The sequence below is a fragment of the Arachis hypogaea genome, chromosome 10 (assembly GCF_003086295.3).
Source record: "Arachis hypogaea cultivar Tifrunner chromosome 10, arahy.Tifrunner.gnm2.J5K5, whole genome shotgun sequence".
In the NCBI taxonomy this organism is placed as follows: Eukaryota; Viridiplantae; Streptophyta; class Magnoliopsida; order Fabales; family Fabaceae; genus Arachis; species Arachis hypogaea.
The window spans coordinates 90,299,723-90,371,811 of NC_092045.1; the positions used below are offsets into that span (position 1 = coordinate 90,299,723).

General features: G+C 34.5%; 2 protein-coding genes across 3 annotated transcripts; one reads left to right on the top strand and one right to left on the bottom strand.

The window, feature by feature from the left end:
• Positions 1-7,104: 7,104 nt before the first annotated feature.
• On the top strand, positions 7,105-17,358 carry LOC112715889 (2-deoxy-glucose resistant protein 2). Of its 2 annotated transcripts, XM_025767707.3 has the most exons (9): positions 11,162-11,346; positions 11,489-11,547; positions 13,575-14,842; positions 14,920-15,010; positions 15,136-15,293; positions 15,421-15,472; positions 15,584-15,669; positions 15,757-15,850; positions 16,376-17,358. In XM_025767707.3, the coding sequence occupies exons 3-9, from the start codon at positions 13,985-13,987 to the stop codon at positions 16,933-16,935; spliced, it is 1,899 nt and encodes a 632-aa protein (XP_025623492.1). In that variant the 5' UTR covers positions 11,162-11,346; positions 11,489-11,547; positions 13,575-13,984; the 3' UTR covers positions 16,936-17,358. The 2 variants fall into 2 exon arrangements, with proteins under 2 accessions (XP_072061183.1, XP_025623492.1); XM_072205082.1 differs by lacking the exons at positions 11,162-11,346; positions 11,489-11,547 and adding an exon at positions 7,105-7,237.
• Positions 17,359-32,722: 15,364 nt separating this feature from the next.
• On the bottom strand, positions 32,723-38,357 carry LOC112715890 (uncharacterized). The gene is made up of 8 exons (XM_072205083.1): positions 37,985-38,357; positions 35,467-35,709; positions 34,970-35,226; positions 34,634-34,846; positions 34,458-34,550; positions 34,269-34,370; positions 33,606-33,995; positions 32,723-32,973 (listed from the first exon to the last, which is right to left on the bottom strand). The coding sequence occupies exons 2-5, from the start codon at positions 35,705-35,707 to the stop codon at positions 34,512-34,514; spliced, it is 750 nt and encodes a 249-aa protein (XP_072061184.1). The 5' UTR covers positions 35,708-35,709; positions 37,985-38,357; the 3' UTR covers positions 32,723-32,973; positions 33,606-33,995; positions 34,269-34,370; positions 34,458-34,511.
• Between the last annotated feature and the right edge of the window lie 33,732 nt (positions 38,358-72,089).

Here is a 72,089-nt window from a genome sequence, read left to right on the forward strand (position 1 = left end):
TGGATGAGTACGGTCAGTGCCTTTAGACGTGAAGCTTGTGCATGAAGTCGAGGATGTTGGAATAGGTCGGCATATGAAGGTAAGCAGTTTTAATTTAATCAATTTACTAAATGTTCCTTGGATTGATAGGTTATTTTGATATAGGTGATGGGTGCTCGGTAGATGTGTATGGGTCATACCCAAAAGTTAAATCATTTAAGGGATTCATTTGACAAAACGAGTATGGAGCAACTCATGAAGGAGAATTTAGAGACAGAGAAGAAGTTACAGAGATGCTATAGAAGAAGGTAAGCTTTTGCATGCGAAGATAACATAACTTGAGAAGAAAGAGGTTGAGTTGAGTAAAGAGAAATCAATGTTAAAGACAAAGTCGTGGAGCTGTCTTTTGAAAAGAAGGGTTTAGATACTGAAAAAGAAAAGTATGATTTTGAAATATTTGCTATGAGATTTAACAGAGCATCGGAGCAAGCTAAATTTGTTGCTCTAACTGTGGATTTTTCTATGATGGATCCTTGCAAGATTGTGATGGGCGGACAACTGGTAGATAATGATGCTAACCAAGAAGGTGAAGATGAGAATGTGGATGAACCGTGAGACTTATTTATTTTTAGTTTAATGTACTTGTTGTTTATTTTGAAAAGTTTGTAGTTAATATGGTAATAGTTTTATAGACTAATGACCTGAGTATAACTCTGTTGAATTTGGTGTTTGAAACAATGTTGATCTTTTGGTGATATTTGTATAAACATAATTAGGTATTTTGATGATAAGAGTTTATTATGTAGTTTAATGTTGATATTTTGTTTGGTAAATGGTTGAAATGTGTTGTAGAAAGTATTTCTGGCTAGTTTGAATTTGGTTTGTGTTTAATAATTTATTGTTGTAAATTTGCTTAAATAATTTGGAAAAATAGGTAATGCATATTGGTAATCGAGTAATCTATAGATCAATTTGAAAAATGGGTTGGTAGAAAGTACTAATAAACAATTGTGAAGAATAGAATTGTATTAAAAAGGGGTATGGGATGTGCCTCGTTAAAACCCCTCTAGTAAAATCCAACTTAGGAATAAAATCTGATAGCAGAAAAAAGAGTACAACATCTTGCCCCGACGTATAGACTTAACTGCAATAAAATTTTAGAGATGAAATATTTCATGTATTTGAGAGACCGTTGCCTTCTAAAGTTAGTAATTTGTATGCGCCTCGTCCGATGACGTTTGATATTCGAAAAGGACCTTTCCAATTGGCGCTTAGTTTTTCATGACCTTGTGGTTTTCATGCTTCTTCTGTTTTTCTGAGAACGAGGTCTCCTTTATTGAATGACATCGGCTTAATCCTTTTGTTGTACTTCCGGGTTATAGCAAGTTGAGTTGCGCATTGTTGAATCAATGCTTGATCTCAAGTTTCTTCCACTGAGTCTAGCTCAGTGGCTCTTAGTTCGGCGTTTGTGTCATCGTTAAAATTTTGTGTTCAGCTGGATCGGTGTGATACTTCAATTGGTATCATGTCATCACAGCCATATACTATTCTGAATGGTGTCTCTCTATTTGATGGTTGTTCTGTTATGTTATAGCTCCATAAGATTTCTAGAATTAGCTCGACCCATTGTCTTTTTGAATCGTCTAGTTTTTCCTGAAGTGCCTGCAATATAACCTTATTGGCAGCCTCAGCTAAACCATTAGTTTCAGGGTATTCTATAGATGAAAATTGATACTAATTCTAAAATTTTGTAAAAAATTTGTAAAATTTTTGTCTATAAATTATCTACCGTTGTCTGTGATAATAGAGTGAGGTATACCAAATCGAAATATTATGTTTTTCCAAATAAAAGATATCATTTTTTCTGAATTTATTTTTGCCAAAGGTATAGCCTCTATCCATTTTGTAAAAGAATCAATGCTAACAATTAAAAATTTAATCTGATCTGGTGCTTGTGGGAAAGCGCCGAGAATATCTAGCCCCCACTTACTGAAAGGTCAGCTTATCTCCGTGTGTGTAATTGCTCGGATGGTTTATGGTTGATTAGGATATGACGTTGGCAATGATCACAATGTTTGACTTTATTTATTCAATCTCTTTGTATGGTAGGCCAGTAGTATCCTGCTCGGAGTATTTTGGATGCCAAGCAACTGCCCTCGATATGTGTGCCACATAAGCCTTCGTGAACTTCATCATAGCCAGTTTAGCGCCTGTGTTGTTTAAGTATTTTAAAAAAAAGGTATTGTAAAGCCTCGTTTATATAGTATGACTCCAGTTAATGTAAAAAATTTTGATTGCCTTTTGAATTTTCTATTGTCTTGGATATTGTCAAGTATTGTATAAAAGATCCTCGCCAATCTTCTTCCTGTGAAATACTCAAAACATTTGTTAATATGACTCTGGCCTCATACAATGTTAGTTGTGATAAGCTTGGATGATGTGTTGGACTTCTAGTAGTTGTAAATTTCGAGAGAATATCGGCTCAGCAGTTTTGCTCCCGAGGTATATGAGAAATTTCAAATTTTTAACAAATAAGAGATAAGATTGTTGACACTAGAATTAAGTTTTTCTAATAGTGTATCTCTTACCTGAAAATTACCTGTTACTGTTTATACTATCAGTAGCGAGTCATATTTGACATTGATATGTGTTATTCCGAGAGTGTGAGCTAGTCTTAGACCAGCTATAAGTGCTTCATATTCTACTTGATTATTGCTGGCATGGAAGGTGAATTATAAAGATTGTTCTATAGCTGGTCTCTTGTTATTTATGAGCAACATGCCAGCTTCAGATCCTTGCATATTTGAGGTGCTGTTGACATAGAGTGTGTCCAAGTTTTACTAATTTGTGTAGTATCATTGAGAGTGAGTTCTGCCATGAAATCGGATAAATGTTGAGACTTCAAAGAGCCTCGAGCTTGTGTATATCATACTCTGAGAGTTTGATCAATCACTTTATTAGTCTTTCGGCGTGTTCTGGTTTTGTTAGGATTTGTAGTAGTAGGTGCTCTGTCCGGACAATAATGGTATGACTTTGAAAGTAGTACCTTAGTCGTCTTGCAGTTGTTATGAGAGCCAAAGCTAGCTTCTTCAACTTCAGATATCTAAGCTCGGCAGTCTGGAGTGATTTGCTCACAAAGTAGACTAGCTGTTGAGCTTTATCTATCTCTGTAATCAAAATTGAACTTACAACATAGTCAATTACAGATAAGTAAAGTAATAATGATTACTGCTCTCTGGTTTTTGGAGTATTGGTGATGATGATAAAATGGCCTTAAGCTCAGTAAAGGCTTGTTCGTAAGCTTCTGTCCAGAGAAATTCTTTCTGTTTTTGTAATGTTTTGAAAAAGTGATGTGATATGTGAGCTATCCGAGGTAGGAATCGTGATAGTGCTGCTAATCGACCAGTGAGTTGTTGCACTTCTTTGATGGACTGAGGACATCTTATTCCTAGGTTCACTTGACACTTTTCTAGGTTAGCTTCTATACCTCGGCATGTTAGCATGAAACTGAGAAATTTTTCTCCATGTACTCTGAAAGCAAACTTTTCTGGATTTAGCTTCATATTGTATAGTGGGAGTTATTGTTAACATGATCGCTATTGGATTTGGTCTTTGCTACCATATCATCCACATATACTTCTATATTTCTTCTGATTTGGTTGGAGAAGATTTTATCCATTAGCCTTTGATAAGTAGCATTTGCATTTTTAAGTCCAAAACGCATATTCTTATAACAAAAATTGTTATAGTTAGTAATAAAGGCAGTCTTATCCTGGTCTGCTAAATACATAAGTATTTGGTTATAACTAGAATAAGCACCCATAAAGTTTAAACATTGAAAATTAGATGACCTATCAACTAATTTATCAATATAGGACAAATGATACGCATTCTTTGGACATGCTTTGTTGAGGTCTGTAAAATCCACAAACATCTTCTATTTGCCATTATTCTTCTTAACCATGAACACATTTGCTAACTAGTTGGTGAATTGGATTTTCTTTATGAATCCTACATCCAGTAGTTTTTGGGGTTTCTTTTAGAGATGCCTTCTGTTTGTCTGTGTCTAGGTGTCGTTTCTTCTAAGCTATTGGTCGGATCAAGGGATTTACTTCTAGTTTGTGGCAGGTGATGTTCAGATCAATTCCTGGTATATCAGTTGGGGTCTAGGCAAATAAGTCAACATTTTGCTGTAGTAATGTGATAAGTTGCTCCTTGTTTTGTTCTTATAAAGAGTTCCCGATATATGTGTATTTGCTTTCATCTTCTGTTAGTATAGGTCGGTCTTGGATTTCTATTCTTAGATAAAGCTCTGTTAGGTGGGGTAGATTTGCCGAGTTATAGACTGCGTGAATGTGTTGTTGTATAGGTTGCCTGGTGGGGTTTGTTTGAGGATTGCATTATAGTATTGCCTGGCTTCTTTTTGATCGGCATGGATCGTGACCATTTTATTGTCCTGCATACAAAACTTAACACACAAGTGTATAGTGGAAACAATAGTACCAAATGTATTCAAAAAATGTCTTTCTAAAATGATATTATATCGACTTTGACAATCCACCATTAAGTATTGGACATCTAAGGTTTTGCAATTAGGGTATTCGCCTAGTGTAGTTTGTAACTATATATAGTATTGAATTGAAACGTGCTCACCTGAAAAATCTACCAGTTCTTTAGTGGATGATTGTATGGCTTTGTCGTTTAGCTTCATTTTTTTATATGTAGAATAGAACAATACATCGACGCTACTGCCGAGGTACACAAGAACTTTTTCATCAAAGGTTCGCCAATTTGTAGTGATATAACTACAGGATCGTCTAGGTTTTTGTCCATCGCTTTGAGATATGAAAAGAGTTAAATGTGAAATCTTTGAGATATTCACATCGGTCGTTGAGATCTACTCAGAACCAGTACTGACATCATAGTCCTATATGACCTTTTTCTGGCCGAGTTGCTACATTCTTCGTCTGCGAAACCACCAAAGATACAATTAATAATGCTACGAGGTTGATTAGGATTTTCGTTTACCTTTTTCCATTATCCCTGTGATTGTCACTTGATTTAGAGTGATTGTCACTTAATTTAGAGTGATGTCCTGTTTGTCTTCCTATCTATTAGGATTGGGCCTTTCTACTTTTTGGATTTGTCGGAACTCTTCTATTTTGATTTGACTTGTTGCTTTTTCTCTGAACTTGGCCAACGTCTTTGGTTTTGTAACTACTATGGTTTCTTGAAACTTTTCAAGGCGGAGTCCACTTTTTAGTGCGTGTAAGTGGACCTCTTAGTTGAGGTTGGGTATCTCCATAGTTGTCTTTGCCAATCTTGTCATGTAGTCTTTAAGGCTCTCGTGCTATCCTTGTTTTATAGTGCTGAGGTAGTCTGAGTTGTGTACGTATATCTTCGAAACGGCAAAGTTATTGAAAAAGAGATTGGCCAACTCATCAATAATTGATATAAAACCTGCAAGTAAGTCAGAAAACCAGATCAAGACAGCACCATCAAAAAAGGTAGGAAATGTACGACACAGTATTGGATCGAATGCACTATTCATGAACATCATTGTATGAAACTTAGTGACATGTATGTTAGGATCACTGGTTTCAACGTTGTTGGCAAGGTGAAGTTTTTGGGCATTTGAAAGATCATGATGTCTTTTGAAAATGGCTTAGTCTTCTTCACCGTTGGCTTTGGAGTGGTCGTCACCAAGGGTTTGGCCTCCAACGTGTGCTCTTTTTCATCGTCTTTATTTTTAGGATTTTGTGTTCTTCTCCCTTACTTTGGCTGTTTTGTCTCTGATTCAACAAGTCGGTCATTCGTTGGTTCTCTACTCGTAGAGACTCGTTGATGGCTAGTAGCTCAGCTTGACTGGAGGGAGGAGGAGGGTTACTCCATTCTTCTCTATAGGTTGTGTCCTGCAAAAAAGAGGTGAAGATAAGGTAGGAGAGATGATAGTAGGGTTAGTTTATCACTTTGGCCCTATGGTGGGCATCAAATGTTTCTACGTAGTAAGTCTCGGGAGAGGTATAGCTCGTCCGATCTAAGGTTGAATTCACTTCCACTTGGGTAGGATGAGGTATATGTCGGCTTCCCAAAATTGGTGGCGGTGGACACCTACAAAGGCGCTGCAACGCTCAAATAAAAAAAAAAGGTGATATAAGTATATTGCAATTCAGAATAAATAGCGTACCTCTTACGTTAGGTTTTTGTATTTATAGAGTTGTTGTGCTATAGGCAGTTACTAATATTACGAAACTATTGAGGATATTAGCCTGATTTTGTGGCAACTGCTCCTTCACGTTGTTTGATCTTATAAAAAGGTCCGTTAAAGGAGAAAACACATTTCCTTTGATTTAGCACGTATTGTTTATTCAGATTCTAATTTATAGGTATAACTAAACTTGGTTATAGTTAACAAATCACTTCTTAATTTTAAAATCTTAATTTATAAATTCACTAAGACAAAATAAGTCAAATCATAATTGGACCTAAAACAAATAAAAAAATATAAAATAAATCTTAAAATAAATACTAATAAAGTAATGCATATTTGATTCAACTTGATTGACTAATGAGATTTTTCAATGTAATTTATAAATAGTAAGATATTTGATTTTCTATAATCATTAACTATTATCTTGATTATGCATATGTTAAACACATAATTTAACAATATTTATAACAAAATTTATTCTCTCAAATATTATTTTTATAATTAAATTAATTGGTATATGACAATTCTTAGTCTGTTCTACAAAATTCATATGACAAAGTCTCATATTTGCAAACTAAGGCGTATTATAATTTTCTATTTTTCCTTTATTGCAGGAGGTTGAACATCGGGACGATTATAATATTATACTAGCAACAAAAAAAAAATTAAATATGAGATTATTAATTTATTATAGGTATCACGAGCTTTTGGTTATAAATGAGAAGAGATCGAGAGAAAAGATTGAACAGAGATTTGTCCCTAACCACTAGAGATACTCAGCCCTAAAACCCTCCAATAACTTCCACATTTTCCTCCTATATATTTAATATAATGAAATTTCATGATATTTCCATTTTTATTCATTAATTTTGTGGCATGATGATATAAATAAATGTAGACACTACAGTACATGCATGTATATAATTAAGAAAAAAGACGTCAATTATTACAAGATTTTGAACACTGCAGCAACAAAGAAGTGAACAAGAGCCAAGACTCCTTAATCCATATTGTTTAGTCTCCAACAAAGGGTTCTTAAATCTTAAGGTTAGTGCTCTACACTGCTGAATAAAACTTGTAATTGTTAATGAATTTATTATTTTATTTACTTTTAATTCAATCCACAAACTTTATTATTATTTTATCCAATTCAAACACACTGTTGCACATTCCTGTACATCCTTTCACTCTGTTCCCTCTCCTCTATTTTCCAATAATGTTGATTGCTTGTTTGTTTGTTTTCCCGAGAAAAGAAAAGTTGGAAAGGAAATCTCTAGAAGTGCTACACACTATTGAATTATTATTTTCCTTTTATCATCTTTTTGGAATTTTGATTGCTTGGTTTGTGATATGCATGAAATCTAGCATTATTATTGATTGTGTTACTGTAAAAAGCAAGAAATAAAGTTTAACAAGACCAAGTGATGAATGCGACCTAAGATAATAGGGAAATCAAATGTTATGATTGAAATATTGCCAAATGCAAAATAATAATTGAAATATGAGAATTCATATGATACTATTCCATGTCATGGAAAATGCTTGGTCTGCGATTCAATGGGAGACCAAATGGCGTGGCACCTAGAATCATCTTGTTTGTTTTTATGCTTTGTCCATGTGAACTTCACATGAAAAAATAAGAATTCAACCATATGCTATAACCTCTTTTTTACTAATTATGCACTTATTATTTGATGAACATAAAATATAATGTAACTTCTATTTAGAGTAAGCTACAAGTGTAATTTATCTTATAGTCATAGAATTAGTTAGTTACTTAGAAAAATATAATAATAGCTTTTAAAAAAATGAGTGGGTGTTATATATGAAAAAATATTTATTTTTTTATAATAGTAACAATTTGTCACTTTTTAGTTTGTACATAATTCTGAATTTGGTGATTCTCAGAAAAAATAATATAATATTATTATTTACTAAAATATGATGTTCAAAATTTGTCATTAGTGTATTGTACTTTTAAAAAAGTAAAAAATAATAAAAAAAGTCAACTCGTAGACAAATTATATTTTTAAAATATAAAAAAATAAAAAAACAATTAAAACTCAGCAATTCAAATTTTTACAATTTTAAGTTAAAAAAGTTTTCAATTGACCAATGACAAATTTTATTTATTTTCATATTTTTAAAATTCACCAATAATAATTTTCGTTTTTTAGGATCTCAACGGTTCATCGCCCAACAAATCATATGAAAAAATTTTAGCCACAATTTGTGTCCTTGTTGTTGGAGCATCAAATCTGTAACAGTAAACCGACAAATGTGACAATAGAATTTATTTGGTTTTCACTTTGCACTCAACAGTAACCTGGAACTGGCGGCTGTCAGATTTGATTTGATCCTTGGTTTGAAGACTGTAAAAGGATAAAAAAATTCTAAAATTGTTGACTGAAGATTTTCTTTATTTTTTTTAGGGCGAAGATTCCCTTTAATTGATTACAAAAATCATATTGCTTAGTTTCTGATTCTTTTTGAGTTAAATGCATACAACATGCGACTTCGTTAGTTAATACGCAATATAAAATCAAATTAGTCTTGAGGTTTTTACATGATAGTTAAATTGAATAATTTTTAAATCAATCAAATTAGCCTTTCAAATTCAAACTCGTAATCAAATTAATTCTTTGTTAATTGACTAGTCAACAATATTAATGGTAAACTGTAAATTCTCAATGAGCAAGGGAGTTTACATACACATGTAACGTATAAAAGAGGTGTTTGCCTTTTTTTTTTTTTTTACTAAAATGGAAATATAAATATGTGAGTTTTGTAATTCTAAGGAGGAGAATAATTAACTAAAATTATAACTTAACATGTAATAATTATATAATCCATTTATATTTTAAAAAAAAGATTAAAATTTGATTTTCTAATTGTGAGTTACTTGACATAACATTAAAATTTATTAGCACAAAATATTTTTAAATTAGTTGTTAAATTGATTATTATTTGATTTTCATTATCTCATGATCAAATTAGTCCCTCTCCTCAAAGATTAAATAAATTAAAATACTTTTGGTGCTATATCAACTTCCCTAATATACTTTTGTGATTAGTAGTAGTATGAAGTAGTACATGAGTGTAATTTTTGAAATGTAGACATTGTTTTAGTTAATTAGTTGTATGCTCTTTTCTGGTTTGAATTGAGATATGAGTAAATAATAAAATTTCTTTTTGAAATATCATTCGTTTTTTAAATTAGTCTTAAAAAAATTTTTTAACTAAATTTATTCTTTAAAAATTTTAAATTAATTACGTTGATTTTTTTGCCAATTTCTTTGTTAACGACATTAAAATTTGCTGATATTACACATTAGTAATATTACAGCACACACTTAGTAGTCTTGATTAGCTGCAAATATAATAAGTTTATAAATTAGATCAAATCAAAATTTAATTGAAAAATAACTTTACTTAATGTATTAGAATCTTTCAATTTGAAGTTCATTGATCTAACTTAATATATTTATCATATTAGTTATTAATTAAAATTAATAGATGTATACTGTGGTGTCACTTAATGTGACACATTAACAAATTTTGACGTCATTAGTAACAGAAATGATAAAAAGATCAATATAACTAATTTAAATAAAATTTTTGAACGACAAATTTAATTATTTTTTTTCGAAAACTAATTTAGACAAAAAATAATTTTTTAAAGACTAATTTGATAATTTGTTCTTTAAAATGTAGATACATTTTGTTATTATTGTTATTTATTATTATTAAGTAGGAGATAGTGAAAGGAGCAAAGATTAAGAAATTGAAAGGGCATTCTCAGTCTCAGTGTACAATCTATTGGCTCCACACTCACCCTACCGTGGTCCATAGATAACTAATTTATTTATGGATTAATTTAACCAATACCCTAACTTGCTCAAATATTCCAGATCTACTCTTGTTCACGCAGTAATTATTGTTTAATTTCATGGTCATGGATAATGTGAAATATTAAAATACATATGTTATGTAATGTGAGCATGTTTTCCTAATAATTTGTGAGCAAGTTCTCTTTTATTTTATTTGATTTTCACCTAACATAAGTCTAGAATATATATATATATATATATATATATATATATATATATATATATATATATATATATATATATATATATATATATATATATGTATATATAAGAGAAGAAAAGAAAACAGAAATTCTAGTATCTTAATAAAATATGATTAATATACATTACACGTGGTATGTATTGTTCTAATGATAGGGATACCTTGGATCATATGTAGTGGAGATCGATCTTTAGAATGAAAAAAATAAAATAAAATAAAGAGAGTTACGAGACATTTCCAGTATGTCTCATAAAATTCCAATCAGATTGGTTAGGTTAGTTGCGTTCTTTTACAGTAGGATTAGATACATAGGTGTTATAGATAGGAAAAAAATATTATGATGCAACAAATTGAAAAGATGTAATATGAAAAATTAAAATATTATATGACAACAATTACATAAATATATATTATTAGTATTAAAAGGTATATACTATAGTATCTATGGTTATAGTAGCTACAATGACTATAAAAATAAAAATATATCTTTAATTTTAATAAAACTTTTTAAATATTACTAAAATGATTTAACTATCATAATTAGCATAGCCATAAACAATTCCATCATATTAAAATTAATAATTTACGTAACATGAATTTCTTAGGAGACAATGGTGAAAGCCTAGGGGAAGCGTGGTTGTGGTTGAGAGTAGTGGAGGCGAGGTATTTGGAATGTTCGATATTTTCAAAGTGGTGAAAATGATGCATACAACGAACCATCTTATCATACTTTTAATTTGTTTACTTTCTTTTTTCTACTCTTTTGTAATTTCCTTTTATGCATGTAACGCTGTAGTATCCTCATCATCCTTCCAATCCAATTTTCGTTGCAAGATATAAAGAAGAAATAATGTTTCACTTTCTTTGTTCTATATGAAGGGGATTCACAACAATGAAGAAACTCTTATGGGGTTAAGCTATAAAGAAAACACACATAGCCATAGACTCCTATAATTCCTAGATAGATATCATAAACCAAGGTCCAAGCCACACACCCTTTTGAGAACAAAGGTTCTTCAAGTTTCTTATATTCATGATGGGGTCCTCACTCTGAGTGCTTTCACGTGAGTTTCTTTCGTTCTTGTTCTTGCTCAAAAATTCCACACATCCCAAAGAACTAAGGGAAAAAAAAAAAGGACAAAGGCCGTTTTGGGAGAAGTTTTTTTTTTTTTAAATTAATTTCCTTCAATATTTTTTCTTTTACAGAGAAGGGTTGAAAAAATTGGAATTGAGGTGTAGAGGAAGTGGTGGAAAGTTGTTACAGAGTAAGGTCCTTTTCCTGTCATTAATACCGAATGTATATATATGTAATGATAATAAATAATCTAAAATTAAAATTCCATACCTACTATTTATATTTTTATCATTATATCGATTCTAATTTCTAATGGCTTACGTATAATTAATTTAATAAAAAATTAAATAAAATTTCAGAAATTTAAAAGTTCAACTACTTTGTTTGACAAATTCTTTTGATGCCATCTCAATTTCTTTTCCATTTATAACACTTTAAGAAAATTTACATCTTCTTGGTTGCTAATTTATCTATTTGTCAATGATGCACTAAATGGGTTGGTTTTTTTTTTTAATTTAGCTAATATGTTTTCTACATAGGTTGTTTTTTTTATTTTTCATACATACATGTTGAAGCTATTATTAATAATTTGTTTTAATTTTTTAATTTTTATAAATATATTAAAAATTAAATTATATATTTTTTTAATTGATAATTTTAATATGTATTCTTAACACACGTGTATTAGCAAAATTCTAAATTAAATTGCATCATTATTTTATTTTTGAGCAAATTTATGATATACTTCTAAAAACGTTGGGGTTTATTTGTCTTAATTTGTTGTTTTAGAAAAGAAAATGGTGTGATATAAATGAATGATAGTCATAAGAGAAAGAAGATAGGTATAGAGGTAGAGTACATAGTAGGCAGTGTAGGTAAGAAAGTTGTCTAGAATAGCAATAGCAATAGCAACAAGTTAGTGTAATTAATTAATGGAGTGTGTTTTTAGAGTGAGAGAAACACGGAGGCCAAGAATTGAAGTTGGAATTGGGAAGGGTTGTTTTGTTGGAATAAGGAAAGGGCTACCATTCATCAAGCTGTGACTTCTTTTTTTAGACCCTTCCTTGTCTAATCGCTTTCTTCTTCTTCAATTACTTGCTCCCTCTTGTACTATGCTTTGCCCACCACCCCACAACTTTTACATTTCTTCTCTTTCTTTTCATTCTATCTCTTTATTTTAGGTTGGTCAATTTTTTTAAAAATATACATCATATTTAATTTTATTTTTGATATTTTTAATTTTGTTCCTAATATTTTGTATTGAATTAACATTCAACAATAATTTTAATATAAATAAAAAATTAAAAATAAAATTAAATATTTTAAAAAATTATAAACGTTGAAAATAAAAAATAAATGTATTTTTTATTTTATTATATCTATCCTAATTCTATATTATGTAGACATTAAAAATTAAAATATATATTAAAAATATGTAAAAGAATATATGCATATATATTAATTCATAATAACTAATTTAATAACTAATGTTTTATATATACTTACTATTTTTGTTACACAAATATTACTATCGAAGGCATTATTTTATACATTTTAGTGCTTTTTATTTTTTTAAAAATATTATTAAATGAGAGAACACTAATTTTTTGGGAGTACTGCATGAATTATAGAATTATGTACGTGTACGAGTTTTAATTACACCAATTAAAAACTCCCCTTAAAATTTGAATTAAAAAACAAATCTACCACTACTATCTCGAAAGTTTGACATTGGTCTTCAATATTTCAGCCAAAAAAAGTACTTGTGATGTTTCCAGTTTGCTTGCAGATTCTCATATCGTTTGTTGTTGATGTTGCCAATGCCATGCTGGTATTTGACTATATGAATATTGAAAAGCAAAGTAGAATAGAGTAATATTCTTTGTGTAAGTAACAGTTTTAGCCTCGAAATGGAAATTGGCTTTTTCAAAATTCTAAAATTTTTTTGGATCTCTTCACTTTATCATACGATAAAAAAAATTAAAATTATTATTTTTACATTAAAATTAATTATTATATATTTATATATAAATATATATATATTTTATATTAATGACTAATTTTAATAGCGAATTTTATTGTAAATATAATAGGATGAATGAAAAATAGTAGTACTACTACAGTTTGATTATAATAAATTGCGATGATTGATTAGTTTAAATTGAACGAAAGACACACACATAGTTGGTTTCTAATAGTGAAATTGTTGTTGGTTAGTTACGAGAGGAAGAAAGGAAGGAAGGAAGAGACATAGGTGTAACCTTGATAGACTGTGAAAAGAAAGAGGAAGCAGCAGCGTGTGTTGTGAAGAGAGCCACGAAGCAAAAGAAGGCACAGATCTCAAGAAACTCTCACACCATTGCTCCACACGACACTTGTTACCTTTTTCTCGTTTTGTTTCCTTTACCAAAGGTTCACTGCACTTGTCCATTGACTTGTACCACCAGCTACCACCATAGTTGGAGGGTCGGTCTCAATCCACTTTCCAATATATATATTCTTACCATCAAGAGTGTGTCCACACATAAACTTCTCTTCTTGGGCTCTGTGATTCTTCTTGGTTTGTTTATGATGGTTACTGACCTCAAAACAAGTGTTCTTATTGGCTTGGGATTTGGAAACTGGACATGTATGTTTCACATTGGTATTTAAGGGGATTTCAATATAAGGAGGATATGCTGCTCTCTCATGATGGTGGAGAAGATGAAGTGTTCTTTGATTCTCTGGATTGTTTGTCACCACCTCACGATGATGATGATGATGAGTTTGGTTATGAGGTTTGGATGAATGAGCCTCTTTGTGTGGAGGAAAGGAGGGAAAGGTTTCTTCAGAGAATGGGTATGGTTAGTGTTAGTGTCTCTTCTTCACACAATATGAATGATTTTGATGATGTCACATCTTCAACTGCTTCCATTTCTTGTGTTCCTACTTCTCAAGACGTAGCATTGTTTGATGAAATTAAGAAACGACCGGAGAATTCACCGGTTACTTTGCCCAAACAAGACTTTGGAGAATTTGGAACTTGTACAAGTAAAAAGAAGAAGAATTGGTGGAATCGCATTGCATATGGAATGAAAATTGGATCAAGATTGGATAAGGGAAGTACTAAAATTACAAGAAGGATCAATGTGAATCAGATTAAAAAGAGGTGGATGGAATTGAGTGCATTGTTTACTGGGCAGAATATTAGAGCTCACGATGGCCTAATTTGGACCATGAAATTTAGTCCCAGTGGCCGCTATCTTGCTAGTGGAGGCCAAGACGGCGTTGTTCGCATTTGGCGTGTCGTATCCACCGAGGCATCCAGTCTTTGCTTCAATGGAGTTAAGAGTGCTGACAGCAAAGTGAAACCACACAACTCTGCTCCTAAAACTCAATCCTTTGTTGTGTTCCCAAACAAGATTTTCCAAATTGAGGAATCACCAATGCAAGAATTTTGTGGTCATTCCAGTGATGTCTTGGATCTGGCTTGGTCAAGTTCAGATGTGAGTTTAACTTGTTATTAATTCTCTTATGTGTTCTCTTTGAATGTTAATCTGATCTATCATATCTCTTGATGCAGATTCTGCTTTCATCTTCAATGGATAAAACTGTTCGCATGTGGCAGATTGGTTGTAATCAATGTCTACATGTTTTCCATCACACAGATTATGGTAATTTCAGAACCAACCCTTTTAATCTCATTCTTTTCTGTTTAGTTGTAACTATAATATGAACCATTATTAGGATAACTTAGTATGATATTTAATTATTGTATCTCTTATTTACATGGAAGCAGTGACATGCATTCAATTCAATCCTGTTGATGAAAATTACTTCATCAGTGGCTCCATAGATGGTAAAGTTCGAATATGGGGAATGCGCGAAGAGCGAGTGGTTGACTGGGCAGACATTCGAGATGTCATAACTGCCATAAGTTACCAACCAAATGGAAAGGTTTGTTAATGTTATCAGTACTCAACTAAATCTTGTCAAAAAACTTTTTGATCTCTTTTCACTTATTCTTAGTATAAAAATTTACATTCAAAGGGGATTTTGAACCTTAGATTGTTTATTTGTGCAGGGATTTGTTGTTGGTTCCCTTACGGGCATATGTCGCTTTTATGTTGCTTCGGGTAAGTACTTATAGCTTTGAGTTTACCATAGTTATGATCCCTGGTTTTCTGAAAAAAATAAGATAGGAAATGAATTAAACAAGTGTCTAAATTTGATTACTAATGATTTAGGCAAACATTTCCATCTTGAGGCACAGATTAATGTTAGCGGAAAGAAGAGAACATCAACATCTCGCAACAAGATCACTGGAATTCAGGTTTTGATCTCGACATTCTTCACTAAAAAGAATTTTCATATTTTATACTTAACTTTGTTAATATTGCAACACTTGGTTCCATTGCAGTTTTCCAAGAAAAACCACCAAAGAGTCATGATCACATCAGAAGATTCCAAAGTCCGAATATTAGAAGGCATGGAACTTGTTCAGACATTTAAAGGTAGAGCACTCAATACCAATGCTAGGATAGTTTGCAAAATTTTAAACCTTCATTTTTCTTTCTTATAACTTTTCAACTTTTGTTTTGTGGTTGGTCAACCTTCATTTGTATCAAGATCTTTAGTTAACCTGAAGAACTTGCGGACTTGTCATTGTTACGGATTTCCTAAATGTTCTGTTTTTTTGTTTTGCTAAGCAAGCGTAATCATCAATTTTTATCTTTTTGTTTAAATTTAGACTCATCTCCTATAATAATCTTGTTTTTGTGTGTATATGTGACTATGTGTGTGTTTTATTTTTGTAAAATCTGTTTTAGGTTACATAACATAACATGTATTCCCTTTCTGACCTTATTGAAAAATCACAAGAATATTGACAAAATTAAGATAGTTCTTCCTTTTTTTTTATGTTTTAAAAGCTCTGATATCAGGTAATGAAACTATTTGTTGGTAAAAATTCAAGCAGACAAGATCAGAAGAAATACATTAATGATTATATTTCTAACAATGTAAAATTTTATCTTTAGGCCGTCGAAAATCTGGAAGTCAGACATCAGGTGCATTTATGTCGAGCGAGAAACATATAATTTCAGTTGGAGATGACTCTCGTGTATATATTTGGAACTACAAAGACTTTGGAAATGCTTCATCCAAGCATGCAAAATCGAACAATTCCTGTGAGTACTTTTGCTCCAAGGGTGTTACTGTTGCGATACCTTGGTCAGGAATGAGCACAGAAAGTAGCAACTCCTACAACAATTTTGCACATTGTTTCCCAGAAACTCAACACCAGCTAGAAGCTGCTCCCATGGTAGTTGGTTCTTCGGAACGTTTTTCCTTAGGTAGTTGGTTCTCCATTGACGGCACGTGCCGTGGTTCCATGACATGGCCAGAGGAGAAGCTCCCTAGTTGGGATTTACCTCTTGCGGAGCACGATGAATTCCATCACAGCCGGCCACAGCTACGCCCCAAAGAACCTTGTAATGACGGCTGTGTGTCAGAAACATGGGGACTATCGATAGTTGCAGCCGGTTGTGATGGGACCATCAAGACATTCCACAACTTTGGATTGCCTGTTAGGCTCTAGGAACTAGGTTGTTATATGCCTTGTTTGGTGCTCGGAAAACCAAAATAACTTGCTCAAATACAAGACACCTCTTGATTTTTGCGTTCCACATTCTTGAAGCCTTGGATTCCAAGAATAATTGGCAAAGAAATTTGAAGCATTGGAGTTTTGATTGATGGTGGTGGTGTCTGAGGCTTTGTTCCTACTTAGCTAGAGAAATTTTCTTTCTTTGATTGTTAAATTCATGTTAGATGTTATTAGCTTCTGACATGTTTCGGGGATTTGTACATTCACAATATTATTATGCTACTAATTTTAATGTGGTCCTGCTTGTAGAGTCAGGCCCAGGAGTCCAAATTTTTTGTGTGGATATTGTTAGTTAACTTACATGACAGGTACACATTTTTTTTTAAATAAAAAATTGCAATTAAAGTTCTGTTCCAATAAGGCTTTTGTGACATTATGTTGTTGCTCCTTTAACGAATGACGTAATAAAGTGGGATAGCAGTTGAGGTTTAGTTCAAGTGGCAAGCATGGTGTTTTTTATTATGCTTAATTTGGAATTGAAATTTGATAAGACTAAGTCGTGGATGAGAACCTTTAAGTACAGTGTGTGTGAATATGTAATGAGAATGAATTTGTGATGTTGTAATATTTTAAGAATTGTCTAATTCATCCGACAAAAAATGTGACATAGGATTGTGTGATGTTATGTAACATTGCTTTTCCCCATATATCTATAGGTTTTAAGTATAATACATCAGTATTTTGATGAATTTTATTCATTGATCTTAATTATATATTATATATATTTTTTATAATTAAAATTAATAATTAACAATTATTAAAATTTCAGTATACCAGTGTGCGTAACATTTTTTTTTATAAAATTACAATGCTTTAGCACAATTAAAGTACTTTATTTAGATTTTCTTAGGAAATTTATAAATATTTTTTTAAAAAAATATATTTTAATTTCAAATAGGAGATGTTTGGAGGTGTAGACAGAGGGTTTGTTTATTTCAAAGTTATGTGAATATGTGATTTCATCATTTTTTATAGGGGTTAATTTCTACGTATAAGTGATTTTGCTATACAAGTCTTACAAGTTCTCTAATTGATAGTACGTTTAAACGCGCTTGTTATGCACATATGTTTCACGCGCCTCTAACAGATTTTTAATTTTTGAAAGGATTCCGTTTTCTTTTTTGAATTTCTTGTCTTCTTTTTCTCCTTCTTCATTTACGTGCTTTTCTTTCTGTGTTCTCTTTCTTCGTTATTCTCGATTTCCATTGTTTTTTGACATCAAACTCTGAAATCGTTTTTAAAGATAATGGATAGTTCAACTTCAGATTGTCAGATGAATCAGTGCGTGAACCTTGTCTGTAAAATTTCCTTGTTTGAATTGAATCTAATGTACTAGTTCTGATTAGAATTAATATAATCTTGTCCATTTTATATCAGACGTTCGGGTGTAGATCAAGAATATTTGGGTGTATTTTTATAAAAGTTTGGGTGTATTTACAGTTTATGACTTTTCATCTGACAGAGGGTGAATTGTCTTATTCTTTTAGTTGAATTGTTTTAGTTTCTGTTTAGTTATGATTCATGAATCTGGTTTTTATTATTTTTTATGATGGTTTTATAGTTGTATTTGCATTCTATAGTTTATGCTTGTTTTAATATGGTGTATTTTGTAGTCCTTCTGTGGTGTATTTTGGGTATATTTTGCAGCCCTTGCTGACTTTGGTGGCCGATTTTAGTGTACACGTAACATAACTCATTTCTATATCTGCAGCAAATTTGGGTGTAAAAACGAAGATATTTGGGTATAATATGAAAATATTTGGGTGTAAAACGAAGATATTTGGGTGTATTTTTATTCCGATGAGTTCTGCATAATTCAGAACTCTTCCTCTTCCTCCTCCTCATCTTCTGTTGCTTCTTCTTCTTCATCTTCTTATTTCAAATTCTCATCATTCTTTTTGAGAGAAAAAAATCAAACAAATAAAAAAATACATAATGTTGCAAAATTAAAAGAAGAAGGAGGAGAAACACGATGATAAAGATAAAACACGCGAAGAAAAAGGAGAAGAAACACAAAGAAGGAGGAGAAGAAGAAGGAAGAAGAGGAGGAGGAGGAGAAACGGAAAGAAAAATGACAGTTGTGATTTTCATCGAGGAAGAAGAAGAAGAGTCGTTCATAATGGTGAGTAGCACGCTTTGGAAACAGGAAGTGGTTGAGTAACGTGTGTGTATTTACTCTTAAATGTGGAAGTGTAATGCGCGTGTGTTTTGCTGAGTTTGTGCCAACTTATAAGACTTATAAGCCAAAAAAGCTTGTATGTGTAGCATACCTGCTTTTATAGATAAATATTTCAATAAAAATATTATTGTAAATTATCATATTATTCAATCAAATTTATTCAATTAAATATGTAAAATTATCTAATGATTCATAACATCATCTTCGTATAAAAACATCTTTAATAAATATATTTAACATACAAGTGTCCTAAAATATTAAATATAGAAAGATTTTGTACAAATTTAAAGTTTTGAATATCTTTTGTTTTGCATTTATTCAAGAACAAACATTTAAAATTTATATTCTAAATAATCTTAACAAATGTCTTTAAGATATTTGCAAAATTTATATCAACACACATTTTGTTGTTAATTTAAATTTTCTATGACTTTATTCTAATGCCTACCCTATGTTTTTTTCCCTATCATTCACTTTTGAATGTTAAAATTAATATCACGCTGCAAGAAAATTTCAACTTCATGATGTGTGTTGACTTTTTTTATTTTTTTGGGTGAGAAAGCGGGACAAACGCCCAAAGTTACAGCATGGAAATAAACCCGAATAACTGCATCTCTCTAGAGACATTTTTAGGCTACTCTTTGCTAAAAAATCAGCCTCTATTTGCTTCTCTATAAACATATCTAACCACAATTTGCCATTTCCTCCTTACCATCTGCAAAATGCTTCTGATTAGAGAGTTTGGGTGCCGCATATTCTTTTCAACAGGGACAGATTAGAGGGTCATGGAGACATGGCCTCTTTAGAATTGAGTTGTTAGTCTAGTAGTTAATAAAAAAAATTGAGTCTCATGACCTAGGTTTAAATTCTAATTGTTATATTTTAAACATTAATAATGTATTATATTTTTTTAGGTCAACTATTTTGATCAACAAATTTTTTTAATTATTCCCTTTATTCTTTATTTTTTAGTAACCATTTGTTTTGATAAATTCTTTTTTATTGTTTTTTCTATCTTTTTTATTTTTTCTTTAACTCTTAAATCTATTATCATTTAAAAAATACTTTATTTTTTATAACAAATTCTAATTGAATAGTAAAAAAATATATACATAAAAATTAAATTATTTCAACATTTATTTATTTTCTCATGATATTAAAATAATAATATATTAAATCAATTATATATTAGTATGAATATTTTACATATTTTGTTCACTAATTTTAGCAATTTATTTTAAATGCATATATGAAAAATATCAGAATAACTTATTTATATTATTCATGTTTATTCTTTATAATAATAAAGGATGAAAATTAGAATTTTAGTTATTATAAATAATATCAAAATTAAAATTATTATTTTTTAGTAGAACTTTCTATTTTAATATAACACTTATTAATAATTTTTTATTAAAATAATAATAATAATATACAATATCATCAATTATATAATACAATATTTAATTATACAAATATTTAATTTTTGACTCTCTTTAAAAAATTTCTGAATTTTTTTCTGTTTTTCAACCTGTGTGATTGCTAGATACACTGTCTTTGCATCATTTTCATGATAACTTTTTCGAATTCTAACTCCCATCACTACAAGGGAAGCGCAAAATACCACGGCTAACTGGACCGTCATGGTTATGGGTGCCAGGATTAGGTTTGACGGCGGTTTCCAGCAACCGCTGGTATAACCACCACTAAATCAAAATTTTGCAGCAATCGTTTCAACAAACCATTGCCAAATGAGAGTGACACAATTTTCAGCATGTTTACCGGCGGTTAGCCGCTATTTACATAGAGGTTTTCAAGTTGATGCGTGTTTTCCGGCGGTTTTATTAATGCCCAAAAACGGAACCAAGTTTCGAACACAATTATTGGCGGTTGCAAATCGCCACAATATCGGACAGATTTTTCTAACTCTGTGGCACTTTTCGGTGGTACAAAATCGCCGCTAAATTAGGAAAGATTTTTAAAAAATCCGAAATTTGGATTTTTCTAAAAAGATGGTTCAATTATTTTTAAAATATTAAAACTATTTATTTTTTTGCTTTTTAGATTTTCTATTATTTTAAAGGGTTAATATTTTCAACTTTAGTATCTAAACTTGTAGCAAAAACAATAAGATTATCTACAAAACAAAATAATATATTCATGAAAATATGAAGAAAACAAATCTCTTGCAAAGAGTTGTATAGTCTAATTCAAAATAATATTGTAATCAATCCAAAATATCTCCAATCCTAATATATTATATTTCACTCTATCATTCCACAAAACGCATCCCTACAGCGATGTCTGGTCGTAACTCCTCACCCTGCCATTGAAATAGATAAATCAGAGCACTCTCCATCGCCTGCCTCTTTTTCTTCTCTCCTGCTGCCTCATTCTCCATCGTCTTTCTCTTCAACTTCTCGCCTTCTAGCTCTGCCTTCAGACTCTATTGCCTGACGCAAGTGAATTCGGACCAAAGAGTTGACTAGGAGTCGGTTCGAAACCCACACCACATACTCTACCCGGTTTCTCTTTTTCGAAAACCTGAGCAATGGAATCATTTTGAGACAACATTCTAGAAGACTCATCATGTTGCTCAATCTCTTCAATTCTTTTCTACAGACACAAATTAGCAAATACTATCAATTTGTTGATGGGTCCATCTCATTTCAAGAACACACCAAACAGAACGATTAACTATATCACTTACATCACATAAAAAAAACACAAAAATATGAATGAAAAACATTAGTCTCAAAAGTTATTTACATAAAACAACCAAAATAAAGCATTTGTTTCATGAAATGCCAACCACTATAAAAAGAAATAAAAGACAAGTGAAACTGAATTATTTCAAACATAACAAGCAAAGAATTTTCCAAAGAAATGTGAAACTTTACTTAAGGATTGAAATCTCATGCAATGTAGGACATGTCTTTTTAATGCTTAACTAACAACTGTCCTAGGTAGCATATATATAATTTGCAGCAATAACTAAGGACCTGTAATCCACAAATCAATGAAATCACAGATGAAATTCAACCATAAGCATATCATGATGCACTTGAATTACTCTTGAGATTACTTAATTTGCACACCAAAAATAACCTCCTCTGTCCAAATTTGTTGTGATCTTCGTTAACTATTATCCATTCATCTAGGTTTAGAAATAACACAAACAATAAATCTCATGACATGTATAATTAAATAAGCCAGCGATATAAATCACCACAAGACCATAATTAGACAACAGCAACATCTCCTTCCCCATAAGACCCTACTATATCTTAGCATTTACCCTTTAAGTGTCAACAGGCCCCTACCAAAACCTTGGCGTTCAATCTTCCTTTAACCAAAGCTTTGAAATAATGATTCAATAAGTAATAGCAATTTAACCAAAAGAAATCCTAAAATCAAGAAAAAAAAGCTCAAATTTCTTACATCGAGAAAGACTATCAAAGGCTTAAAAAGAGCAAAAATGTCAACTGTGTTGGAAATTTAGAATTGCATTTTTTCTCTATCAATAAAGCTTATATAAATTATAATCAATATGGTGCCAAAAATTTATGAAATCTAAAAATTATACAGATTCAAATTTGAATATTTGTCGATCATATATCATTTATAAATGGCACAATAAAATTAAGAAAATATCATATATCATTTCATATAGAAGTAAACTATTATTCTATTTGAGATCATAATTTTATCGATAAATTATAATAAGTAGTACTTACACCAATTGCTCTTACTTCATCATTGATATAGGAGCCATCTTTTTTTTTTTATGCACTGTGATCCACAACTCTCCTCTACTGACTCTCTTCCCTTGTTGATCCGATTGTAACAACAAAGTTTTTGCCATTGCCGTATTCCACAAAATCAAGGAAAATTAAGTCAGAGATAGTCCAAAGAGTGAATAAAAAAGTAAAGTACCTCTTCTTCCATCCGCCGTGCGAAACTTTTTGAACCGCCAGTATGGGTATATAGTTGTTTTGATCGATTATTTGCGTTTATCTTGCACTTCTCCTATTGGTCCATCAGAGACAAAGGGCCATGAGAAACTGATTTAAAAAGACTCAATGCAACATAAATTGTATTGTTGTGTACTAATGATATACTAGATTACCTTCGTCTCAGCTTTGGCGTTATTGTCAAAAAACCATCTCCAATGCTCTCGATCAATTCCCGACAGACGGTCCTCAATATTTTTCAGTCGTGAATGTTGGCTCGTAAAAATTATTATACAACCTCAGCCTTATTTTCTTTCAAGACTTCCTCATACTTTTTAAAATATTTTTCTTGATAGTTCCTCCGCTATCTTCATCAAAGTGAAAAATTTGCTACACAGATAATACAATTTGTCAATAATTGTAATAATAAGAAAATACCATTAATCCGTACAAACTTCAATCGATTGTATTATGATTCCAATCAATTAGATTTTGATATATCATTTAATAGCATAAGTCAATCGATTGGGTAACACAACCAATCGATTAAATTGTGAAAGCCCATATTGCTAGACATCAGTTCAATCGATTGGGTAACACAAACAATCTATTGAATAAGAAAAAGCCCACATGTCTTGCAAAATTCAATCAATTATTTTGTGGAAACCTGAATTCTAATCGAATGATTTTCTAAGAAACACTATTTCACAACCCTATACGGATGTAACAGATCAAAGATAAAATTTTAATCGATTAGGATTGCCAAAAAGTTATTACGATTAATGGAAGATCTAATTCATTATTATTTTTGTTTTTTATTATTAATAAAGATGATAGATGAATGATAAATAATAGTTTATAAATTAAAAAAAAAGATTTTATAATTAAATAATATATAAAAAATTAATTTGTAATTAAAATTAGATAAGGACTATTTAGCAGTTATTAAAAAACTTAAAAAACATGATTTATTATGGGACCATTTAATAGTCCAAACATTCTGAGACTGTCGAATTCTTTGCTTGGTTACTTGGACAGGATTTTTTTTACTTTCTGAACTAAAGCAAAATTTCAGCCACCATATGAAATAACAACATACAAGACGAAAATGTTTTGGGACTATCATTTATTAGAAATGAGGCAACTACTATTTTACCTTAAATACTAAATACCAACTACCTACTGAATAAGTCACTTAAGATTCAAAGCCACGCAAGTTAGCATTTAGAAATAACCAATTAAACTTAAGAATACATTTCCTTTTTGAATTCCCTCTTTAGCTAATGACACAAGAGCCTGGAAATGATTTTCTGGATCTTCACTCTCCTCAAATTCCTGAACCAATACACTAATGATGGTTATATACACTTCAATCTGAACTACTTCTTCAGAGAAGAGCTTCCACAGAGAAAAGCAACCTTAAAACGTGTCGATGCACACCAACTATGCAAAACAGTCATCCTATGACACACAAAACACAACAAAATTATCCACATTTGGCATCCACAAGATTCATAAAGAGAAAAATGATGATAATGTAATAAACCATCAGTTTCAGCAATTGCAAGTGCTTCCCTCGATTCCTCCAAGAATCCATCAGTTACCTGCAACACAAAAAGCAAGTCTTTCTAACCGTGAAAGTTCCAAAACTTTTATTCACAAATCACAATGAATTTGAAGCTTGTGCTCTGATTGAGGGCAAATATTATAATTTTCTCTAGAAGTCAGCTATTTTAATATTAGAATTCATATTTAATGGCAGTTGAAGTAATAGATAATCGAAGTTGGAGTAGACACTATAGGCATCAAAGCATTCATGAGAAATAGAAGTAACATGTAAAAATTGTCTCTGGTACAGTTGATGGTAGATAAGAAATAAATTAAAACTAATATAGAGACTCAACCCCCAAAAATCCTCGAACCTATAGGTAAGTTATCCTCAATAAAAAAAAACACCTAGCACTATACCTGAACTTAGTTTGAAGGTATTTAGCAAGAACCACCACTTTATCCAAGTTTTCATTAGCTTCCAATGATAAACTCAACAAGTGCAATAATCAGAAGCAGAACATCAATTAAGAAAATATAATGAAATGCATTAATTAGTTAATTTACAAAAATATTATTTGAGGCATAAAACTAATCTAGGTCATGAACAATTTTAATTTTGGAGTGGATCCAACTATAAAACTAACTCAGAATCAAGCTAAAATTATTCAAGTTGAACTCATCTGAACATTGAAGAATAAAGACACTTACCTTAAGTCATTGTTCTACATAAAACAAATATTTTCCTATATAGATTTCTTGGCAAATGACCTGAAATGTAACGAAATAATCATTAACATGTTATAACAACCATCTCTAATTAACAAAAGAATTTTCTAATGAAATTGAATAACAAACCTTGTTAATTTCATGGCGTGGGATCCTTAACATTTATTTCCTCAGAGTTTTGTAAAAACAAAAACAGAAACAAAATAGTATGCCACATTTTTTGCAACAACAAAAGGATCATGAATTAAAAAATAAATAAATAAATTAACACACTTTAGGCAATGCCTACAATAAAAAAATCTCATCACAATATGTTGCTCTAATAAAAAACTTTAATACAAATACAGAGGTTCAATTTCTCAAGTTTTGCTACTAGACGAAAACGAACAGAACCAAAAGTGAAAAACAACAAAAATAGTACAAAGTCAATAATAATATACATATGTAAGCTTCACTGGAAGACTATTATTCTTGTTGTTGTTGCCAAAGAAGTTATCAGCGGAGGCGGCAGTGAAAAAAGAATGATGCGATGACAAGCAACACCGGATCTAGATGGCGATGCAACGACCTATGACAAAGGAGTGAGCAGAGAAGCCGGTGAGACCAGAGGAGGCAATAGTGAGAAAAGAACGACGCAAGGATGAGCAACGACAGATCTCTAGAAGCGAATCTGGACGATGATGCAACGATCAGAGGAGGTGGTATGACCAGAGGAGGCAATGGTGAAAAAAATGGTGCTATCTGAGAAGACGACGATGGTAACTCCGTAACTGGGGAAGAGGAGAATGGTGTGGGTGAGTTAGGATTAGTGGGGGTAACTTGGTAGCTATCTAACTTTATTTAAATTGATGACCGATTTAGTAACTGATTAGTTTATTTAAATTAGTAATTGATTTAGTGACTAATTTAGTGGTTTTATCCTATTTTTCTGTCGGTTGCAAAATTGGTCTCTAAATTAAAAAATAGCAATCGATTTTGTGACTAATAGTTCCAAAGACATTACGTTTTTGTTTTTGTTCCTAATTCGGTCGCTAAATTAAAAATAGCGACCGATTTTAGTGACCAACTTTATTTTAGTTGTATAAAAATTTATCGGTTACTAATTCGTTTGCTATTAGTGACAGATTTTGTTGGTCGCTAAAATCGGTCGCTATCTTAACAATTAGCAACTGATTTAGTGACCAGGGCATTAGCAACCGAATTAGCGACCAAACAATTGTTCACCCTATTTCACTATCAATTGAAAAATCGGTCGCTAAAATAAAAAATAGTGACCGATTTTGGGACCAACAGTCCCAAAGATGTTACTTTTTGTTTTAGTTGCTAATTCGGTTGTTAAATTAAAAAATAGAGGCCGATTTTAGCGACCAAGTTTATTCTGGTTGGATTAAAACTTATCGGTCGCTAATTGAGTTGCTATTAGTGACAAATTTAGTGATCAACATTTTTTTTCTAAAAATTCTATATCAGTCGCTAAAATGATTACTATTAGCAACCAGTTTTTTCAGTCACGAAAATCAGTCGCTATTTTGATATTTTCTTATAATGATTGCGTACCTGTAATCTAGTGAGTCACTTGTATATATCGAGTTTTTTTTTGTTTGAAATGGTTATTCATATTCCTTGCTTGTTTCTCGGAGCCCTTCGCAAATCCTGGGCCTTAGTGGTTTGTTTTGGGACATTTATGGGGAAGTTGTTGAGTTTAATTGTTTCCGATCCTAAAGTTGTTAGTTTGTTTTAGGCTGATTTATTAATAATGGATCAAGGATAAAAGTTTCCTTTATGGAGTTCAAACATGGGTTTATGAACCAAATGGAGTGTGCTTCCACACAATTCCATCCAAACTCCTAGGTAGGGGTGGCAACACTACTCGAATCTATGGGTACTCACCCTGTTCCTATCCGTTCGGGGCGGGTAATTACCCGCCACCGCACCGGAACGGATTTTAATGGGGCGGGTTCTTAGGCGGGGTGGGGTGGGGTCAGGTTTAGGTTAAACCCGCCCCTACCGCCTCGGTATATATAATATATATCTAAATACATATATTTTTAATATATAATATATGTAATATATATAAAAGAATTAGTAAAATGATTAATAATATTGTATCATATTTTAATTTTTATTTTCATTTATGTTATGTATGTAAATGATAGTTATATAATTTTTAAAATTTAATTTTATTTGTTGGATTTAATAATTATAGGAGCGGATAGGGACGGGGCGGGTACCCGCAGGGGCAGGTTAGGGTTTAACATTTTACTACTCGCGGATAGAAGTGGGGCGGGTTCAATGCGGGTTTTTGTACGACGGGGCGGGATCGGATAGAACAAAAACCCGCCCCGTTGCCACCCCTACTCCTAGGCCTTGGTGTCTGAGGAACGTGTGAGCGACAAATTTATTTATCTCATAACAAGTTACACCCAGGATCAATCCCCAATAATAACTAGATTCAGTGTGTGTGAGTGTGTATGTCTAAAAAAAAATTTTCTAAACTTTTTGTAAGAGCCTTTGAAATTTTGATGAAATACTTAGCGATGAAATCATCCGTAAGTATTATTATTTTCTTTGTTCCAACCAAAGGCAGGTGTTTGGAAGGATCTTGTGGAACATTTAATCAAATTGCATTCTCTAAAAGTGTCATTATTAATTGATGATTTCCAAATGTTTGCAAGTATAGATAATTTCACTGAAAGAAATTCCAAAGCTTGCTTTCATTGAGTTACTACATGCAAAGGTTCATTAAGATTTAAGACCGGGTATTAATAAATGTGTTTAAAAAAAAACTTTTAGGATAAGGGTATTTCTTTTTCTATTTGAAAATAAATAATAAGATATTTAATTCTTATAAATTGAAATTCAAATTCCATGTGCTGCCATGCAATCGGGCATACAACCATAATTATATGTTATTTCAGCCTTGTAGTTGTAGTGGAAAAGGTATTTCATCACACTTTTAAACAATGCAACATACTTAGGGTTTAGGTTCAGTTTTGAAATTAGATTCGATATCTCCTTCAATATATAAATTTACGTATTTATTTTGAAAATATTTTATTCAATTCGTAATCTATTAATAAGTTCCACTCATTAACTAATTAAATTTGAAATATAGTTTGTGAATCTAACTTAAACTTAAATTTAAACTCATATATTAAATGAAGCACGGTTGAATTTTAGTGAGAGCTAGATAGGTAAGTTCAATTTATTATCTCGTTTATCAGGCTCATATATGATTTATTTTATACATTTAATTCTTAGTGATAATAAGTAATATATAATAAGTGTGCATCACTGCAAAATATATATATTTTACATATAAGTTACAATTTATACAAATTATGTTTGTGCTATTTGAGCTGGTTTCTGAGCTTAAGTTAGCTCATGAGTTTTTAGTTAACTTAACTGAACTTGTATGTAGCTTTTTTACTATGCTTGCTTCTTAATGAGTTGAGCAGACAGTCCAGTTCAAATTTTGTAAAACGAGTTTGAAATTGATCTGACTTCTTGATAAGTTCTTTTATAAAATAAAATGGTATGGTAAATACGCTACAGAGCCGAAAATATCATCGATTTTGATTTCAAATGTAAAATTGTTGTGGTATGTTGTAGACTTGTACTATATACTATTGTGTAAGAGAAATGGTCACTGAATAAAAATGAAAAAGAAACCTCAAAATCTGAAAAACGAAAAATATTATAATAAAATAATCACTGTTCACAATCGAGTATAATATATTGTTGTGGAAACATATATATAATAATAAGTATGTTAGAGAACAATTTTTATTTTCGGACACCATTCATGAATAAGTTAAGAAACTTAGGAAAGTGACAAACTACTGCGAATAGTAGTTACCATAATAGAAAGTTAGGTATATACTAACAATTGGACATTTTTTTCACAAGTTTTTATAAAGTACCTTTATACAAGAAGCACAAAAAATCAAATCAAACCAAATTGTATTTTGTGTGTGTACACTGTACATCATGATGATAGAAATTATCCTTCGATCCGAAAAATACATGCAATGTGTTAGGTCCTAGTGCTGAAATGCTAAATGCAAATTGGTGAAGAAGTTACAATTAGAAGCCAATGGCCCAATCTAAAATGAAGGAATCTATGATTATGATCATCAAATCGAAAATCTGAGAGTAGTAGCTAGATAAAAAGAAAGAAAGAATGTGTGAAGTGTCTTAATTGCTCTAATCATCAAGTGGAAGGAGAAGAAAAAGAAGAAGTTACTTAGTCATCATCAGAGTTATTTAGGGAGGAGGCAAACGCGGAAACGGTTCTTGACGCTCAAAGGCAAAACCCGCTAACATCCGATCGATCTCATCCTCGGTCAGCGGCCACATTGCACTCGTCTGCTGAATTTGTGGAGAGGAAATGTACGTTTGAGCGGTCGTTGACGTCGACAATGAAGGGTGCGGTACTCTCAGCCCTTGGGGTTCATTTATCGGCGACAAGGAACTGTTCGGCAGTTCATTCGGCGGCCCTTGAGTCTGCTCCAAACTCGCTACACTCGTCTGCTGAATCTCCGGAGAAATCGTCGTCGAAGGGTACGGTACACTCAGCCCTTGCAGTAAATTGGAATGTTCATTGATTGGCGTTAAGGAACTGTTCGACGGTATACTCGACGGCCCTTGAATCTGCTCAAAACTGGCTAAAATCCGATCCAACTCATCCTCAGTCCCCGGCCACATCGGCCCCTCCAAATTTTTAGGTACACTCGTCTGCTGAATCTCCATTGACGTCGAAGATGAACGGTTCCACGGTACACTCCGCGGCCCTTGAATCTGCTGCGGTGAATTGTACTGTGCGGTTATAGGCAACAAGGAACTGATAGACGGTCCAATCGATCGCAAAGAATGGTTCGCCGTTGAGGAATGGTACGCTATATTCGGCGCGGGAGTCACCCGTGCAATCTGTCGCATAGGGGGCGGAAGCTGAGGATGAAGAGGACGAGGAAGCTGAGGATGAAGAGGACGAGGAAGCTGACCAGAATTTCCCTTTAGCACTGCGTTCCTATTAGAACCGGGAAAGAAACTGTCTTGAGGTGCAATCTGCCACGGAAAAGAAGGAGGAAACTGACCGGAAATTCCCCGAAAAGCTGCTTTCTCATAAGAATCGGGAAAGAGACACTCTTGCGGTGAAATCTGTCGAAGAGTAGTCAGCATTGGAGATAGATCAATCTTGAACGCTAACTCAGGGATTTCTACTTCCCTAATCCTACTCTGAACGGCTTTTTGCGCTGGGCTCAACGGCGTTGGAGATAATATCCGGGTAGAAGACTGACCAATCTTGAAATTAGGGCCGTCTTTTTGCATCCTCCACTTTCTCATCTCTTCCAATGCTGCGTCACTACTGTCACTGGCACTACTCTGAACGGCTTTTGGCGCTGTACTCGCCGCCGTTGGGACTTCTTTGGCTCGGGCGGGGCCTGGGGACATCCCGGTGTGGCGTTGGACGAGTTCCTTGAATTCTTGTTGGTTGGCAGCTTGGTAGATCGGAGGCTCTTCATCGAGGTGGATAATTACCGGTTCCCGCTGTTGCTGCTGTGGCAGTTGCGGCGCTGAGGAAGTTGGGTTCTGGAGGCGTGCCGATGCAGCAGGGGGATCACGCTTCCGTTTCTTGCCCTTGTTCGATTCATTGGTGCCATGTTGTGGTGGCGGGGGTGGCGATGGCCGGCCTGGCCCTTCCATTGGAGTAGTTACTTCTTTCTTGGATGAAAAAAAAAGGCGCGAAAAAGAGTGAGGGTGGGACCAATACCGTTTTCTGTTTTTTTTGGATGACACTCTTTTCTCATTTCAGAGGTTTATATAATATTTTGTTTCTTTATCTTTTTAAAACCGTAAAAATTTAGATGGAGTTGTTTTTGTGTGAAATTTATATATAAAAATTCTTAAATAATAATTTAGTTAAATATATCAAATTATTTAATAAATTTTAACTATAACTTTACATGAAAATGATGTATTTGTATGTAAGTTTTCACTTTTTAAAATATAATAAAAATTAAATAATATATACTTTAGTCTATTTAATCACATTTTGATAGTTATTATAATTATCATAGTTCTGAAAATCGAACCGAACTGGTCGGTTCAGTTAGGTTAATCGGGAATCAGTCATCTGATCGGTTCGGTTGACTGTAAAAATTGATTGATAAAAAATCAATTAGAAAATCGGTCGAATCAGCGGTTAATTGGTGAACCATCAGAATCGGCCGGATTTTTTAAGGGTTTTCGGTTCAGGGTTAGACTTAAAACGTTGTCGTTTTTGGTGTTATATATATATATATATATATATATATATATATATATATATATATGAAAAAAACACCCCTGAAGATGGAAACCCTAATCGCTATCCCATACCATCATCCCACCCCTCTCTTCCTCTCTGAAATTTGATCTCTGGAGAAGAATCCAGCCCCAAACCCCCTTGGAAGCTGCAGTCACCATCCTCCCTCTGTTTCTCTGACTCAAAGGTGAACCCAACCCTAACCCCTTTTCCACAGCAGCACCCAGGCACCATCCACTCTTCATCGCCGAACTCTTTTCCTCACTGAGAGGGTGCTGTCGTCGCTCAACGTTCATCTTCTCCTCGCCCTATTCTCGTCGTCTGCTCGTGGTTGCTCGATCCTCGTCTCCGAAGACGTTCCTCTCTCGCTGTCAGCTTGGCTCCTCCCTCGCCAGATCTACTCAGAGCTACTGTTTGCATCACCATCTCTGCCCTGGTCATCAATCCCTCCTCTGTCTTCGTCGTTGTCAGGCGCTCTAAACTTGTGTCTCTGTCATCGTGCCATCACCCTCCCAGAAGTGGTCTATACAGATCGGCCCTCTTCTCGCCGTCGCCACGCTCGGAGCTCACTACAAGATTTTTGTTTATTTGTGGAGGTTTTTTTTCTTATTTGTGGAGGTTTATAACCCCCACCAAATAGTTTGTGGGGGTTTCCAAAACCCCCAAAATTTGAGGTGCCACGAGGTCTTTTGTGGGGGGTTTTTAACAACCTCCACAATTTATTCAGTGGGGGTTTTGTGTGTGTTTAGTGGAGGTTTTATATTTAACTTTTGTGGGGGTTTTAAATCACTTTTGTGGCAATTTAAAACCCCCACAAATTGATTTTTCAATTTGACATAAATTAACTATTTTGTGAGGTTTTCAAACCTCCACAAATCCTGTAATTAATTATTTATTTTTAATTTCAAATCATTCATTAATCTCATCCCATTTATATACTCTCAAATTAGAAATTTATTTTATAATATCAAAATTTAAAAACTAAATCTTTTATAACACAATTCCTCAATATAAGACATAACTCTATATATAAAAAAAATTCTCAAAGTCAATAGTTTCAAACATAATTGCATATAGTATTGTTTTACATAACTATTACTGTTTTTCTTTAAAAAGTAAAATAAAATAAGTTCAATATTTCAATGTCATCTAATTACATAAAAATCTCAAATATTTGTCCTCGGATGTCCGTTACTATCACCAGCTGATCTCCTAGCATCAAAGGGAGTAGTAGGCTCACTTTCAGCATCATTAGCCTATATGTAAACATAAGATGTTATTAGTAATTTCAGTAAAGTTAAGCATCAAGATAATTCGATATAAGCCTTACAACTCAATTTTAAAGAGCATCTAAACCTAGTGTAAGAAAACAGAAAACTGCAGCTGTACAGTTGAAGAGGCAGAAACATGCAGATATGCTTGGTTGCTTACTACAAAATGATATCATTATCCTAAAATAGGATCGGAGGCAACTTGCACTAATTTATGACCAAATTGATATAATTAAGTATTTTCCTAATGCAAAACACAGCAGCAGAGCAGTTTCTCATGTTTAATGGACAACAACCACTAAAAGAATGCAAGAACATTGTGATGTCCATGTTCTTAACTATTCTCAGCCTAATTTTTGGCATCTAGAGTCATGGGTTACCACTGATATTAAAACAAGTTGGTAAAATAGTGTAACAATTTTAACATAACACTAGCTTTTCTATAACTATTAAACACACCAATTGTTATCATTTGAGCCTTTTACTTTTAGTGTATCAGGTTTATTTAATAAGAATTGATGATATGAACATGTTCAATTTCAATAATTAGACTCCATTATTAATTATTATTCCATCTAAACTTATATTCCTAACAAATGAATTTATTATAAAGTTACCTCGCGGGCAGAAAAAAAGCCAACAAGTGCTTCAGGAATTCCTCCTTCCTTCATCATTAGATATGCTTTCATCATATCAAATGATTGCTACAACTTAGACTCTAGACTAATGACCTTTTGCTGTGAATTATGTAAGTCGGACTCCAAATTATTGATCTTTTCCTGTAAAATTGCAGAAGTAGTAGGCGAAGAAGATCCAGCTGAATTAGTGGAGATGGTCATCCCATTAAGCCGACTTCTCACATTCCTAAAGGTATTTGTAGGCGCTGCTCCCATGCCCATGCATCGAACTCTCCCAGAGTGTTCAGACCCCAAAACTTTACCAACAGCATCATTAGGGGACACCTCAAATTGTGTATTTGACTGTGTCATATTCAGCTTAATTTGTGCCTATTTAAAAGAATAAATAGAAACTATTCAATTTAAAAGAAGCAACACATGTAACCAATGGCATTGCAGATTATGATTATTCTAGTGTTCCTACTTCCTAGACCATTATCACAACCAAAAATTTAAAGTGAAAAGTGCATGCAAGTGAAATGAACCACTTTCCTATAATCATTATATATTTCAATCCACAAGCAACCACACTCAAATCCCATTTTCACATGATCACATACAAATAAAATAAGATAAGATAGTAAAGGTTTACAAAATACTTACCACTATAGTTAATGCCTCGTTATTTACAAAAGACCCATCCTTTCTCTTATGTGTTTCAATGTACATCATTCCTCTACTAGGCTTTTTTCCCGTTTCCAAGTACTAAAAGAGAAGGAATAAAGAGTTAAACAATTAACATATATAATGCAAGTAAAATCACACATGTACCAAGTGTGTGTATATATATACCATCTCATGTCGTCTCCGAGAGTTGGATTTAGATCCACAAGTGTGAGGAATGGTTTACTTGCTTCGATTTTCCTTATTTTTCATGCAAAGCTCCTAAAAATAAATATAATAACTTCAATTAATATTTTTTTTAATTAAACTACAGCAATAACTAAATGAATTGTTTAGTGTCTTACAACTGTAGACGGTTTTAGTCGATAATTGACAAAGCAAGCCCATTGATCTCTTGGAACATCATTAGGAACATTGTTCACCAATGCTTCTCTTCTCATGGTTGGATCATAGAACTCATTCCACAATCTTTGCCTATATGTTGCCCACTTTTTTGCAATACTTTGAATGCAATACCTGTAGGCAATCTTTTCTGTGCTTGTAAAATGGAAGTGGGGCTTCAAACAAACAAACAAACAAACAAACAAACAAACAAACAAACAAACAAATAAATAAATAAATAAATAAATAAATAAATAATTACTTGAACTAATAGAAGTTTCAAATAAAATGAATTTTACCTTTATCATTGTATCAAAGCACTCATCCTTAAAAGACTTAGGCATGCCACCATTTTCTTGTCCTGACCACTTTTCAAAGCTAATTGGAAAGATACGTGCATTAGTTGCTAATATACCACAATAGCCAGCAAGTAAACCTTGTGCTTCACCATATGCCGCACCCTCTTCATCAACCTCTACAATTACACGGTCTCCTCTAGGTAAGTTGCAAACATCCTTGACTTTGATCTTAGCCTTCTTCTTCATATTTGTAGAGTCTTAAGGAAAATAAAAAACTTCATTATTGAAAGAATTCATAAATAATGCATGTATATTAACTGTTTATCCATTTTTTTAAACTTCATTGTTACAATTATTCTCAAAAATCAAATATAAAATATTAGGAGTTACAATTTTTTAAGCTAGCATAAAAGATTATGGATCAGGACATCTAATAGCATAAACGATTTAAACTATACTTTAATCATATTAATTAATTATGCAATATAAATTAATACCAATTATCTCCACATTCCAAGAAGATGAAGACTTTGAGTTAGAACAACGCGTGGCTCCATCAGATGAAATGGAATCTGCAGCGGCTTGAAAAGGGGCTTGAGAAGGAGCCTCACTAGCCTCTACACTAATGGTATCTTCATATGCTACTGGTGCTGGAGGTTGAAGTGAACGCGAAGCATTGTTGGTTTCCCTCTCATCTACAAATTTCAATGGATTTTTTATGCGTTTGCCCCTTGGCATGACTGCATATCAACAAACACAAAATTGTTAAGCACACAAAAGATAATTAGACATTATACTAATAATTAAATATAAAACTATCAAGTACATAATAAATAAAAAGCTTAAAATGTTATCTTTGGTGAAATTTTGTACAAATTTTTATAAAGAAATGAAAGAGAATAATTAATAAAGAGGGAACAACTCTATTCTATTCTGATCCAAATTAAAGCTAAAAATAAAGGATCATGTAGCAGAAAGATTACTTAGGTATTACAACATAGATTATTACTTTATTATGGTGGAAATGAAACTGAAACTGATTTTAGTTTAAATTATGTTGTAAATGTACAAATTAACATGTCCTAGCAAGAATATATTAATATTTTCTCAGTTGTTCACTTTTCTATAATAGATGATGATACAGACCAGGCCAGCAGCATTAATGCATAAAAGTTTAATCACTGCATAATTACCAATTAAGAAAGGAAAATTTTAGCTATTACCGAGAATGCGTATTATGGACATAGATAACACTCCATGGTGCAACAATTTTGGAGACTTAACCTCTCAAAAGACTATATATTACTACATTTTAAAAATGATGCAACATTCAGATTTAACGGATTGGTGGCTTTCCAACACAAGAAGTGAACTTGAACCAGCAGCATTATCTTTGTGTCCAAAGATCCTACTAAATTAAAGCTGAAAATGTTTAATTGAGTGTGCAGATGAGATGAAAATAGAAGAGAAGGAAGCTTAGGTAGGGAAAAGAAGAAAAACAAAGTTAATTAAAAGATAGTTTATATTATACTTAATTTTCTCTTCTTAACAAGAGTAGTGGTAGCTGCTGAGCGTGTGTTTTTATTTAATCTTTGAAACAAGAAATTAAAAGAAGCAAATAATAATAACCAAAGTAATCACAGACTATATCTCTCAACATTGAAAATGGGAAAAGAAAAGACTATACTTGGAGATTGAGATTATATGTTAAGTTAGATTTTACTTTTCACAAATATATATATATATAATAGAGTCTGCACCATAACATTCCTAACGTTAAAAGTGGTATAGTCTCCCACCATGCTTTCATGTATGTCCTCTCTTATAACCCTTTTATGGGATTTTTCAATTTTGAATTGGAGCATTACTTTGATAACCATGATGATGAGACGTATGGATTCTAATAAGGTATATGAAGGATTATTATATATTATAACTATTAACCTCAAATTAAACAGTTTTAATTAAGCATATATATATATATAGAGTACTGTTTTTCCTAAACAATACATCTATGTTAAGAAGAGATAAGAGAGAAAGCATACAGAGCAAGGGAAAGTACTGCCTTTGAGTTATGAAAAGCATAAAAAAGAAATTTAATAGATTGTAGTATTTATCATTGCAAGCAACTATAGTTTTCAGATCAAAGTAGAGTTTAATTTGAAGTTAGCATTATGAATTTAGTAGTTAACAGTAAAAATAAAAAACAATAAGAAACAACAAATACAAGTTTCAATCACTAGTGAGAACATTGAGAATCTAACAAGGGGAAAGATTTTGAAACCTCTAAATTTAATGTTTATATAACAAATTTGAAGAACAGAATGTAATGAAAATCATAGGCCACATATCATTATGAAATTATTAGAAGAAGCAAAAAAATTATTGAAATTAGATGTATGCTTCAGTTTAATCTTTTTCACAAATTACACAGAAAATAAATTGAATAATAAAAATGTAACTTTGAGATGAGAAATTCTTATTCACTTCCTTCACACAAGGAACAAAAGTTCACGTTCATTCTAAAAAATGTAGGCAACAGAGTTTTATCAAATGGAGTTGTCTATAATATTTATATTCATTATTAAGTGATTGGAATCCTTATGCGGATAATTTCCATCATGAGCCCAGCAATTCACCAATTTATTCAACAATTTGAACAAAGAAATGCAAAATCAGTAAAAGCATATCAAAATGTACAAAGAAATGCAGAATATCTTGATAAAACATGAAACTGTGGCAAAAATGAACAAGTAAAAGCATGCAAGCATATTCAGACAAGCCATTTCCATTTTGAATTCCATTTCAATTTGCAGGACGTCGCACAATGGTAAAATTCCATAATCATGAGTCCAATTAACATAATAACCAAATGGCAATTGGTTCAATGTCGAAATAAGTACGGTATTAAGCACCGATTTAGCACATTTGAATAATTACCTAAGCTGGTTGCTTATTTGGAACTTCAAAGAAGCAGAGAAATAGAGACAAGTCAAATATGGAGAAGAAGAATACCAGCGACAACTCGAAGGAGAAAATAGATTTAAAACAATGGCTCGATTCATAAGTTTTTGACCGCAGAAACTACAGCAGCAACGATGGCAAAAACTGCAGTGGCAATGGCGGCGGAAACTGCAGCGGCAATCATAGCTACAGAGCCACCAGATCTGAAACCATAATGTTGATAGAGGAGAACTTAGGCGGCAACGACGGCATAACCAGCGACTACAATGGCGGCGGACCGACGACTGCAACGATAGCTACATCGGTGGAGAACTTAGGGTTTTGTCCATAGCCATTCTCTTTTGTCTTCTCTTCTCTCTACTTCGATGAGTTTTGAAAACTCACATAAAAGAGGGGTTTTCTTTGGGGTTATAGTTTAAATTTTATAAATTAGCTATTAGGGGAGGTTTTATAAATTGCCATAAATAAAGTGTATTTTGGAGGTTTTTAAAAACCTCTACTAAAAAACCCCCTCAATTAAATATAAATCTTGTAGTGGCTCTTCTCGCCGTCGCCGCGCTCGGAGCTCTTCTCGCCGTCGCACCTCTCTCTTCAAGCTCTCTGTATCTCTCCCACGGTTGCTTACTCACAGTAGCAACCCTTGCTTTAACTTTCATCTTCCGAATATTGTTGAAGTCCACTGTCCTTCTAACTGAGTTAATTTTTCTAAAATAATTTTGTTGAATGTTGATGGTTTTTTGTTAATTTTTTGTTGATTTCTGATTTTATTGTCCAATTGTAATGGATTCTAACTTCTGAGTTTGTCTTTTAAATTTCTGGATGTAATTGTTAAATGTTGATTGTGTTCTGAAATTGCATGTATCTTTTAACTTCTGAGTTTGTCTTTTGAATTTCTGGATGTAATTGTTAAATGTAAATTGTGTTCTGAAATTGCATGTAACTTTTAACTTCTAAGTTTGTTTCTGATTATAAAATTTTTATTTTATATTTAATTAAACCGGTTAAATTCTGGTTGAATTTCGGTTGAACTGTTAAATCGTTAAACGAGTCACTTTACTAATTCATTGATCGGTTAAGTTTTTGCAACCTTGATAAAACTGATAGCTCAACTTGTTTTAAATTCAGTTATAAATAAATTCGACCCATATTTTTTGTGAAGTCCTATTAATTATATAGGTCAAATCATAAACTTTAAAAAAAGATCATGTTTGTTGACGTGCCCTTTTAATGTAATGTTTTTTTTCCATTGGATATATATTATTTTTGTTAGTGGTTTATATATTTCTAGATCGGTTTTTTTACATGTAGTTTATTTATTATTTTTATTATAGTTTTGGATCTAATTTATATTGATGGACTATAGCTGTAATAGGGTTGGTATTTGTGATTTAATCATTTATAGTTAATATATCAATAAGTTATGATTATAAATTCTAGTACTGGTATATATCTCAAGTCTATGTGAGTTTTTTAAGCTTATAACTTTGAGTTATAATTCATAAAGCATGATTTTAATTTGATTCGTGTGTTTATAATAGCTAACAACTTTGGTATACAGATAGTTATTTTAATATTAAAATTTAGATAATTAATTTAAAGGTGTAATATATTTTTATTTGATTGGTAGTTGTTGATGTACTCTCTTAAGAAAAATATAGGTAGACAATAAAAATATTAAATAATGTGAACAATAGATATTTCGGATATTCATTTCACTAGATGTACAGATGATTATTTTAATATTAAAATTTAGGTAGATAATTTAGAGTTGTAGTATATTTTTATTTTATTATTGATTATTTATATTGTTCAAGATAGTCATTGTTTACCTAGCACTTTTCTTTAAAAAATAACGAAGTCTTCGACAAAAAGAGAATACTCTTTTCAGTATTTGATTTTTATCTTTTGGACATTAGTTAATTTTGTTATAAATACTTTTTATTTGAATTAACGGAACATATTTAGGTGATATATTAAATTATTAATTTGTCTATTACATACCAATTAGAATTAATATATTCTTTTAAGATTTAATATTTTTTTAATTAATTTTTTTATATACATTAACTAAATTTATTATGTAAGAATTGAGACTATTATTAACTTTTATTTTTTTTACTTATAAAAATTGAATGAAAAATGTAGTTTTTAAAAAAAAGTTTTTACTGTTACTTAAAAAAGTTATTAAAATGTTATATTATTAAGATTATGTTAAATTTTAGGTATATTCAATTTAAGTTATCCATCATAATCTATGTAAATTCATTATTATTAAAAAAAAGTACATATTCTATTAATCTATTTTATAATATAATAGATAATGATAAATGTTGATACAATATTTTATCTAAAATAGATACAATAAATAAAAATAATTATGTCAATTAATTAGATAGATATAACATTAAATATTCAAAATTTAACATTTTAGAGTAACAAGTAGATAAGACTAATAACAACAATTAATAATGTCATTTTTATTAATATGTATATCTTCTATTCTATTTTTATAAGTAAAAAAATTTAAGCCAACGAGTTATAACTTAAATGGTATAATCTCTTCGTCCTCTCTTAAAAGTCTCGAGCTTGAGTCTTACACTCTTAATTTTGAAAAAAGAATTAAAAAATTTAAAAATCATTAATATTTTTTAATTCTTACACAATAATTTTAGTCAACGTATTAGGCAAGTATGTTTTGTTAATTGACTTAATTCAAAAGAAAAATTATTAATAAAAAGGCTAATTAATCTCAAAAGGTTAATTAATCTCAATAAATTCCACACTTAACTATGATGAAATCGGACCGTTTTACATTTGGACGTGTAATTGTTGCTGTTTCAACTTCCACTAAAATAGTGGGTTGCAATTAAGCTTGTCTCATTTACGGAACACAACTTCAATTTGCAAAAAGTTTGATAAGTTTGAGGAGACATGTCTTCAATAGGTTAGTCTTTTGTCTTTTTGTCTCTTCAGTTTTCCTTTCATTTCTTCCCCTCTGTTATTATCTAGAAAAATGGTTAAAGAGAAAGAGAAAAAAAAGATGAAGGTTGTTGAAGTAAATAAGGAGAACCCTTATCATTGGGTTCACGATGACGTAAAAATTTGTGCTTCATCATTTTGCGATTAGGAGTCGCTTCGTGTTCTAGAGGCTCCAAGGTTTGCTAGGGGTGGTTTTGATGTTCGTATTGAGCTTCTTCCCTGTTCTAATGAGGAGAAGGTTTGCGAGAGGAGGGGAACTGGGGTTATTTTTACATGTATGTTCCCTATTTGACTGAACTACATGTAAGGTTTTCATTTTCAGAATTTGAGTGTAAGGTTTTGACTCAGTTGAACTATGCTCCGTCACAGTTACACCCGAATTTGTGGGCATTTTTGCATGCTTTTGAGGTTCTGATGTGTTTTCTTAAATCTCCCCCTTCACTGAACGTTTTCTTTTCTTTGTTTTAGTCTAAGGGGGTTCGTAAAGGGCTTTGGTTTTTTCTAAGTAGCTTCCCGGCCATTCCCTCTTTTTATTTTATAAATCTTCTTTTAAAAATTTTAAGTCGATGTTTGTGAAGGTTCGATATTTGGAGTCTGTATATCCCTTTTATTTAGATGACGAGATGATAGAAAAATTTTCTTTGTATTGGTGCTCGGAACCCTTGCAAATCCTTGAAGCTAATGAGAGAAGTGAGGAAGAGGACTGTTTGTTAGAGTATCTAATTGAAAATTTTGCTACTTGAGAATGTTTGTCTATTCCCGATTTATTGAAATATGAAGTGGAAAATGACATTGAAGGGCTGGAATTGTATATAGGTAATTTTGTTTTTACGTGTCTTGATCTTGTTTAGCTTCATATTTGTTGACTTTCTATTTTTTGTTATGGTAGGTAGTAGGCTGTTGAATCTGAATGCTGCTAAGTTTCAAGCGTATTTGAATAAGAAGGGTGAGAAAGGTGGTAGTATTTCTGGGGTTGTGAAGGATACAGATGGGGATGCCACGTTTTCTGCTGCTCAGGTTCCTCCTTCTCCAAAAAGAAGGAAGACTGAGTCAGAGAAGTCTTTAGAAGTGATTTCTGAAGGTGACCAGAGTGCTGCTGTGAAGTCTGTTTTTGAAAGGCAGCGACGTTTGCACGGTTTTATTCCTGGGGCGAACTTACATTCTTTGTGGAGTGACCAATTTTCAATTACTGAGCTTGCAGATCACGTTTTCCATTATCCTGGAGATATGGCTCTTACACGTCGGACGGGACTTGAGGGGTTGGGCAAATTTATTCAGGTAGGTTTTTTGTATTTATTTGTTTCTTTTTTCATCTTTGCAAAGTGTTTTGGTCGGTTATGTTGTTGCCTCTGCAGATTGTTGCTTCTCGGTTATTATGTGTTGGTCGGACTACCGAGTTATTGGGTTTGGAGCAGCAGATGGTAGTTGAGAAAGTATCATCTCTTGAACGTCTGTTGAAGGAAAGGGAAGAAGTTGTTGTTGATGTGACCGTGAAGATGAAGGAGAAAGAGGATAAAGTAGGCCGCCTTCAGGAACAAGTCAGATTGCTGCAAGCTGAAGTCAAGGAGAGTGACAAGACTAAGGGTGAAATGACTGCTCGTCTTAACGAGCTTGAGGAAGAGAAGATGGATATGTTTATAGCTGGGTTTGATCGTGCTGTTAGCCAAGTTTCATTGTTTTTCCCGAATTTTGATGTAGGGAGACGCAATGTGGCGAAGATTGTTGTTAATGGTGAACTTGCTGATGACGAAGTTGGTGAGGATCAGGCAGAGAGCATTCCTCCTCCACCTTGAAAGATATTTATGTTTTGTTTCATAGTTTTCCGATTTGAACGAAATATTTTGAACTTTGTGTTTCTTGACTATTTTGGTGTCGGTGTTGATTTGTTACAATGCTTTTACAAAAAGCTCTTGTTTATGGATATTGATTCTAGCCTTTGCGTGCTACTTAGTTTGTATATATTAAATAGGCGTTTCTAACTTTGTTGGGCCGGTTCGATGCGTTAGATAATTTCAATTCCCAACGCTGATTAGTCAGTTTGATTGATATGAATTTAATATTGTTAGAAGTATAGGTAGCTGGGCTCAATGCAATATATTTTTATATACGAATGAGATGTTTGAGGTATGAAGTGGTCGGCCTCGTTAAAATTTGTCCGAGTAAAACCCTCCTTAGGGATAAAACCTCGTGATCAGGAAAAAGAGTACCTGGCCAGTTCATACTTACATAAGAATTCAACTGTAATAAATCTTTAAAGATGAGATGTTCCAAGTGTTAGGGAGAGGTGTTCCTTCTAATGTTTCGAGGGAGTATGCTCCTTTTTCGATGACTTTAGAGATACGGAAAGGGCCTTCCCAGTTGGCAGCTAGCTTCCCGTGTCCCGGTGGTTTTCGGACTTCCTCTATTTGTCGCAGGACCAAGTCTCCTTCTTGTAATATTTTCGGCCTTACCTTTTTATTGTACTGCCTCCTTATTATTGCATACATGGCCTGCTGCCTTAGTCCGGTGAGGCTTTGATGAGCGGATAATTTATACGCTTTTTGGCATTGTTTTTAGTATGTTTTTAGTATGTTTTAGTTAGTTTTTAGTATATGTTTATTAGTTTTTAGTTAAAATTTACTTTTTTGGACTTTACTATGAGTTTGTGTGTTTTTCTGTGATTTCAGGTATTTTCTGGCTAAAATTGAGGGACCGGAGCAAAAATCTGATTTAGAGGCTGAAAATGACTGCAGATGCTGTTGGATTCTGACCTCCCTGCACTCGAAGTGGATTTTCTGGAGCTACAGAAGCCCAATTGACGCGCTCTCAACGGCGTTGGAAAGTAGACATCCTGGGCTTTCTATCAATGTATAATAGTCCATACTTTTCCCAAGATTTGATGGCCAAAACTGGCGTTCCAAATCAGCTCAAAACTGCCCAGCGTTAAACGCCGGAACTGGCACAAGAATGGGAGTTAAACGCCCAAACTGGCATAAAAGCTGGCATTTAACTCCAAGAGAAGTCTCTACACGAAAATGCTTCAATGCTCAGCCCAAGCACACACCAAGTGGGCCCGGAAGTGGATTTTTATGTCATTTACTCATTTCTGTAAACCCTAGGCTACTAGTTCTCTACAAATAGGACCTTTTGCTATTGTATTTTCATCGGGGGGATCATTTTCGATCTTAGGATCATCTTTGGACATCTAGTTCTTAGATCATTGGGGGCTGGCCATTCGGCCATGCCTAGACCTTGTTCTTATGTATTTTCAACGGTGGAGTTTCTACACACCATAGATTAAGGTGTGGAGCTCTGCTGTACCTCGAGTATTAATGCAATTACTATTGTTCTTCTATTCAATTCAGCTTGTTCTTATTCCAAGATATTCATTCGCACTCAAGAACTTGATGAATGTGATGATTATGTGACGCTCATCATCATTCTCACTTATGAACGCGTGCCTGACAACCACTCCCGTTCTACAAGCAAATAAGGCTTGAATGTTTATCTCTTGGATTCCTTAATCGGAATCTTCGTGGTATAAGCTAGAACTGATGGCGGCATTCAAGAGAATCCGGAAGGTCTAAACCTTGTCTGTGGTATTCTGAGTAGGATTCAATGATTGAATGACTGTGACGAGCTTCAAACTCCTGAAGGCTGGGCGTTAGTGACAGACGCAAAAGAATCACTGGATTCTATTCCAACCTGATTGAGAACCGACAGATGATTAGCCGTGCCGTGACAGGGTGTGTTGAACATTTTCACTGAGAGGATGGGAGGTAGCCACTGACAACGGTGAAACCCTACATACAGCTTGCCATGGAAAGGAGTAAGAAGGATTGGATGAAGACAGTAGGAAAGCAGAGAGACGGAAGGGACAAAGCATCTCCATTCGCTTATCTGAAATTCTCACCAATGAATTACATAAGTATTTCTATCTTTATGCTTTATTCATATATCATTTATAACCATTTGAATCTGCTTGACTAAGATTTACAAGATGACCATAGCTTGCTTCATACCAACAATCTCCGTGGGATCGACCCTTACTCACGTAAGGTTTATTACTTGGACGACCCAGTGCACTTGCTGGTTAGTTGTGCGAAGTTGTGATAAAGAGTTGAGATTGCAATTGAGCGTACCATGTTGATGGCGCCATTGATGATCACAATTTCGTGTACCAAGTTTTTGGCGCTGTTGCCGGGGATTGTTCGAGTTTTCGGCAAGCTTTTGGTCCGGTAACATCAGTGCCAAATTTTTGATCCGGCAACAGCACCAAGTTTTTGGCGCCGTTGCCGGAGATTGTTCGAGTTTGGACAACTGACGGTTCATCTTGTTGCTTAGATTAGGTATTTTTCTTCAGAGTTCTTAAGAATGAATTCTAGTGTTTCAAGGTGATGTTCTTATCATCACCAAAGCTGATTGATCTTCATCAATTTAGCTCTTGAATGCAATGTCCTGCTAAAGCTTGGCTAGCCATGTCTAATTCCTTTAGACTGAAGCTTTAGACTAACATTGCATGATTCCTGGAATTCTCATTAAGAATTTTGATATCTTTATTTTCGTTTCCACTTAATTTTCGAAAAAACCAAAAATATTGTATGCTTCTTGTTGAGTCTAGAGTCTCATGTTAAGTTTGGTGTCAATTGCATGTTTCTGTTCTTCTTGCATTCATTCATGTGTCTTAAGTGATCTTCAAGATGTTCTTGATGATTTCATTGCTTTGATCTTTAAATTTTCTTGACTTGAGTGTTTTGTTGTTTCTCATATGCATTCTCACTTTCTTAGTGTCAGTAGTATACAAACTGCTAAGTTTGGTGTCTTGCATGCATTTTTATTTGATTTTAGTTGCATTGTGATTATTCCTCATTATTAAAAATCCAAAAAAATTTCTGATTTGTGTCTTTTCAAGTCAATAATACAGAGAATTGAAGATTCAGAACATACAGCAGAGGAATTACGCAGAAAAAGCTGGGCGTTCAAAACGCCCAGTGAGGAAGGCAAACTGGCGTTTAAACGCCAGCCAGGGTGCTTGGCTGGGCGTTTAACGCCCAAAAGGGTAGTGTTTTGGGCGTTAAACGCCAGAATAGATACCATTCTGGGCGTTTAACGCCAGGATGGCACAAGAGGGAAGATTCTGTTTTTAATTCAAATTTTTTTCAGGTTTTCAAAATTTTTCAAAATCAAATTTTTTTCAAATCATATCTTTTCAATCATATGTTTTCAAAATCAATTTCTTTCCATTTTCAAAAATACTTGCTATCAATTAATGATTTGGTTCAACATTTCAAGTATGTTGCCTTTTCTGTTGAGAAAGGTTTAATGTTTGAATCATATCTTTTCTTGTTAGCCAAGTCATTAATTTTCAAAATCAAATCTTTTTAAATTGTTTTTCAAATCATATCTTCTCAATCACATCTTTTTTAAAAAAAAACCATAACTTTTAAATAATATCTTTTTAATCACATCTTTTTCAAAATAGTTTTCAATCATATCTTTTTAATTTCTTATTTCAAAATCTTTTTCAAAAATCACTTGATTTCTTTTCCACTCTTAGTTTTCGAAAATCAATTAATCTTTTTCAAAATGTTTTTAAAATCTTTTTAATTTATTTTCAAAAATTTCTTCCCCTCTTCTCACATCCTTCCATTTATGGACTAACACTCCTCCACTATCAACAATTCGAACTCCATCTTTCTTGATAAGTTCGAATTCTTCTACTTCTTCCTTCTATTTTTCTTTTCCTCTGACACCTTAAAGAATCTCTATACTGTGACATAGAGGATTCCATACTTTCTTGTTCTCTTCTCTTTCATATGAGCAGGAGCAAAGCCAAAAGCATTCTTGTTGAGATTCAGCCTGAACCTGAAAGGACCTTAAAGCGAAAGCTAAGAGAAGCTAAGGCACAATTCTCTGTAGAGGACCTAACAGAAATCTTCAAAGAAGAAGAACCCATGGCAGCCGAAAACAACAACAATGCCAACAATCCAAGGAAGGTGCTGGGTGACTTTATTGCACCTACTCCCGACTTCTATGGGAGAAGCATCTCTATCCCTGCCATTGGAGCAAACAACTTTGAGCTTAAACCTCAATTAGTTTCTCTAATGCAACAGAATTGCAAGTTCTATGGACTTCCATTAGAAGATCCTCATCAGTAAGTCAATTTGATTTCTCAAAGTCTGTCTGGAAAGCAAGCTGCACCCAGCAGTACTAAGGATGCTTCATCTGAAGAAGAAGCATATGATCCTGAGAACCCTTCAATAGAAGAGGTGAATTACATGGGAGAACTCTATGGAAACACCTATAATTCTTCATGGAGAAATCATCCAAATTTCTCATGGAAGGATCAACAGAGACCTCAACAAGGTTTCAACAACAATAATGATGGAAGAAACAGGTTTAGCAATGGCAAGCCTTTTCCATCATCTTCTCAGCAACAGACAGAGAATTCTAAGCAGAGCCACTCTGACTTAGCAACCATGGTCTCTGATCTAATCAAAACCACTCAAAGTTTCATGACTGAAACAAGGTCCTCCATTAGAAACTTGGAGGCACAAGTGGGTCAGCTGAGTAAGAAAATTACTGAACTCCCTCCTAGCACTCTTTCAAGCAATACAGAAGAGAATCCAAAAGGAGAATGCAAGGCCATTGACATGACCTACATGGCCGAATTTGGAGAGGAGGAAGAGGCAGTGAACGCCACTGAGGAAGACCTCAATGGACGTCCATTGGCCTCCAATGAGTTCCCTAATGAACAACCATGGGAATCTGAGGCTCACACTGAGACCATAGAGATTCCAATGGATTTACTTCTGCCATTCATGAACTCTGATGAGTATTCTTCCTCTGAAGAGGATGAATATGTCACTTAAGAGCAAGTTGCCAAGTACCTTGGAGCAATCATGAAGCTAAATGACAAGTTATTTGGTAATGAGACTTGGGAGAACGAACCTCCTTTGCTCACCAAAGAACTGGATGACTTGTCTAGGCAGAGATTACCTCAAAAGAGACAAGATCCTGGGAAGTTCTCAGTACCCTGTACCATAGGCACCATGACCTTTAAGAAGGCTCTGTGTGACTTAGGATCAAGTATAAACCTCATGCCTCTCTCTGTAATGGAAAAGCTATGGATCTTTGAGGTACAAGCTGCAAGAATCTCACTAGAGATGGCAGACAATTCAAGAAAACAAGCTTATGGACTTGTAGAGGATGTTCTGGTAAAGGTTGAAGACCATTACATCCCTGCTGATTTCATAGTCCTAGAGACTGGAAAGTGCATGGATGAATCCATCATCCTTGGCAGACCCTTCCTAGCCACAGCAAATACTGTGATTGATGTTGACAGAGGTGAACTGATCATTCAAGTGAATGAGGAATCCTTTATGTTAAGGCTCAAGGATACCCCTCTGTCACCATGGAGAGGAAGTATGAAGAGCTTCTCTCAAAACATAGTCAAACAGAGCCCCCACAGTCAAACTCTAAGTTTGGTGTTGGGAGGCCACAACCAACTTCTAAGTTTGGTGTTGAACCCCCACATTCAAACTCTAAGTTTGGTGTTGGGAGGTTCCAACATTGCTCTGAGCATCTCTGAGGCTCCATGAGAGCCCACTATCAAGCTACTGACATTAAAGAAGCGCTTGTTGGGAGGCAACCCAATGTTATAATTATCTATTTTCCTTTGTTATTTTATGTTTTCTGTAGGTTGATGATCATGAGAAGTCACAAAATCAATTAAAAAAAGTAAAAACAGAATGAAAAATAGAAAGAAAAATAGCACACCCTGGAGGAAGAACCTGCTGGCGTTTAAACGCCAGTAAGGGTAGCAAATGAGCGTTTAACGCCCAGTCTGGCACCATTCTGGGCGTTTAACGCCGGAAAGGGGCACCAGACTGGCGTTAAACGCCAGGAAAGGGCAAGAAGCTGGCGTTAAACGCCAGAAATGGGCACCAGTCCGGCGTTTAACGCCAGAATTGGCACAGAGAGCAATTTTGCTCGCCACTTGGTGCAGGGATGACTTTTCCTTGACACCTCAGGATATGTGGACCCCACAGGATCCCCACCTACCCCACCACTCTCTCTCTTCTTCACCCATTCACCAATCACCTCAACACCTCTTCCCCAAAAAAACCCTTCACCTATCAAATCCATTCTTTCTCTCCACCACTCACATCCATCCTTCATAAAACCTCACCTACCTCACCATTCAAATTCAAACCACTTTCCCTCCCAAACCCACCCTCCCATAGCCGAACCCTACCCCTCTCTCCACCCCTATATAAACCCATATTCACCTCTTCATTCTCACACATCCTAAACACTACTTCTCCCCCTTGGCCGAACCAGAAAGCTATCTCCATCTCCTCTATTTCTTATTCTTCTACTCTCTTCTCTCTTTCTTTGCTCGAGGACGAGCAAACCTTCTAAGTTTGGTGTGGCAAAAACATTGCTTTTTGTTTTTCCATAACCATTTATGGCATCCAAGGCCAGAGAAACCTCTAGAAAGAGGAAAGGGAAGGCAAAAGTTTCCACCTCCGAGTCATGGGAGATGGAGAGATTCATCTCAAGGGTACATCAAGACCACTTCTATGAAGTTGTGTCCATGAAGAAGGTGATCCCCGAGGTCCCTTTCAAACTCAAAAAGAGTGAATATCCGGAGATCCGACATGAGATCCGAAGAAGAGGTTGGGAAGTTCTTACCAACCCCATTCAACAAGTCAGAATCTTAATGGTTCAAGAGTTCTATGCCAATGCATGGATCACCAAGAACCATGATCAAAGTGTGAACCCGGACCCAAAGAATTGGCTTACAATGGTTCGAGGGAAATACTTAGATTTTAGTCCGGAAAATGTAAGGTTGGCATTCAACTTGCCCATGATGCAAGGAGATGAACACCCTTACACTAGAAGGGTCAACTTTGATCAAAGGTTGGACCAAGTCTTCATAGACATCTGTGAAGAGGGCGCTCAATGGAAGAGAGATTCAAGAGGGAAGCCGGTTCAACTGAGAAGGCATGACCTCAAGCCCGTGGCTAGAGGATGGTTGGAGTTTATCCAACGCTCAATCATTCCGACTAGCAACCGGTCCGAAGTTACTATAGACCGGGCCATCATGATTCATAGCATCATGATTGGAGAGGAAGTAGAAGTTCATGAGGTTATATTCCAAGAACTTTATAAGGTGGCAGACAAGTCCTCTACCTTGGCAAGGTTAGCCTTTCCTCATCTCATTTGTCACCTCTGTTATTCAGTTGGAGTTGACATAGAGGGAGACACCCTCATTGATGAGGACAAGCCCATCACTAAGAAAAGGATGGAGCAAACAAGAGACCCCTCTCATCATGAAATCCCTGAGATGCCTCAAGGGATGCACTTTCCTCCACAAAACTATTGGGAGCAAATCAATACCTCCCTAGGAGAATTGAGTTCCAACATGGGACAACTATAGGTGGAGCACCAAGAACATTTGGTGCACGAAATTGCAATCACACTTTTGCAACTCCGCACAACTAACCAGCAAGTGCACTGGGTCGTCCAAGTAATACCTTGCGTGAGCAAGGGTCGATCCCACGGAGATTGTCGGCTTGAAGCAAGCTATGGTTATCTTGTAAATCTTAGTCAGGATATCAGAAATTATCAGGATTGATTGCGAAAAACAAAAGAACATGAAATGATTACTTGTTTTGCAGTAATGGAGAATAGGTTGAGGTTTTGGAGATGCTCCATCTTCTGAATCTCTGCTTTCCTACTGTCTTCTTCATCAAAAACGCAAGGCTCCTTCCATGGCAAGCTGTATGTAGGGTTTCACCGTTGTCAATGGCTACCTCCCATCCTCTCAGTGAAAATGTTCCTATGCTCTGTCACAGCATGGCTAATCATCTGTCGGTTCTCGGTCAGGCCGGAATAGAATCCAACGATTCTTTTGCGTCTGTCACTAACGCCCCGCCTGCTAGGAGTTTGAAGCACGTCACAGTCATTCAATCATTGAATCCTACTCAGAATACCACAGACAAGGTTTAGACCTTCCGGATTCTCTTGAATGCCGCCATCAGTTCTAGCTTATACCACGAAGATTTCGGTTAAAGAATCCAAGAGATAACTACTTAATCTAAGATAGAACGGAGGTGGTTGTCAGGCACACGTTCATAGTTGAGAATATGATGAGTGTCACGGATCATCACATTCATCCGGGTTAAGAACAAGTGATATCTTAGAATGGAAGCAAGCATGATTGAATAAGAAACAGTAGTAATTGCATTAATCCATCAAGACACAGCAGAGCTCCTCACCCCCAACCATGGGGTTTAGAGACTCATGCTGTAGAAGATACAATGAGAAACGTGTAAAGTGTCATGAGGTACTGATACAATGTCAAATGATCCTATTAATAGTAAACTAGTAGCCTAGGGTGTACAGAGATGAGTAAATGACTTAAAAATCCACTTCCGGGCCCACTTGGTGTGTGCTTGGGTTGAGCAGTAAAACAATTTCGTGTAGAGACCTTTTCTGGAGTTAAACGCCAGCTTTCATGCCAGTTTGGGCGTTTAACTCCAAGTTTTATGCCAGTTCCAGCGTTAAACGCTGGAATTTCTGAGGCTGATTTGCCACGCCGGTTTGGGCCATCAAATCTTGGGCAAAGTATGGACTATCATATTTTGCTGGAAAGCCCAGGATGTCTACTTTCAAACGCCGTTGAGAGCGCGCCAATTGGGCTTCTGTAGCTCCAGAAAATCCACTTCGAGTGCAGGAAGGTCAGAATCCAACAGCATCTGCAGTCCTTTTTGGTCTCGGAATCAGATTTTTTGCTCAGGACCCTCAATTTCAGCCAGAAAATACCTGAAATCACAGAAAAACACACAAACTCATAGTAAAGTCCAGAAAAGTGAATTTTAACTAAAAACTAATAAAAATATACTAAAAACTAACTAGATTATACTAAAAACATACTAAAAACAATGCCAAAAAGCGTATAAATTATCCGCTCATCACAACACCAAACTTAAATTGTTGCTTGTCCCCAAGCAACTGAAAATCAGAATAGGATAAAAAGAAGAGAATATACTATAGACTCCAAAATATCAAGGAAACATAGCTCCAATTAGATGAGCGGGACTAGTAGCTTTTTGCCTCCGAACAGTTTTGGCATCTCACTCTATCCTTTGAGGTTCAGAATGATTGGCATCTATAAGAACTCAGAACTCAGATAGTGTTATTGATTCTCCTAGTTAAGCATAATGATTCTTGAACATAGCTAGTGTATGAGTCTTGGCTGTGGCCCAAAGTACTCTGTCTTCCAGTATTACCACCGGATACATACATGCCACAGACACATAATTGGGTGAACCTTTTCAGATTGTGACCCAGCTTTGCTAGAGTCCCCAATTAGAGGTGTCCAGGGTTCTTAAGCACACTCTTGTTGCCTTGGATCACAACTTTATTTCTTTCTTTTCTCTTTTTTTTTGAATTTTTTTTTTGAATCCACTACTTTTTCTTGCTTCAAGAATCAATCTAATGATTTTTTAGATCCTCAATAACAGTTCTCTTTCTCCTCATTCTTTCAAGAGCCAACAATTTTAACATTCTCAAAACAACAAATTCAAAAGACATATGCACTGTTCAAGCATTCATTCAGAAAACAAAAAGTATTGTCACCACATCAAACTAATTCAACTAGTTTCAAGGATAAATTTTGAAATCCTGTACTTCTTGTTCTTTTGTGATTAAAGCATTTTTCATTTAAGAGAGGTGATGGATTCATAGGACATTCATAGCTTTAAGGTATAAAATTTCAATTTTATTTATTATGAATTAAGAACAAGACTCAAAGATAGATATAAGATGAGACTAAAAAAAAATAAAAATAGAAAACAAAACAAAAGAAAAAAAACGCAAAATATAGGCTCCTAATGATAGAGGTTTTCACAGAGTTAGGACTCAACAACCTTGATTTTGAGAAGTGGATGCTCCCTCAGCTTGAGAGGAGAGCTTTTGGCGTTTCAACTCTTGGAGTTCACGCCCCTGCTTCTCTTGTTCCTTCAGCAATTTGCAGAGCATGCAGTTCTGATTCTGCTGTTCTTCCTTCAGTTGCTCCATAGTCTCTTGCAACTTGGTGATAGATGCTTCTAGGCTGGTCCAGTAGTCAATTCTTGGGAATTCAGGGAGGAATTCATGCGCCCTCCTCTTGATAGAGTTGTCTTGCATTTGTCCTTCCATTGACTTCTTGGTGATTGGGTGTTCAATGGGTATGAACTCATCTACTCCCATCTTCACCCCAGCCTCTTTACAGAGGAAGGAGATCAAACTTGGGTAATCCAATTTGGCTTCAGTGGAATTTTTATTTGCAATTGTGTAGATCTCACAAGCAATCACATGATGAACCTCCACTTCTTTTCCAAGCATAATGCAATGAATCATCACTACTCTCTTGATGGTGACCTCAGAACGGTTGCTAGTGGGCAATATGGAACGCCCAATAAAATCTAGCCATCCTCTTGCAATTGGTTTGAGGTCTCCCCTCTTGAGTTGGTTTGCGACACCCTTTGAATTGGTTATCCACTTAGTTCTAGGGAGGCATATGTCCTCTAGAACTTGATCCAACCCTTTATCTGCTCTCACCATCCTCCTATTAAAGGATTCAGGATCATCTTGCAGTTGAGGTAGTTTGAAGATCTCTCTTATTTTGTCCAGATGGAAGTACATAACTTTCCCTCTGACCATGGTTCTGTAGGTATGGTAAGCAGTTCCAGTCATTCTTTGCTTATTTGTTAACCACAGATTAGAGTAGAATTCCTGAACCATGTTCCTTCCAACCTTTATTTCAGGATTGGTCAGAACTTCCCATCCTCTGTTTCGAATTTGCTCTTGGATCCCCGGATATTCATCTTCTTTCAGATCAAATTTAACTTCCGGGATCACTGACCTCAGACCCATTATTTTATGATAATGGTCTTCATGTTCTTTGGTTAAGAACTTCTCTTGATTCCAAAGATTCTTTGGATTATTCTCTTTCTTTCCTCTTAAATTGGTTTGTTTTCCCTTAGGAGCCATGATCTTGATGAATCTTGGCTTAGTGATCACGGAAAAGCACACCAAACTTAGAGGTTTGCTTGTCCTCAAGCAAAAGAAAAGAAAGAAGAGAAGAGAGAGAGGAAGAGGAAATTCGAATGGTGTGGTGGGAAGAGGGAGCCAACGTGTATTTATAAGGTGGGGAGGGGAGTTTTCGAAAAAAAGAAATTTGAAAAGAGATTTGAGAAGATATGGAAAGAAATTGAGAGAAAGGTGAGTTTTTTGAACAAAATTTGGGAATGATTTGAATGATTTGAAGAATGATTTTGAAAATTTGAAAGTGAATGATGAGAGATTGAAATGTATTTTTGTAGAAAAATATGGGTGAGAAAAGGAAAGTTTGAAAAAATTTGATTTGAAAACAAAATTGTGGTCCCCCCCCCACCTTACTGGCGTTAAACGCCCAGAATGACACCCATTCTGGCGTTTAACGCCCATTTGGTGCCCCTTTTGGGCATTTAACGCCCAGCCAGGTGCCCTGGCTGGCGTTAAACGCCAGAAATCCTTCATCACTGGGCGTTTTTCTAAACGCCCAGGATGCTGCACACCTGGCGTTAAACGCCCAGAATGGTGCCCATTCTAGCGTTTAACGCCCAAAATGGCACCATTCCTGGCGTTAAACGCCCAGAATGGTACCCATTCTGGCGTTTAACGCCCAAAATGCCCCTTACTGGCGTTTTTTCGCCAGTAAGCTCTTTTTCTCTGCTTTTTGAGCTGAATCCTTCTGTAACTCTGTGAATTCCTTCATTTTTGATATTTGCCTCTGTAAGAACAATTCATACAACTTCCTAATGACTGGGTTGCCTCCCAGCAAGCGCTTCTTTACTGTCTTTAGCTGGACCTTTACTGAGAATCACTCAAGTCTCAGTTTTGAGCATTCCTGCTCAAAATTGCCTTCAAGATAATGCTTGATTCTCTGTCCATTAACAATGAATTTTTTGTCAGAATCAGTATCCTGAAGCTCAACATATCCATATGGTGACACTCCTGTAATCACATACGGACCCCTCCACCGGGATTTAAGTTTTCCCGGAAACAGTCTGAGCCTAGAGTTGAAGAGCAGGACTTTTTGTCCTGGCTCAAAGACTCTGGTTGACAACTTCTTGTCATGCCATTTCTTTGCCTTTTCCTTATAAATTTTTGCATTTTCAAAGGCATTGAGTCTGAACTCCTCTAGCTCATTTAGCTGGAGCAATCTTTTTTCACCAGCTAACTGTGCATCCATGTTTAGGAATCTGGTTGCCCAGTAGGCTTTATGTTCCAGTTCCACGGGCAGATGACAGGCCTTCCCATATACCAGTTGGTATGGGGAGGTTCCTATAGGAGTCTTGAATGCTGTTCTGTATGCCCACAGAGCATCATCCAAGCTCTTTGCCCAATCCTTTCTTCGGGATATCACAGTCCGTTCCAGGATTCTTTTTAGCTCTCTCTTAGAGACTTCAGCTTGCCCATTTGTCTGTGGATGATACGGAGTTGCCACTTTGTGGCTAATTCCATATCTAACCATAGCAGAATATAGCTGTCTATTACAGAAATGAGTGCCTCCGTCACTGATTAATACTCTGGGAACACCAAATTTGCTGAAGATGTTTTTCTGTAGGAATTTCAGCACGGTCTTGGTATCATTAGTGGGTGTAGCAATTGCTTCTACCCACTTAGATACATAGTCCACTGCCACCAGAATGTAAGTGTTTGAGTATGATGGTGGGAATGGCCCCATGAAGTCAATTCCCCATACATCAAACAATTCTATCTCTAATATCCCTTGTTGAGGCATGGCATATCCATGAGGCAAGTTACCAGCTCTTTGGCAACTGTCACAGTTACGCACAAACTCTCGGGAATCTTTATAGAGAGTAGGCCAGTAGAAGCCACATTGGAGGACTTTAGTGGCTGTTCGCTCACTTCCAAAATATCCTCCATACTGTGATCCATGGCAATGCCAAAGGATCCTTTGTGCTTCTTCTCTGGGTACACATCTGCGGATCACTCCGTCAGCACATCTCTTAAAGAGATATGGTTCATCCCAGAGGTAGTATTTGTCATCTGAAATTAATTTCTTTCTCTGCACGTAGCTGTACTCCTTGGGTATGAACCTCACAGCTTTATAATTTGCAATATCTGCAAACCATGGAGCTTCCTGAATGGCAAAGAGTTGCTCATCTGGGAAAGTCTCAGAAATCTCAGTAGAAGGGAGGGACGCCCCAGCTACTGGTTCTATTCGGGACAGATGATCAGCTACTTGGTTCTCTGTCCCTTTTCTGTCTCTTATTTCTATATCAAACTCTTGCAGAAGCAACACCCATCTGATAAGCCTGGGTTTTGAATCCTGCTTTGTGAGTAAGTATTTAAGAGCAGCATGGTCAGTGTACACAACTACTTTGGATCCCACTAGATAGGATCTAAACTTGTCAATGGCATAGACCACTGCAAGTAACTCTTTTTCTGTGGTTGTGTAATTCTTCTGTGCGTCATTTAGAACACGGCTGGCATAATAAACGACGTACAGAAGCTTGTTATGCCTCTGTCCCAACACTGCACCAATGGCATGGTCACTGGCATCACACATTAGTTCAAATGGCAGTGTCCAATCTGGTGCAGAGATGACTGGTGCTGTGACCAGCTTAGCTTTCAGGGTCTCAAATGCCTGCAGACACTGTGTGTCAAACACAAACGGTGTGTCAGCAGCTAGCAGATTACTCAGAGGTTTTGCAATTTTCGAAAAATCCTTTATAAACCTTCTGTAGAATCCTGCATGCCCCAGAAAGCTTCTGATTGCCTTAACATTGGCAGGTGGCGGTAATTTTTCAATTACCTCTACCTTTGCCTTATCCACCTCTATTCCCCTGCTTGAAATTTTGTGCCCAAGGACAATCCCTTCAGTCACCATAAAGTGACATTTCTCCCAGTTTAAAACCAGGTTAGTCTCTTGGCACCTTTTCAGGACAAGTGCTAGGTGATTAAGACAGGAGCTGAATGAGTCTCCATATACTGAGAAGTCATCCATGAAGACTTCCAGAAATTTCTCTACCATATCTGAGAAGATAGAGAGCATGCACCTTTGAAAGGTTGCAGGTGCATTACACAGACCAAAAGGCATCCTTCTGTAGGCAAACACGCCAGAAGGGCAAGTAAATGCTGTTTTCTCTTGGTCCTGAGGATCTACTGCAATTTGGTTATAACCTGAATAGCCATCCAAAAAGCAGTAGTAATCTTGACCAGCTAGTCTTTCTAGCATTTGGTCTATGAATGGTAAAGGAAAATGATCCTTTCTGGTGGCTGTATTGAGCCTTCTGTAGTCAATACACATGCGCCACCCTGTGACTGTCCTTGTAGGAACCAGTTCATTTTTTTCATTATGAACCACTGTCATGCCTCCCTTTTTGGGAACAACTTGGACAGGGCTCACCCAGGGGCTATCAGAAATAGGATAAATAATCCCAGCCTCTAGTAATTTAGTGACCTCTTTCTGCACCACTTCCTTCATGGTTGGATTTAGCCTCCTCTGTGGTTGGACCACTGGTTTGGCATTATCCTCCAACAGGATCTTGTGCATGCATCTAGCTGGGCTAATGCCCTTAAGATCACTTATGGACCACCCAAGAGCTGTCTTGTGTGTCCTTAGCACTTGAATCAGTGCTTCCTCTTCCTGTGGATTTAAAGCAGAGCTTATAATCACTGGAAAAGTTTCACCCCCTCCCAGAAATGCATATTTCAGGGATGGTGGTAGTGGTTTGAGTTCAGGCTTGGGAGGCTTATCCTCCTCCTGAGGAATTTTCGAAAATTCCTTTGCTTCCTCTGGTTCTTCTTGATCAGTTTGAGCATCTTTGAAGATGTCCTCAAGCTCTGATTCTAGGCTTTCAGCCATATTGATCTCTTCTACCAGAGAGTCAATAATGTCAGCGCCCATGCAGTCATTTGGTGTGTCTGGATGCTGCATGGCTTTTACAGCATTCAACTTGAACTCATCCTCATTGACTCTCAGGGTTACTTCCCCTTTTTGTACATCAATGAGAGTTCGTCCAGTTGCTAGGAAAGGTCTTCCTAGAATGAGAGTTGCACTCTTGTGCTCCTCCATTTCTAGCACCACAAAGTCAGTTGGAAAGGCGAATGGCCCAACCTTGACAATCATATCCTCTATTATGCCTGATGGATATTTAATGGAGCCATCAGCAAGTTGGAGGCATATCCGGGTTGGTTTGACTTCTCCAGTCAACCCAAGCCTTCTGATAGTGGATGCAGGTATTAGATTGATGCTTGCTCCAAGATCACATAGGGCTGTCTTGGTGCAAGAACCTTCTAATGTGCATGGTATCATAAAGCTTTCTGGATCTTGAAGCTTTTCTGTTAAGCTCTTTAATATGACTGCACTGCATTCTTCAGTGAGAAACACTTTTTCAGTTTCTCTCCAATCCTTCTTATGACTTAAGATTTCTTTCATGAACTTAGCATAAGAGGGTATTTGCTCAAGTGCCTCTACAAACGGAATCTTTATTTCAAGAGTCCTTAGGTAGTCTGCAAAGCGGGCAAATTGCTTATCCTGCTCCGCTTGGCGGAATTTTTGAGGATAAGGCATTTTGGCTTTATATTCTTCAACTTTAGATGCTGCAGGTTTATTCCTTACAGAAGTGGTTGAAGAAGCCTTGTTAGAGGGATTACTGTCAGCACTCTCAGGTGTCTGATTCTCCCTAGGCGTTTGAACGCCAGGATTGGGTGGAAAATGGGCGTTTAACGCCAACTTTTCTCCCTTTTCTGGCGTTTGAACGCCAGAACTGGGCAAGGAATGGGCGTTTAACGCCAGCTTTCCTTCCCTTTCTGGCGTTTGAACGCCAATGACATTCCTCTCTGGGCTCTTACTGTCCTCAGAGGGATTTTGAACGGTGGTTTGATTATCCTCTGTCAATTGTTCCTTGGTTGGCTTTCTGCTCTTTTGAGCAGAGGTATTCAGTGTCTTCCCACTCCTCAGTTGAACTGCTTGACATTCCTCTGTTATCTGTTTAGATATTTGCTGTTTTGCTTGATTCAACTGCAGTTCTATGCTCTTGTTAGCAACTTTAGTTTCATGAAGCATCTCTTTAAAGTCTGCTAACTGTTCTGTCATCAGGAGCAATTGTTGATTAAGCTCAATTATCTGTTCTTGAGGACTAGGGTCAGTGACTATTGCCATGACTTCCCCTTTTGGAGAGAACTCATTGCTAGAGTACAAATATTGGTTTCTAGCAACAGTGTCTATAAGCTCTTGAGCTTCTTCAATTGTCTTCCTCATGTGTATAGATCCACCAGCTGAGTGGTCTAAAGACATCTGAGCTTTTTCTGTAAGCCCATAGTAGAAAATGTCTAACTGTACCCACTCTGAAAACATTTCAGAGGGACATTTCCTTAGCATACCTCTATACCTCTCCCAGGCATTATAAAGGGATTCATTATCCTCTTGTTTAAAGCCTTGGATGTCCAGCCTTAGCTGTGTCATCCTCTTTGGAGGGTAAAAATGATTCAGGAATTTGTCTGACAATTGCTTCCATGTCTTTATGCTTGCTGTAGGTTGGTTGTTCAACCACCTCTTAGCTTGATCTTTTACAGCAAATGGAAACAGTAATAGTCTGTAGACATCCTGATCCACCTCTTTATCATGTACTGTGTCAGCAATTTGTAAAAACTGTGCCAGAAACTCAGTACGTTCTTCCTGTGGAAGACCGGAATACTGGCAATTTTGCTGCACTATGATAATGAGTTGAGGATTTAGCTCAAAGCTGCTTGCTTTGATGGGAGGTGTACATATGCTACTCCCATATGCAGCTGTAATGGGGTTAGCATATGACCCCAGAGTCCTTTTAGACTGATCAATCCCACTTAAGTCCATAATGGACAAAAGGGAAATGATAATGATTGCAAACAGATAAATGTTATTTTTTTTTTTGAATTAACGAAAAAAATAAATTAAAATAAAAGAAGATTAAAATAAAAAATTCGAAAATCAAAAAGAAAATAAGATCAAAGTAAATTGAGAACTGAATCAATTAGTTAATCAAAAAGATTTTAAAAACAGCAATTAAAAAGATATGATTGAAAAATTTTTCTGAAAGAGATTTGATTTTTGAAAAGAGGAAAGAGAAAAACACAAAAAGACACCAAACTTAAAATTTTTAGAAAATCAAACACTAAATTTTCGAAAATTTTTAAGGGAAAAACACAAGGAGGACACCAAACTTAGAATTTTTATGAATCAAAAAGGAACTAAGAACATGCAAAATCGAAAATTAAAAGAAAAACAAAAGCGTGCAATTGACACCAAACTTAGAATATGAAACTAGACTCAACTAAAAGACTCTAAACCAACAAAAATAAAACAGTCCTAATCTAAGCAACAAGATAAGCCGTCAGTTGTCCAAACTCAACAATCCCCGGCAACGGCGCCAAAAACTTGGTGCACGAAATTGCAATCACACTTTTGCAACTCCGCACAACTAACCAGCAAGTGCACTGGGTTGTCCAAGTAATACCTTGCGTGAGCAAGGGTCGATCCCACGGAGATTGTCGGCTTGAAGCAAGCTATGGTTATCTTGTAAATCTTAGTAAGGATATCAGAAATTATCAGGATTGATTGCGAAAAACAAAAGAACATGAAATGATTACTTGTTTTGCAGTAATGGAGAATAGGTTGAGGTTTTGGAGATGCTCCATCTTCTGAATCTCTTCTTTCCTACTGTCTTCTTCATCAAACACGCAAGGCTCCTTCCATGGCAAGCTGTATGTAGGGTTTCACCGTTGTCAATGGCTACCTCCCATCCTCTCAGTGAAAATGTTCCTATGCTCTGTCACAGCATGGCTAATCATCTGTCGGTTCTCGGTCAGGCCGGAATAGAATCCAGTGATTCTTTTGCGTCTGTCACTAATGCCCCGCCTGCTAGGAGTTTGAAGCACGTCACAGTCATTCAATCATTGAATCCTACTCAGAATACCACAGACAAGGTTTAGACCTTCCGGATTCTCTTGAATGCCGCCATCAGTTCTAGCTTATACCACGAAGATTCCGGTTAAAGAATCCAAGAGATAACTACTTAATCTAAGATAGAACGGAGGTGGTTGTCAGGCACACGTTCATAGTTGAGAATATGATGAGTGTCACGGATCATCACATTCATCCGGGTTAAGAACAAGTGATATCTTAGAATGGAAGCAAGCATGATTGAATAAGAAACAGTAGTAATTGCATTAATCCATCAAGACACAGCAGAGCTCCTCACCCCCAACCATGGGGTTTAGAGACTCATGCTATAGAAGATACAATGAGAAACGTGTAAAGTGTCATGAGGTACTGATACAATGTCAAATGATCCTATTAATAGTAAACTAGTAGCCTAGGGTGTACAGAGATGAGTAAATGACTTAAAAATCCACTTCCGGGCCCACTTGGTGTGTGCTTGGGTTGAGCAGTGAAACAATTTCGTGTAGAGACCTTTTCTGGAGTTAAACGCCAGCTTTCATGCCAGTTTGGGCGTTTAACTCCATGTTTTATGCCAGTTCCAGCGTTAAACGCTGGAATTTCTGAGGCTGATTTGCCACGCCGGTTTGAGCCATCAAATCTTGGGCAAAGTATGGACTATCATATATTACTGGAAAGCCCAGGATGTCTACTTTCCAACGCCATTGAGAGCGCGCCAATTGGGCTTCTGTAGCTCCAGAAAATCCACTTCGAGTGCAGGGAGGTCAGAATCCAACAGCATCTGCAGTCCTTTTTGGTCTCGGAATCAGATTTTTGCTCAGGACCCTCAATTTCAGCCAGAAAATACCTGAAATCACAGAAAAACACACAAACTCATAGTAAAGTCCAGAAAAGTGAATTTTAACTAAAAACTAATAAAAATATACTAAAAACTAACTAGATTATACTAAAAACATACTAAAAACAATGCCAAAAAGCGTATAAATTATCCGCTCATCAACATTCCATCCTCCTCCATGAAATTAGAAAAGATCAAAGAATCATGAGAGAGGAGCAACAAAGGCAAGGAAGAGACATTGAGGAGCTCAAGCACTCCATAAGATCTTCAAGAGGAAGAACAAGCCGCCATCACTAAGGTGGACCCGTTCTTTAATCTCCTTGTTCTTTATTTTTCTGTTTTTCGAAAAATCATGCTTATGTTTATCTATGTTTGTATCTTATGATCATTAGTGTCTTAGTGTCTATGTCTTAAATTTATGAATGTCCTATGAATCCATCACCTTTCTTGAATGAAAAATGTTCTTAATTGAAAAAGAGAAGAATTGCATGAATTTTGAATTTTATAACAGATTAATTATTTTGATGTGGTGGCAAAACTTTTGTTTTCTGAATGTATGCTTAAACAGTGCATATGTCTTTTGAATTTGTTGTTCATGAAGGTTGGCTCTTGAAAGAATGATGAAAAAGGAGACCTGTTACTGAGGACCTGAAAAATCATAAAAATAATTCTTGAAGCAAGAAAAAGCAGTGAATACAAAAAAAAAAAAGAGAAAGAGAGAGAAAAACGAAAAAAAAAAGAGAGAAAAGAAAAAAAATAAAGTTGTAATCCAAAGCAAAAAGAGTGTGCTTAAGAACCCTGGACACCTCTAATTGGGGACTCTAGCAAAGCTGAGTCACAATCTGAAAAGGTTCACCCAGTTATGTGTCTGTGGCATGTATGTATCCGGTGGTAATACTGGAAGACAGAATGCTTTGGGCCACGGCCAAGACTCATAAAGTAGCTGTGTTCAAGAATCATCATACTTAACTAGGAGAATCAATAACACTATCTGGATTCTAAGTTCCTATAGAAGCCAATCATTCTGAATTTCAAAGGATAGAGGGAGATGCCAAAACTATTCAGAGGCAAAAAGCTAAAGCCCCGCTCATCTAATTAATACTGATCTTCATAGATGTTTTTGGAATTCATTGCATGTTCTCTTCTTTTTATCCTATTTGATTTTCAGTTGCTTGGGGACAAGCAACAATTTAAGTTTGGTGTTGTGATGAGCGGATAATTTATACGCTTTTTGGCATTATTTTTAGTATGTTTTTAGTATGTTTTAGTTAGTTTTTAGTATATGTTTATTAGTTTTTAGTTAAAATTCACTTTTCTGGACTTTACTATGAGTTTGTGTGTTTTTCTGTGATTTCAGGTATTTTCTGGCTGAAATTGAAGGACCGGAGCAAAAATCTGATTTAGAGGCTGAAAAGGACTGCAGATGCTGTTGGATTCTGACCTCCCTGCACTCGAAGTGGATTTTTTGGAGCTACAGAAGCCCAATTGGCGCGCTCTCAACGGCGTTGGAAAGTAGACATCCTGGGCTTTCCAGCAATGATAATAGTCCATACTTTGCCCAAGATTTGATGGCCCAAACCGGCGTTCCAAATCAGCTCAAAACTTCCCAGTGTTAAACGCCGGAACTGGCACAAGAATGGGAGTTAAACGCCCAAACTGGCATAAAAGCTGGCATTTAACTCCAAGAGAAGTCTCTACACGAAAATGCTTCAATGCTCAGCCCAAGCACACACCAAGTGGGCCCGGAAGTGGATTTTTATGTCATTTACTCATTTCTGTAAACCCTAGGCTACTAGTTCTCTACAAATAGGACCTTTTGCTATTGTATTTTCATCGGGGGGATCATTTTCGATCTTAGGATCATCTTTGGACATCTAGTTCTTAGATCATTGGGGGCTGGCCATTCGGCCATGCCTAGACCTTGTTCTTATGTATTTTCAACGGTGGAGTTTCTACACACCATAGATTAAGGTGTGGAGCTCTGCTGTACCTCGAGTATTAATGCAATTACTATTGTTCTTCTATTCAATTCAGCTTGTTCTTATTCCAAGATATTCATTCGCACTCAAGAACTTGATGAATGTGATGATTATGTGATGCTCATCATCATTCTCACTTATGAACGCGTGCCTGACAACCACTCCCGTTCTACAAGCAAACAAGGCTTGAATGTTTATCTCTTGGATTCCTTAATCGGAATCTTCGTGGTATAAGCTAGAACTGATGGTGGCATTCAAGAGAATCCGGAAGGTCTAAACCTTGTCTGTGGTATTCTAAGTAGGATTCAATGATTGAATGACTGTGACGAGCTTCAAACTCCTGAAGGCTGGGCGTTAGTGACAGATGCAAAAGAATCACTAGATTCTATTCCAACCTGATTGAGAACCGACAGATGATTAGCCGTGCCGTGACAGGGTGCGTTGAACATTTTCACTGAGAGGATGGGAGGTAGCCACTGACAACGGTGAAACCCTACATACAGCTTGCCATGGAAAGGGGTAAGAAGGATTGGATGAAGACAGTAGGAAAGCAGAGAGACGGAAGGGACAAAGCATCTCCATTTGCTTATCTGAAATTCTCACCAATGAATTACATAAGTATCTCTATCTTTATGCTTTATTCATATATCATTCATAACCATTTGAATCTGCCTGACTAAGATTTACAAGATGACCATAGCTTGCTTCATACCAACAATCTCCGTGGGATCGACCCTTACTCGCGTAAGGTTTATTACTTAGACGACCCAGTGCACTTGCTGGTTAGTTGTGCGAAGTTGTGATAAAGAGTTGAGATTGCAATTGAGCGTACCATGTTGATGGCGCCATTGATGATCACAATTTCGTGCACCAGGCTTCATTCTTCATTTATTAGATCGAGCTCTATCGACATGGCGTCTGAGTTATCTTGTTCATCAAATTACTCGGTCCGAGTGGATCCTTGGCTAATCTCTATAGGTATCATCTAGTCTGCGCCATATACTAGTCGGAATGGGTTTTCATTTGTTGTTGTATGAGGTGTTGTGTTATAACTCCATAACACTTCTGGTATAAGCTCGGCCCATCATACTTTAGCATTTGTTAACTTCTTTTTTAAGGCCTGCAAGATAACTTTGTTAGCTGCCTCCGCGAGCCCATTGGTTTGTAGGTGTTCGACAGAGGAAAATTGGTGCTTAATATGTAGGTCTGTTAGATATGATGCGATTTTTTATCCGTAAATTGTCTGCCATTATTAGATACGATTTCTCTAGGTAAATCAAATCTACACATAATTGACTTCCAAATGAAATTTTGTACCTTTTCGGTTGTAATTTTTGCAAGAGGTTGTGCTTCTATCCATTTTTGAGGTAATCAACAGCTACTAGAAGAAATTTTACCTGTCTTGTTGATATTGGGAATGGTCTGAGTATATCCATTCCCCATTTGTGGAATGGCCAGCTGACATTTGATGTATGTAAGAGCTCGGATGGGTTGTGAAGGAGCGGTGTGTATATTTGACATGCATCACAGCTTTGTACCTTATTTCTGCAATCTTTTCTTAACGTCGGCCAGAAGTAGCCTGCTCGGAGTATTCTCGTAGCTAATCTCCTACTTCCAGTGTGGTGTCGCAGATTCCATCATGTAGCTCGTTCATGTTGGTTTCTACTTCTGCTTGACCGAGACATTTCAGAAGAGGTCGGGAAATACCTCGCTTGTATAGGTCGTCTCCTAATAAGGTGTATTGGTTTGCCTAGTATATGAATGTCCTTGGGTTTTCACCTTCTGGTATTTCTCCGCTTTTTAAGTAGCGAATGTATGCCCTTCGCCAATCTTCTTCATGTGAAACGCTTAAAACATATTTTATATCTAAACTTGATTCTGTTAGTGTAATGTGATGCAGTTGATCTGTTTGATATGTTATCTTATGTGTAGCTAGTTTGGATAAGATGTCGGCCTTGCCGTTTTGTTCTCTAGGTATATGTAGTATTTCAAAATTTTAAAAAGATTTTATTAGGGTTCTGACTGAGTTCAAATATTTTTCTAAGAGTGAATCTCGTACCTGAAATTGACCGTTTACCTGTTGTACTACGAGCAGTGAGTCACAGTGTACTTTTAAGCTGGAGATCCCCGCTTCCTTGGCTAACCTCAAGCCTGCTAGTAGAGCTTCATATTTGGCCAGGTTAGTTGTTTCGAAGAGGAACTTGATTGACTGTTCGGCGTGGACTCCCTTGTCATCTTTCATGAGAATTCCTGCTCCACACTCGCTTTCGTTTGATGCTCCGTCCACGTATAATTCCCATGTTTTGATGTGTTCTTCTTTGTCCGTGAATTCCGAAATAAAGTCGGCTGATGCCTGGGCTTTAGGCAATCCTCGTGATTGATATGATATGTCAAATTCAGAGAGCTTGACTGTCCATTTTGTCATCCACACTGCTAAGTCTGGCTTTGATAGTATTTGTCGTAGAAGATGACTTTTTAATTATTTTTATTAATAATGAAGAATAATATAGTAAAAAAATAAAATTAAAGTGAAAAATGATAATTTTATAACGTTACAGAGAATGATTTTAATAACAAAAAAATATCGGAGACGATTTTGATTTTCACCCTAAAATTTAGGGACGATTTCAGTAATTGACCTTAAATTAATGATACGGGGATGAATGTGATAGTCAGACTAGCCATAGAGATTCATTAAAAATATTCAAAATTAAATGATAAGCATATTACGTAGCATACCAAAATGGATTATAGTTTCATCATGTGTTATATATACGGATTTTATTATGGGTTGAACTGATTAATCGATATATTCTGTGAATATAATCAAGTTTAATTGACTAATTTTTATGAGGGTTAAAACTTAGTAAACTAATATACTATTTTTATAGTTTAAAACAGGCTAACACACGAATTTCAACCCATTGTCATATTTACTATTGAAGTTTTTGGTACAAAAGTTATAGAGAAATGTAAGATCACGGGTTAACAAAATTTATTATTTTTTATTAGTAATTAATTATTAATATTTAAGAATATAAATTCAAAATATATATTATTAAATAATTAAATTCAAAAAATTAGATTAATGGTTAAAAATAATAAAAAATAATAAATTCTAATAATTGTTAAATATATTTTTTACAATTATATTATACGTCAAACATATAACTCATAATTAGTATATGTAGAAAACAATTTTAATGTTGTTGCCACATAAAACTAATCATATAATAATGATTGAATGTAGATTTTGAACACATAATAATTATTCATATAATTATACATAAAAATTAGTTTACTTTTTTCTAAAATATTTTTAGTTAGGATAATTTTATTTTGAGTAAGTCAAAATAAATATAATTAAAATAATATTCAATATAAAATTCATTACATTGTTAAATGCATTTGGTTTAGACTTATTTAAAAAAAAATAAATGATGTGGTTATTGATTTTAGTTTAATAGAATTTGTATCATACTCTTACATCACCACAAATTTATTGTTTGCAATTTTAATAGGTATTTTATAATCATGATGATAAGGGCATTTTTAATCGAACTATATACATTTTTATTTACTCAATTAAAATTCATTTAATTATAAAAGGTCAATGTCTTAATTAGAATACTATATGGGTTTCTCATTTATACACATTATTTGAAACAATATTTTCATATTGAGCATTTAAATGCGAATTTTGTGTTTTTTATTATCTTAATTATCTTAGTTTTGACAAAATCTAATGTTAGTTAATTAATTAAACTAACTAAATATGCTGCTAAGTTGGTATTAATTTACTTTGTTATCTTTATTTTATAGCATTTTGTAAAGTTACTATTTTCTATTTTCTATTTTTTATAAACATTTTTGGACATCAATGAATATGTAGCATATTATTATTTATTAATCAAGTCAACATGCATTTCATAACTTTTATCAGCAACTGTTAAATAATTCATTATTTTGACTTCCATCATCATCATCATCATCATTTCAAAATTAAAATATAATTAAAAACACTTAATTGTAAAGGTCAGAGAAGCTGAAGGGAGTAATAAAGAGAAGGAGAGTTAGTTAGAGTTAGATGATGAGTTGAGAACTTATTAGTTAGTCTTTATGTATATAAAAGAGAAGGGTGTAGCTCACCATGCATATAAGAGAGCGTACACTAATTTAATAATTCAGATCTAATAAGAACATTTATTTATATTCTTTCACTTTTTTTTTTGTTAATTTTGCTGATTTTTAATCCTACAATAATCCTGATGTTCTTCAAAAACACTGAGCTACAATAATCTTGATATGATATCAAGAGCATCACGTTCATCACCATGGCTGTAATCCTTACAAATTCTTTAGCGAAATGTGGATTACAATAAAAAGTTCTTCACTACTTCAGCAAGAGTAAGCGTTAGGGTCTAAAATGTCAACTAAAGTAAGTTAAACTCACAATATCTATCACTGATTATTGCTCGAATCAGGAATTTAGTTGATTCCCCTTATTCTGAGATGATCATGTGCAAACTATTCTTGATGGATTAAGTGAAGAAGAATATCAAGATTTTCATTTCTCAGTTATGTGCAAAATGGAAAAGTGTTCAATCATTGAAACAGAATCATTCTTGCTTGCGTATGAAGACATGATCAATTGGTACAAGAAACCTTCTCATGTTATCCCTCTTGCAAACTTTTCACAAACTTTTGTTTCCTGTAGTCAAAATTTACAAAGAAATATAAACTTTTGGTCTCATCATTGTTATGTACGTGATTAGGTTATCAAGACTTATCTTTTATAAGGAGTTGTTAGAAATGGAATTTATGTTTTTCCTTTTTTAGAATGTTCTTAGTCAGTTTGTGCAAATATAAGCTCATTTATTTGAGCACCACTAATACTGATTGGACCTGATAGAGTATAGTTTGAATTTTGCGCTAACTTTATTTAACAAACCCGCACTTAATACTCAAAATTATATATATATATATACAAACCAACTTTTTTTATACACAAGTATTTTATACTGCTAAGTTAGACATTTAGTTTGCTTATAACATATAAGTTTTGTAATTTTAGATAGACTATGATGATTGTGTTATATCTAATTTTATTAAGATGAACCTAATTTTATAATTTTATATTATTAGCATATTTATAAAAATATGAAAAGACTAAATATCGTTTTTGTTTTGAAAATAAATTCATTTTTTGGATAAAAATGATTAAGGTAGTGGAGAGATTTGGAATTTTGAGAAGAGTTTGGATTAAAAGGTTTTAAATTTGGAAGTATGATATATGATAGAATTTAAAAAAAATATCGACAAATAGAATTAGAGTGGAATTTAAACTCTAAGCTACTCAATCCATTTTCACCTTTATCACTAATATGGTGATTGGTTTTAACTTAAAAACATATGTTGATTCTATAATTTTTCTTTTACATGATAATAAATGTGTTTATGATTTTTTTTAATTCTCTTTTGTGATAATGATAATATACTTATAAAAGTTTAACGACTTTATCAGTTTATTTATTTAAAAAAAGTTACATACAGATTACCTACAACATTATTTTCTTTTTATTTTTAATCTTGAAAACCTACATCACTATTTTCACATTAATCCTATAAACATCGAGTTAATTAAGTTTCAAGTAATTCTTAAAGTTACTCTCGAAATTTAAAATAGCCATTGAAATTAATAATATACATATTCATTCTTGAAGTTGCACTTTAGAACTAACCCAGATCGTCCTTTAAGCATTTTTCGTTAATAGACACCATCAAAAAATTAATGTGGACTCATTTTTGACACACTGGCTAGGTAACGACTGACTTATATAGATTAGTAATTTTTTTGTAGCAATTTAGTTCCTAGATCAAATTTAAAAACCCTAATCCCCAAATTTAAAGATCATTCTTTAAAATTTCTCCCTCTCTTCTTTTCTCTTATGATCTCTTACCTTTTCTTCTCCATCTTTCAAGCCAAACAATATTTTTTTTGTATGCAACAACCACCTAAGGATGCAACATAAGTACAAGTAGCATCCTATGGATAAAATATCGATGGATATCAGTGGCTAAAAGAAGAAAAAGTTGAATCTTGGCCTCTTTTTTCTTTGCTTGATTAATCTTGGAGTTGGATGGAACTTCTGCCCCAGGTGAAAAATAGGAGATTATTTTATTTTGTCTCATGTCAAATTAAAGGAGGAGGCAAAATAGAGTTACGTGCAAGGTATATTTTCGTGAAGTATAGCTGGATAGAATAATTAGGAGATAATTTTGTTTTGTCTCTTAAAGTGTAGAATCAGATACAGATAAGAGAAAGAGAAGTGGCACAGAGATATATTATGGTTCAACTACTCAGTCCAATGTAGTCTACATCCAGTCTCCATCATAACAATGACAAAATTGAACTATCTTTGAACAAGATTACAATCACCTATTTTTCTTAGGATTCTACCCAATCCTATCTAGGACAAATCTAGTTTCTAACCCAAATTAGACTTGACTAGGAACTCACCCTAACTTTCAACAGCAAAGTTCTCACCCAACTTGCAAGAGAATTCTCTGAAGATCATGACAACAAAATAGAAAAACTTACAAAAATTTTTTGAAGTAAACATTAATTTTTCTCCAAGTCAAACTCTATTACCTTTTTTCTCTCAATGACTTTTTCATATATTTCTCACTGTTATGCCTTTTACCATTGAAGACAAAGAAAGACTAAATTAAGAAAATAAGATATTCGATGAGAATCATGAAGGAGAAGAATGAATAGCTCAGTGAGCTTTAGAAATCCAACCTTGTGCTTTCTCTCCTTACTTCAATCTTTGGCCGTTCACCCCTTTATTAGAGGAGTGAAGCTTCCAAAGCTTGAAACTTTGCTTCAGCACATGTTTGACTTCTTCTCCCAAAGATTAGAAGCAACAACGGCATCAGAGAGGAGAAATAGAGTAGATGCATTAATTAAATCATACATGCATCCTTACCTTCTATCTTCTCTTTCAACCTTTTTCAAATTATTTCTTGAATCTGAACCATGCATTCTTGCTTTGGCTCCAAGTTTGATTCTTGAACGTTGATTTACAGCAGAGTGTCACAATCTTTAACATCTTCAACTTTCCACTTCTGTGTGTGCAAGGAGAAGATTTTTTCACCGAGCTTTAATGAAGCACAAATGTGAAAGTTCATTTTTGTGATTTACCCTTCGGATGTGATCTTGCCTTTAGCCCTAGCCTCTTTGACTTCCTCTTCTTGTTTGGATTTGGTAACTCCCTTTTGTTCTTTGATTTTGCCCTAACTCAAAGCTTTTCTTTTTCTTTCTTTTCTTCTGAACTTTCACATGGGTGTTAGAAGAGAGAAGAGAGATAATAGAGAGATTGGTTTCAGTGGTAAAGTAAATTGGTTCAGATGCAAATAAAATTGAATTACTTAATTAGCAACTAAGTTGAATGATTGGACTTGGACCACCGTTTGAGCTTTTTTATGGATATGGGCTCAAATCATTAATTAAGGCCTAAAGCATTCTTTTATCTCTGAAGAAAAATTGTTGTTATGATGAATAATTATTTCCTTGATCTTGTGTGTATATGGGCCAGATGTAATTTGGGCATGTTTTCTTGCTTCTTGGGTCAGTGTTGATTAGTTTAATTCTCTACACACTAAACAAATTAATCATACACCTAATTGACTTTTAATCCAATAATAATGTTTAGTCATCATCTATACTATGTTGTTAGTTTTTCAAACTCAACAATTTCTCCTTGATGATAAACATTATAAAATGAATTAAAAAAAATAAAAAGAGTTTTAGGAACTTCCCTTTGATATTTTTTTATTTGAAACTCCCCCTTTCTTTTAATTACTAGGTTGTCCCTAAATATTTGTATTTCTCGACCTGATATCAATAAAATTCACATAAAAAGTATGCCAAACATCCAAAAAATTACAAACAATTTTATATATATTAGGAAACTTGTTTGATCTCTATCCAATATTTAGAAGGCTATTTATCTGTTCAAGAAGCATCATCAAATAGCCTTTAAATAAACATTAAACAGAGCTACTTAGTCAAAAACTCAGATACCAAACAGAGCTATAATCAATAAACAAGTATAATCAATATTCACAATCAGAGCTGTAAATAATAATTTTAAAATCAGAAACTACAGCCTGCCTCAAGCATGATTTCAATTCATTTTTTCACAACACTTACTCTCCTTTTTGTTATCAAGGAGGGTAAACTTGCACAAAAAATAGTTTAATATGAAAACTATAAGTGCAAATCAGATAATTATGTTAGTGTCAATATTAAGTACCTATGACTATTACAATCATCCAAAGTTAAGTAAATAGTATTTAAGGATAAATCCAACG

Bases quoted from the DNA above. Each gene is read 5' to 3' on its own strand.
- LOC112715889 (XM_072205082.1), top strand. From the start codon at position 13,985: ATGTATGTTTCACATTGGTATTTAAGGGGATTTCAATATAAGGAGGAT. The intron at 15,011-15,135 runs GTAATTTCAGAA...ACATGGAAGCAG, and splicing joins TTTCCATCACACAGATTATG to TGACATGCATTCAATTCAAT. The intron at 15,670-15,756 runs GTTTTGATCTCG...GTTCCATTGCAG, and splicing joins ACAAGATCACTGGAATTCAG to TTTTCCAAGAAAAACCACCA.
- LOC112715890 (XM_072205083.1), bottom strand. From the start codon at position 35,707: ATGCCAAGGGGCAAACGCATAAAAAATCCATTGAAATTTGTAGATGAG. The intron at 35,227-35,466 runs GTATTAATTTAT...ATTTTCCTTAAG, and splicing joins TTGGAATGTGGAGATAATTG to ACTCTACAAATATGAAGAAG. The intron at 34,551-34,633 runs GTAAGACACTAA...ATTTATTTTTAG, and splicing joins GACTAAAACCGTCTACAGTT to GAGCTTTGCATGAAAAATAA.